Source organism: Mesoplodon bidens (genome assembly GCF_964165515.1).
Source record: "Mesoplodon bidens genome assembly, chromosome: 5".
NCBI lineage: Eukaryota > Metazoa > Chordata > Mammalia > Artiodactyla > Ziphiidae > Mesoplodon > Mesoplodon bidens.
In genome coordinates, this window is record NC_138161.1 from 59,953,734 (window position 1) to 60,025,822 (window position 72,089).

Genomic DNA, 72,089 nt, shown 5'->3' on the forward strand with positions numbered 1-72,089 from the left:
CAGGACATGGAAACAACCTAAGTCTCCATCATCGGATGAATGGATAAAGAAGATGTGGCACATATATACAATGGAATATTACTCAGCCATAAAAAGAAACAAAATTGAGTTATTTGTAGTGAGGTGGATGGACCTAGAGTCTGTCATACAGAGTGAAGTAAGTCAGGAAGAGAAAGACAAATACCATATGCTAACACATATATATGGAATCTAAGAAAAAAAAAAGTCATGAAGAACCTAGGGGTAAGTTGGGAATAAAGACACAGACCTACTAGAGAATGGACTTGAGGATATGGGGAGGGGGAAGGGTAAGCTGTGACAAAGCGAGAGAGAGGCATGGACATATATACACTACCAAACGTAAAATAGATAGCTAGTGGGAAGCAGCCGCATAGCACAGGGAGATCAGCTCGGTGCTTTGTGACCACCTAGAGGGGTGGGATAGGGAGGGTGGGAGGGAGGGAGATGTAAGAGGGAAGAGATATGGGAACATATGTATATGTATAAGTGATTCACTTTGTTATAAAGCAGAAACTAACACAGCATTGTAAAGCAATTATACTCCAATAAAGATGTTAAAAAAAAAGATTCAGAATGGAAAGACAAAGCCTTACTCTGAACTAATGTTAATGGAAAATATTTTTATGCAGATGCTACTGACCTATTCATATAAGTGGCTTAGCTTTTCAAAGTGAGGCTGAATATTAAAATGTTACAGCAATAGCACTGCATAAAAAATTAACTCTGTAAAACAGCTTTGTTACTTTTAGAAAATTCAATTCTGGATATGTTTTCAGTTTTATATTTAGTTGTGCTGGTTTATTCTAATCAGCAGTGATTTAAGCTTAAAAAAAAAAATTTTAAGGGCTTTCCTGGTGGTGCAGTGGTTAAGAATCTGCCTGCCAATGCAGGGTACACGGGTTCGAGCCCTGGTCCGGGAAGATCCCACCTGCTGCGGAGCAGCTAAACCTGTGCACCACACCTACTGAAGCCCACGCGCCTAGAGCCCGTGCTCCACAACTAGAGAAAGCCCGCATGCAGCAACGAAGACCCAGTGCAGCCAAAAAAATAAATAAAATAAATTTAAAATAATTTTAATATAGGTATTCACCAAGTAAAATCTGTAACAACAGAATTTCTTAAAAGTCATCTTTCTGCCTGCCAGTGTTTTTTTACTGCTTGTCTTAGCCTTGGTTCTGGTTCTCCTAAAAGCATGGCCCAAGCCAAAAGCTTGCATCCAATAGTTTACTGGGGATGTGATCCCAGGGAACAGGAGTGAGGGGGAAATTAAACAGATGGCAGGAAAGCCAATCAAGGACACATTGAGTTGGAAACAACATAGTACTAGGGCTTGGTCTTGAGGAGCCTTATGAAATGTGCCTCTGAATTGTATTTGAAGGGGGGTTAGAGGACGGCCCCACATCTCTCCCCAGTTGTATATGCCCAAATGCCAAGCAGTTCCTGTAGCTTGTCAGAAGCCAGGAGGCAAGGTGCAGTTGCCCAGTCCTGCTTGAAACTGGTTGCCATACTAGTGGCTCAAGTAAGAGGCCAAGAGGATTTCAAGTGACATATGGGAGGTCTACCACACTGCTCTTAAAATGACCAGAGTGTTTTAATGCCACCCGAAGTGATTAAATTGGTATTCACTATGATGATGCTAACAGTATTTTCTAATCTAATTTACTGGATACGTTATGGGTTTGTATATTTAAGATTTCACTTTTAAAAATTTAAAACATTTGAATTTAAGTTGTTTGGAAAAAATAACATATAGAATACTATGTTCCTTATATATAAATTATCATTTTATGGACACATGAAGCTCTTTACATTTTTCCCAGAATTTTAAGGGGCAGATGGGAGAAGGAGGAGATAAACATACTCCATAGGAACACTAATGAAGTAGAAAAAAAAATGCTAGGCTTATAGTCTAATCCAGTTTTACCTTAGACAATTCACTGAACCACTCTGTTTTTTCCAGCGAAGGATGATCTCCAAAGTCTCTTCCAGCTGTAAAAGTTTATGATTCTTAGACAATAATGCCACTTCAGGTGGAGGGACCTAAGCCCAGGGAAACCTACTAGCTCCACACAACTAGTGGAGGCATGTGCAAATAAAAGTAGACGCGGGCTTCCCTGGTGGCGCAGTGGTTGAGAGCCTGCCTGCCGATGCAGGGGACACGGGTTCGTGCCCCGGTCCGGGAAGATCCCACATGCCACAGAGTGGCTGGGCCCGTGAGCCATGGCCACTGAGCCTGTGCATCCGGAGCCTGTGCTCCGCAACAGGAGAGGCCACAACAGTGAGAGGCCCGCGTACCGCAAAAAAAAAAAAAGTAGACGCAAGACCGGACCTTAAACCTTAGAAGTTGGTGGCTATTTCTAGACTTGTCATGAATGAGACTTCCTTGGTATTGTCCATGTTTTAAAGCACTAAGTAGCTCTACCACCTGGTATGAAACCAGGAGAAATATAAACAATAAAAAGTGACTAGAGGGCTTCCCTGGTGGTGCAGTGGTTGGGAGTCTGCCTGCCGATGCAGGGGGCGTGGGTTCATGCCCCGGTCCGGGAGGATCCCACGTGCCGTGGGGCGGCTGGGCCCGTGAGCCATGGCCGCTGGGCCTGTGCGTCCGGAGCCTATGCTCCACAACGGGAGAGGCCACAGCAGTGAGAGGCCCGTGTACCGCAAAAAAAAAAAAAAAAAAAAAAAAAAGTGACTAGAGATTGATTAAGAACTCTGAATAGGATATTTAGCAAGGCTTCAGAAAAGGCAGCTAAACCAGCATTTATCTAACTTTGCATTTCGGGCTACTTGCATCAAAATCACCTGAGCCCCTTAATAAAAATGCAGGCTTCTGGTCCTATCCCCTAACCATATTTATCGATCTCTTTGGAAGGGACTCAAAACCTGCATTTTTAAACAACCCACCAAGTGATTCTCAAAACATCCTACAGTTTGAGAACCTCTGATACAGTATTGTAGAAGTGGGAAAATATACAGAAAGCAGATGAGGAAAGAACAAGGCCAGATAAAGAACAAAAAGGATGCTAAAAAATGATAGGATGGCTGAGGAAAGGAAGGATGCAGTGTATACTAGGGCACTGTTTCATTTTTCTATAAATTACTGTATATAAACAGAAAACTTAAGCCTATAACCTGCTGAACAAATAACTTATTAACCTAATTCTAGAAAACTAGAACATTTGAAAGATACCTCAAACTTCACATCATTATTTGAAAATATGTAAGATTTACCTTCTCAGAGCAATTGTATGAGCAACATACCAATAATCAGATGACAACATCAGCACCAAATTATGAATTTATTTTTAGCCTCATTGGGTTGGTTAATTTTGTGTCTCCTTAGCTTTATCTTTTCATCTAACTTTCTCACCTACTTCTACTTCGTGTATAACCATAAGTCACTTTACATCCTTTTTGGAAAAAATTTTATTTGGATTCACTCACTAGCACCCAAATAAATAAACAAAAGCCCCCACAAACATTGTAGAACTCCAAAAGCATTTTAATATGCCCTCCTATGTGGTAAGGTTGACAAATGAAGTGAAATAATGGTTGTGACTACTCCCTGGTAATAGTGGCAAAACTTCGATGATAATTCTAACAGACAGAAGAGGGCACAACTGTTAAAAGCTACAAACCTTGGTGTTCAGAAGAGCATTTAGCTACAATGGAGCCATTAAGGCTAAAGTGACCTTTTTGGTGATTCCTTGCTACTCCCCACCCCCGCTCCCCATTTACCTAAGGCACAGTGTAGGTTTTGCACACCTAATTATTCAGGTCCTAATTAAGTCAAAAATTGACTGTTTGTCAAATACTTGTCAGTTAAATGACACAAAGCTATGACAAGTGTTTACTGAACTAAAATGAACTGCTCTACGTTGCACTTAAGCAGCTCCTCTGAGTCCAAATGGTACTTCCAGATCTTTCCAGATCTCAGCTGTTCTACTTAAAACAGAACACTGGAGCAGTTGGTTAACCAGTTAAAAGTCTCACATATGAGCATCTAAACTCCCATTAAAGCAAAAATATCATCAATGTCGTCTGTCTCCTTAGTGATTCCTGATGTATTATGTTTATTTATTTGCATCGTTGTCCAAGAATCAGTTTCATTTTCATTGCTTTCTATAAGATTTTCATGAATTTGTTTCTCCTTAGTTTGTATGACAGGACTTGAAACTCTTCTACTCAACTGTTGCTTATTGTTAGGGTAGAGGTCAGTTGTACAAACTGTAGGGTGTGAGAGTCTCCCTTTAATGATATCGGTAGCACTCTGAGTCCCTTGAGGGGGCTGCTGGGTTTCCTTTAAAAGAGTCGACTGCAACTTTCTCTGTGGTTTCCTTTGTTTCAATGAAAATTTATTCTGTGATCTTCTTTGTCTCAGATGATTCTTCAAAGTTTTGCTACCTGAGCCATGAAGAAGGCAGTTGCAAATTGATGTTTTTATGCACTCTAGTTTCTTTGGCAAACTTTAAGACAGAGAGAGGAAAAATTGGAGATTGTTAAGATGCAGAAAAACATTCTCAGAAACTTTTGTCTCCTTTTTACCAACTTCCAATTGAAAAATATATAATTTATAAGTCCTATGCCTGTGTACAACTCCAGAATCATAAGGAAAAATAAGGAAATAGGAGCTTCAACCCAAGTCTGTGTTTTCAGAGCACAACTTCCCTCTGATTTAGATTGTGAGCAAATGTGTCCCCATTATGTTTCCAAAGTAAAGTAGCTCCTACAAGTAGCAAGGTAACTGAATGGTGAGATATCTCCGTATTTTAGTGCCAGAGCTCTTCCCTGATAATTGCTAATCTGTTCATAATATAATAGGAATGGAACTGGGGAAAAGATGAATCACAAATAGAAAAATTGTTAGGATGCATCAACCCATTTCTGGATTAACAGCTTCATATTACAGCAGGAAATGAACAAAGAAAAAGATATAAAAGTGAAAAGGGAGTTTATGTAAAATGAGAAAACAGGGCTCCTGGCATAGACATAATGACAGCCTTGAGCTACCCTAATTGTGATTCATATATCATCTTCAAATTTGGGAATTTGGAACTCAAATGGCCAGTTATTTTAGGTGTTTTGCTTCTGAACAGGGTACACTGCCACAAGGTACATCAGTACCCCGCTAACTGCCTGTTTTGATAGACTGCAAAAGATTAGCATGAGTCTGTATCTCCTACCCTACCCTCTTCCTTTTTAAACAAATATGGAACTTTGAGGAAGCCCATTTTAATGTAGTAATTCATGATCTCTGTTTCCAAACCATTTTGTCTTACCATAAGCAGTAATCTTTAATTGAGGAGAGGGTAGGTGTACTTCCCAATTGAAATGGAAATAGGAAGAATGAAAACAGAAGGATCAGAGGATCTGCACTGAGTTCTAGATCTCCAGCTCTAATACCCTGAGTAAAATCCTCTATTTCCTCATCTATATAATATGAATAATACTACCTACCTCACAGAGTTATTGTGGACATTAAATAAAATTCAGATGTACTACAAATGTATTACTGAAACAGCAAACCAGGGCAGAATGAAAGAACACTATATTTTTGTGGGGTGCAAAATAATGGTCTAATCAAATAACTACCAGTTTCTTACCCTCTGCATTAACTTTTAATTATCATCTCTGCCTCATCTACCTCTGACTTTACATGCAGTCTTGAACAAAACACCTCCATCTTAGGCTGAGTTTCTACTCTAGAATGTAATGTAAAAACCCTTAACTTCCCCAATAGCTTTTAATGAAAACTTGGTATAAAACCTTCAATATACATCATATTTTTTACTAAAATAGGAATATCTTTTCCGTAAATTTGTAAAGAAAATTTAACAAATTTTAGGCTGTGATTCACTCACGGGAACCATTATAAAGCCCTGAATAGATACAGTAACTCCCCTACATACAAACGAGTTCCATTCCGAAAGCACGTTCTTAAGTCCAATTTGTTCTTCGGTCCAACAAAGTCAGCCTAGGTACCCAACTAACACAATCGACTATATAGTACTGTACTGTAATAGGTTTAACAAAACTGCACTTTGAGTAGATCTCAATTTTAGACTACTGGACATTAAAAAGGCTAACTTGAATATATATACTTTTTCCCTAAATGATAATAGAAAAAGTAAAGAAATATAATTTTTGTGATGTACTTACCTATAGCCTTGAGCTTCCACATGTTTAAGCCGGTTACTTTTAAGAAGTTTATTACCCAGAAAGGTGGTCTGAGCCCTGAGTTTTTTGCTCCTACACCACAGAATTGCCATTTGGATCTCTTCAGAAAGTTGTACGAAAGTCTCAGTTTCTCGGAATCTTTGCACAAGACTTTTTACACAGGGAGTTCCTATTGCTTTCCGAGAAGAACGTTTGGTTGCCTTTAGTTTGGATTGAGAACATTTAAACTCAAAGCTGTTCTCCTGAAATATGGAACGATGAGAAAAATATATTGGATTTGTTACTGACTTATATAACAACAGAGAGAAGTTGACTCACAGACTATAAAAATTTGAAAATATGTCTTTTTAAAAGAAGGAAAAAAAGTTTTTTCAGCTCACTATGCTTTCCTTTTTTTTTTTTTTTTTTTTTTTTTTGCCATGCTGCTTGGCTTGTGGGATCTTAGTTCCCCAACCAGGGATTGAACTTGTGCCCCCTGCAGTGGAAGCGCAGAGTCCTAACCACTGGATGGCCAGGGAATTCCCTTCCTTCTTCTTAAAAATGTTTTTATTCACTGCTCCTAACACAAGATTTTTTCCTTCTGTGCTACAACAGATCCCATCTATAGCTGAATTCAGCTGTATACAGGTAACAATATAAATATTTGCATACATTTCTATTTATTTAACCTATACATACGAATAAAACTCCACATGATTAAGTATTGGTCAAAGCCTATCTAGTGGGAAAAAAATCACTGAAGAGCCCTCTTCCTCTAATACTGGACTACCACAACTTGCTTTTCATTTATTTCTATTGTTTTTCATTTATTTCTATATCCTGAGTCACCCTCCTCAATGATGGGTCATAAATGTTATTGAAAACATGTGAAAATGGGGATGATTGCTGAATGTATGTTAAAAATGCTTAACTGAGCAACATTTCCAACTCCAATCCAACCATCTTTTGATGTGGCACCTTTGGTCTGTCAACCTCATCTTTCTATATCAAGTCAAGTTTGAATTTTATCAACTTTCACTGTTTATTGAAATATGCCACCTACTAGGTCTGCTTCCATCCTCTGTTCAAAACTTACCTTCTTCCAAATTTCTCACTCTCAAGAACATAAAGTAGTAGAAAATATGAAAGCAAAGACCTATCAACACTTTGTGTTGGTGATCCATAAAAGTTTGACCTAAAAGCAAGCTAAGCATATTGGTGCTAAATGCTAAAAATATGGTAGTCATTGGTCATGAATAAGAGGGATGCTGGAAACAGCTCACCTAGGAACAGGTGGACGGACCGCAGAAAGTTTCAAGAGTCACAGAGAGCCGTAGTTATTAAGAGAGAGCTGACGAAACTATTTGGAGGACTGGTGTGATGATAAAGGACAAGGACTATGAAACCAAACTGCCTGCATTCAAATCCCAGTTCTGCCCCATATCTGCTGTGTGGCCTGTGCAAATTTCTTGTCCTTTCTGTGCCTTAATTTTCTCATCTGAAATATGGAAACAGTAATAATAGCACCTACCTCACAAGGCTTTTGCAAGGATTATATGAGTTAACACATATAAAGTGTTTTGAACAATGCCCGACAAAGAGTAAATGCAACGTAAGTGTGATGATGATGATATCTTCCTCCGGAACTTGTGAATCGGACAAAATATAAATGCAAACTGGAATCCTTGTAAGCCTTCAAGAAAGTACTGACTCGTTAGAAATGATTAAGAATTCTTGAATCAAATGGAAGAAATAACCCATGAAGGAAACCAGAAGAAAACAATTTTGAAAAGAGAAAGGGTAAAAGAAGTCAAGAAGTTACTGATGAAAGAGGATGACATTGATGTACTTATCCATGTCAGGTCCAGAACAAACAGAATTTGCAGACACTGGCCAAAGAGTGGAATCAGGTTAAAGCTTGAATGCTGACAGGAAGAAAGAAATAGAAGCCTCATGACAAAGGATGACGATGACGATAATGACGATGAAAGTAGCTAACAATATCTAACACCAATTAAATGCTTACCACACTTTAGACTCTGTGCTGAACACTTTACATGAACTAAAACTGGCACAACCCTATGAGGTACATACTGTTATTAGAAACAGAGGTATGGACAGGCCAAGAAACTTACATAAGTCACAGAGCTAGTACAAACCAAAGCCAGGACTCAAACCACTTCTGTCTGATTGTAAAGCCCATACTCTTAAGCTGCAGTACAATCCACTCCTATGATGGATCCTAGGATCACTTTAAAATTCTAGCAAAACTCTTAGTAAAATGTTTCTGAAGGCACTGTATTAACTGAATTAACTACATACACACAAATCCCTTGGGAATGCCTCTATTCATTCAGAAACACACACTGAGAACTAAGATGGCACTACTCTTAGAGCTGGGGATAAAAACAGAAGATTCAGTCTCTGCCATTGGTAAGTGGCATCTACTCTACAAATCAGCAGAAATCATAAGCTATATTAAAATAAGCCAGACAAACCTGAATAGCTTTGTGTTTCAGCTGTTTGCAGAAAGCCCTCACGTCAAATTCTGATGAGTTTTCTGTAAAGATGGAAAGATCACAGATACAAAAACTTAGGCATACTATTTTCAAATCAACAAATTCTTAAGTGCATGACTACATTTCTTGCCAAATTACTACAAGAGAAACAAAGGGCAAGCAAAGAACTATGAAGCAACAACAGAAACAACTTTATATGCTCAAGCTGAGAAAACACAAGTATTACCATACCTCTCTAAGAATAATCAGAGTTAAAATTAAGAAGAAAGATGCTGAATTTCTTCCTACACAATGCATGACTACATTGTAATTTCAAAAGTTTTTTTGTTTGTTTTTTTAGAGTATGTGCCATATCAAAGCAAATTACCTTTTAAGATTTTCTTATTCTTTACTGGCTGTCCAAGATCCACATTATTCTGAATATTGATCTTCATTTGTTTAGCTTTTTTGGAAATTCTAAGTAATGTTTCTTCACTGGACCTCTGTGATTGTTCTTTTGTTAAAAATAGTTTATTTAGCAGTTTAGTTACTCCTTTAGCTGCAAAAGCTGTAGGCATTTTTTTCTTAAAGATTTCAAAGTAGGGCTCTCCTAAAAATTCAGCAATATCAGAAGGAAAGGTAAAACCTTTGAAGTAAGGCAATGGTTGAATCCTGGAGACCTCTTGAAGTAATCCAAACAATGGCTCATATAAAGAAACCAGCCTTTTTAAAACATCTTTATAGAGAACCCTAGAGAAAGAAGTAGGAGCTCATGAATTATCTAGTAATTATTATTTGCAGATTACATAATAATAAGAGAGTCAAAGCTGAAAATAATGCCTGTGCTGCCACTATAGATTAAAAAAACACTAAAGCGGATACTTGCAAAGAGCTAGATTAGTCCAGCCTAAACAGAAAAATACAAGTACAAAATGCTATATAAAACCAAATAAAGTACTACATGGAGAGATATCTCAAAAGATGTGCCTCAAAATCTTAAGTGTGGTTTTATCTAGATGATGAGATTTTAGGCAAATTTCAGGTTCTTTGCATTTTTTCTATTTTTAAAAGTTTCTTAAAATAACCTTGTATTATTATTATAATCAGCAAAAATCAAAGCTATTTTCATTACAGGAATAATGAAGGTTTGACATTTTAAAATAATATGATTAGTAATTCTAACACTGTTAGTGCTAAAAACAAGCAGAATAAAAAACAAGATGATTGGAAATAGTACTTGAGATATCCAGGTTAAGATATCAAAGCAAGGTTTAGAGAGAATTTTCTCTCTTTTTTTTGGTTTTCATTCAAATTAGAACTAATCACCCCAATTGTTTAAAATGGCCAAAAATAGGTCTCCTTATAAATATGGGCAGATTTTGAATCCAATTATCCGTCAAATAAGTTTCATAATATATATTGTGAGATGCAAGGGAAGGGCTCTTTGGTTTGCAACTAGTATTATCAGTGTTCTTTACATCAACTAACTATGCTCAAAAAGCAGTGGTGGTTCAGGTGGAAGAAAGGAATCTAGAAAACATAAGGAAGGTCATTGCCGTTAAAAGTTAGAAACCTATGGCAGAAACAAATGATACAGACTGCTCAGGAACACCTTCATTTTAAATGGCCCAGCTGCTGAATGATTAGAGGAACCTTTTTTTTTTTTAAATTCCAGCTGCTAATCCTAGGAATTCATTTGCTTAGTTGTTTAGTGTTGAGGTGATCTCATGGATTCAGATTCAAAGCCTAATCCTTTGACATAACCATCAACACTTAGCTTCCCAATCTACCCCAAATAAACTGATCAAATGAAGAAACAGAATTCCTGCACCTTCAGCATCCCATGGGAAAGCAAATATCAAAACTACTAATAAGAAACTTAGTCTGAGTTAGAGAAATGAAGGATTTCAAAGGTACATACATACATACCATAACCTGCTCACCAGCCCAACCATCACAAGGTTTAAAATAATGAATTCTTGCAAACCTAGATGTTTCACAGTCAAGCTGGAGAATCAAGTTAAAGTTGGAAAACAGAATCAAAGGAATTTAGGTTTTTTTAAGTTACATTTATGAAAAGAACAGACTGGAAGTAGAAAGAATTTTCTGGAAGGAACTAAAACCTTAAAACATGTTCTATTTAAGTCATGGAGGCTTAAAAATAAAGTAATATACACTCTGCTAGAGGAAAAATAAAGTAATACACACTCTGCTAGAGGTCTCATATAAATTTAGTTTCTAAGATTAAGAATTTCTAACAGTCAATGCCCTTAGGATAATACATACTAGGTAGAGACAGAAGTCTCTGGCAATGGCTGTATCAGGCAAATCCCAGGAAAAGGAAGCCAAAGAGCAAAATTTTAAGAATTCCCATAAGTTATAACTCCTACGGACTCTCTAGCTTTCAAATATAAATACTATTAAATATATCCCAACAATTCCAACTCAGAAGAAGTACTTTAGTTGATTCAAGGATACAGAAATGTCTTGCAGCAACAGTCCAACAAGCGAAGTAGCAACTTGCAGGCTCCCAAAATCTTCATCAACACCAGTTCCACCACTGGTTGGCTAGGGATGACACATGCTTTGGTATTCACAGACTGATTTTCACTTGGCAAAAATAGAAAAGTACATTACTTTCATTCCTAAATATAAAGCACTTATATAGCAATTTTCAAGTGCAGACTTGCCTTAAGCTCAATTTGAGGTAGTTATGTTTAATAATGACTCACTGAAGTTGACTGACACTTATGTTTCAAAATAATCTACCATGACCCAGATTTCAGTGTCACATCATTCCCTCCCACTGGCCGACAGAGGGAGATTACCACAAAATACCAGGGGTCTTTTACTGAAACAAAATTTGTACAGCTAAGGTATAATTGTTTATATTCTAACAATAAGTGAAGAAAGTCTAAAGCGAGGTCACAGCCAGACACTGGGTTCCCAGCCCACCAAAAAGCCCATTACAAAGCAACTGGACCACTTACTTAGAAGAAAATGACTCAGAGAGATCTTGAATTGAACCTTCCAAATTCATGTTTTTCAAGCGTTTTAAACATTGTTCAACCTGAAAGGGGAAGAGCAGCTCATGTGTGACACAGACAAAGCCACTGATGTGACCAGGAAAACAAATACAAAATTTCAATGTATGGAAATACACTCAATACCAAAGAATACCTTTTTTTAAGGGTAAAGAAACCCATAGCCCAAAGCAATTGCTTCTGGTTAAAAAATTGAAATTTATCCAGCCAAATAAAGTTCTCAAATCAGGTTATGACTAAGAATTTATTGTACTACATGCCAGGATGTGCTTGATGCTATAAATGGGACCAAGGTAAGTATAAAATTATTCTCAAGATTATATTTTTCTGAAGCAATATGATTTCTAATAGTGAAACTATTAAAACAAGATAGTAAATTATTAAGTACTAAATTTCAACAGTCTGTAAGTGCCACAGACATAAGGGATCAAGTGATAGAGGGATTGGGCATTGTAAACATACAGGACCAGGTGAGCAAAGGTTCAGAGGAGGGAACGAATGTGGTGAGTAGGAGGACTCACAAAGAGTTCAGGCTGTCTGAAATACAAAATATATGAAGATGAAGACCAGAGAGAAGCCTGAGTTAAGGGAAACTGAAGAGGCCAGATCACGGGGGATCTTGTAAGTTAACCTAAGAGGCTTCCTCTTTATTCAGGAGACAATGGAGAACTATTAAAACTTAAAGCTGTGTTTTAGGGTGATTACCTGGCTTTGGTACACATGAATATGCCAGAGTGGAGGAAAGACTGGAAGATGGAAGATCAGTCCGAATTGCAAGACAACTAACAATTGACAAGGTCTGAAAAAAGAAATGGCAGCCAGAACTAAAAAGGGACTAGATGCAGAGAAAGTTTTGACTGATCAGTTGGCCGGATAGGAGAGCTACGTAAAAGAAAGAAGCAGAGAAAACAGAACACCAAATTTTTCTGACCGGATAATTATTCGCAACTTGGAAGCCGGGAGGAGAAATACGTATGTTCAATCTGAGATGGTAAGTTTGGTTTTGGCGTTAAAGATTCAGAAGGAGATAAAAGCTGCCCCAGAGAAGAAAACTTAAGAAAGACCATGATCCCAAATCTTTCTTTGATGAAAAAAATCTTCATCTTTTTTGCCTTAAGTAATGGGAGTGGAAAACTAACCAGAGAATTAATCTGTAAGGTTAGAGACTATGTCTGTCTTTTTCATCCTGTACGCCTAGCACAAAGCACAGTGCCTGGCACATAGAAAGTTTCAAAAATACTTGGAGAATTAATAAAATGAATGAATGAATGGACTCGTAAGGAACTCAGGTTAGGAGGCTCTACTCTGTGGTGTAGTCCCTGAGTTGGAGGGCCCAATTTTGTCTTAAACTCCAAAAGTTACACAAAACCACTTTACACAACTTGTTATATACTCATTCAGTATATTACCGATTAGATTATTTTCCCCACAATAAATAGACTGCAACTTTGTTCTTTTTATGATTTTGGGATTTTGATTATGGTCAGGAAAATTGTTTCTTAATCCAAAACTCTGTCTTGATCAAATTACTCAATCTTTAAACTAGGCAGAGGCAGGGTACTAAGTATTATAGATTTCATATAATGAAAATTTTTTATAAAAATTACCTACCTATAATAAGAAAAATAAATAAATAAAAAGTAAACATAAAAACAAAAAATTACCTACCTACTAGAAACAAGACTGGGAAAGAATCCAACATAGCTCCTTTTTAAATAAACTGTTTTTTGAAATGCTTTCAGGGGAAGAAAAAAAAAAAGCCCACATGCAATTGCAAGATGACCTATAACTCACAAGTAAGTTACAAAATATTAAATAGCAGTGTGATCTCCATCTTCATCAAGTAAACATGTTGAGTATTAAACACAGGGCTCCCTCCTTACCTGTTTGAGGGCCAAATGGGGCTTGTGGCGGCCCATTCTGTTGTGATTGCTGTAAAGGATTGCACATAATACATCTGTTTCTGCATCTAAGACTTGGCTCTTCAGTGACAATGTAACGAGACAGCATTCTTTAATTACAGCTGCAATGCAAAGGTCTAAAGCAGAGACGTTTCATAAGACTTAATATGCATTTCTACGTTAAGTATATTCTATAAAAAATACACTGAAAGAAGCATCTTTCCTTATGTTTTAAAGAAATCAAGAACAAATTAACATAATCGGCCTCACCTGTAAGAACATAATTAATGTTTCCAAGTATGTGAGAAGTGACATAGGAAGGAAGTGATCGTACAGTGACAGATGATATCAAGTCCAGGAAATCATTAAGAGAACATGTGTTAAAGTAGAATGTACATCTTTACACCACATTTTATCATGATTTTAATAATCTTTCATACGAATACTCTGCAGTCATTTGGTGTAAACTTAACACTTCAAGTACCCTAAAGGTGGGACGTGTTGTATACTGCTCTACCACTTTAAGAATATATTCAGAAGAGAAATCACTATAACAGCTGGAAATTATATTACATAATGAATGTCTGACTGAACACGGGGTGCTTATTTAGTAAAACAAGGTAACAGCCTCCTAGTCTGAAAAAGCTGTGAATAGAAGATGGAGTAAATGTGTTCTCTATGGCTCTAAGGGTAGCAGTGGCATCCTAAGTGGCAGTAACACAAAGGAAGACTTACACATAACGTGGAGAACTTTCTTACTATACTATTTGAGGCCAGAATGGGCTACCTTTGGGGTGGGGAGAGACTTGGTGAATTTCCACGCCTAACAGAATCCTGTTAAAGAATCCTTGAATAGAGGAAGGGGTAAGATTAATCTGTAAACTGAGCAGGATGGATGGATGGGGAGGGGAATGTGATGATAAGTTACAAGTATTTAATAACAGCTGTCATTTGAGTGTTTATTTACTGTATCAGGCATTGTTCCAAATGCTTTACCTATAATGTTAATTCTTTCATCAGAACAGCTCTATGAGGCAAGTACTATTTTTATCCCCATTTGAAAATGCGCTTAAGCCCAGAAAGGTTAAATAACGACATTTCCCACTCCTCACCCCAGCTCCAGCAGAGAGAAGAGCCAGGATTCAAACCCAGGCAATTTGGCTCCTGAGCCCAGCGTGTACTGCCCTACTGCCTAATGACGGCAATGCCACCATACACTGATAGAACACTTTAGACCACGCTCTCCTAAATGACATCATTAAACCCTCCCAACAACCCGGTGATAGGGAAAACTAACCCGACTTTACAGATAAGAAACGGGGGATCCAGAAAGACTGCGGTTTAAGTGCAGAGTGCTTGAGTGACGACCCGCAGCCTCTCAGAGGCAGAGGTCGAGAAAGACTGAGGGGGAACCACGGCACTTGGTGGCCTGAGTGAACGCAGGGTCCCCAGGCAGCAATTTTTCCTGACGCTAGTTGCGTCCGCCCTCTTTCCCCATTTCGGTGCGGGGCTGGATCTTGGGCCTTCGGCGCCCCAGCCAGGCCCTGCGGTAGACTCGGTGGGTCCAGCGAGGAACGGCGATGCCAGATGCCCTGCAAGATTCCTCAGCAAACTCCAGAGCCCAGGTCCCTTTCGGCCGCGGCGCTGCGCAGCGTCCCGCGAGTTCCGGAAGTCCCGCCCCCACTCCGCGCACGTGCGCCTGCCTGACACCTCCGGAAAAGCCTGCGCCCCGCGCCGGGCGCCTCACACGCCAGGCGCCTCACTCACCCAGCGCCGCGCCGGGGTCCTGTACGATCACTGTGCTGCGGCTCCCCGCCTTAGGGAGCCTCACGCGGTTCCATGGCTGCGGGCCCGGAAGCAGCGCAGCCATCTTGGGAGGCAGGAGAGGGACTGGGAAAGGCGGACCTGGGCGAGACGCAGTGGAGCGACCGAAGGAGGGGCGATGAGCCGACGTCAGGGGAAGGTAGAGGGCAAGGGGTGGGGCGGGGGCGGGGCCCGGGCGGGGAAAGGGGAGGGTCCTTCACGAAATAGTGGACCAAGTACGGTGAGCCTGAAAAACCCAGAGTCATCCAGCCCCTGGGCAATAATACCTGGCCGCGTATCAGAATTACTTGGAAGAATTTGGGGGAGCCGCATCCCGGTACTACTCAATCAGAATCTCGGAATGGGGTCTTGTGTTTATGCTTCCCCACGGGATTCTGAAGCACAACCAGTTTTCAAACTACTTCAAGGTATTTTACAGATGTGGAAAGTGAGGCCCGCAGTTGAGTTGGTGCATACGCCCCCATCTCCACCTCAACCATTAGCGGAAAAGGAAGAAATGAAATAAAGAGGCTTATGCAAAGTGCGCATTTGTAACGCAGAAATAATTTAAGTTAGTCAAGGAAGGCTCTACCTGGAGCAGCAGCAAAACCACAGTCACAGAAACTTGGAGGCCGTCTGACTCTCCATCAACCCCATCTTCTGTCAGTGTCCAAAACAAGACGGTATTCCAAGCTTTCCTGATCCTCACCTCATTTATATCTTTCTAATAGTTCATTTATCTTCAGCTACCCTGATGCCAGCTTACTTAAGGCCCCCCGCGCAATGTATTAGAGAGGCAGTTAGTGGGTTTTGAAGACAGACCAGCAAGGTTCTGATTCTAGATCTGCCCTTTACTAGCTCTATGATCTCAGGAAAGTTACCTGACTCCTCCAAATCTTAGTGTTCCTACAGGTAAACTGAAGATAATAATACAAACTTGTAAAGTGCTCACAGTTAAAAAGTGCTTTAGAATAGTGTCTGGCATACAAACAGTATTTACTCTTAGCAAAATTAGTATTGTTGATATTATTTTTACTGTTTAATACAAGTAGCCACGCCAAACTGAAACACTTTGCATGTTCTCTGTATGTGCCTTTGTACATATTAATTTCTCTATCTGGGCCATTTCCCTGAAACACAATCTCCCTCAGCTCTGGTGTCATCACCTCTAGGTAATTCTTCCTGAGCATCCCATTCCCACTCCATAGCTTGAAGTAGAGACGACTTTATGTACAACCGTAGTGCCCTGTGCTGGCCTCTGTATTAGCCTCCTATTGCTGCTGTAACACATTACTACAAACATAGTCACTTAAAACAACACAGTTATTATATTACATTTTTGGAGGTTAGAAGTCCAAAATGGATCTCACTGGACTAAAGTTGGCAGGGCTGGATCCTTCTGGAAGCTCTAGTGGAGAATTCATTTTCTTGCTTTTTTCAACTTCTAGAGGCCACCTGCATTCCTTGGCTCATGTCTCCATCCTCCATTTGCAAAGTCAGTAGCATAGCATCTTCCAATCTCCCTCCAGCCTCTCTTTCTCTCTCACCCTTCTGCCTGCCTTCATCTTAAAAGGACCCTAGTGATTACACTGAGCCCACCAAAATAACCCAGGATACTCTTCTCATTTCAGAGTCTTTAACTTAATCATATCTACACAATCTGTTTTGCACTGTAAGTAAACATTCATAGATTTGGGTGATTAGGACGTGGCTGTCTTTGGGGGGTCATTATTCAGGCTACCGCAGACTCTCACAGAATTTACCTCACTGTACTGTATTAATTTGTATATTTGTATGTCTCCTTCTCCAATGGCATGTGAGCTGACTGAAGGCAGTACTACCAGTGTAGCTTACTGATCTTTATATCACAATGCTTAACTCAGAGCCTGGTGTGTAGTAAGACCTCAATAAGGCTTTAACAGCTTTGTTGAGGTAAAATTGATATACAGAGAACTGCACATAGTTAATGTGTACAATTTTACTAGTTTGTCAATATTTACTGGCTAAATAAGAGACTAGATGATGCTTGAATAGAGTTTTTGAAGGACAAGTAGGAATTTCCCAGGCAGATAAGGGAAGAAGACATTCCTGACAGAGAGATGGTAAACAACATGAGTTGGAAGAATCATTAGTCCTGGCTGAGTCAGTATTGCTGGAGCATGATGTGTTCTGAGGAATGAAGCTGGGAGTAGTGGTGTCAGATCAGGGACAGAATTTGGATTTACCCTGAAGGCTGGTGATTCCCAAACCTGGCTGATCATAATTACCTGGATAGTTTTTAAAAAATATTTAGAAAATTTTCAGGCCCCACTTTGGACATTCTTATTCATTATGTCTGAGTAGGGCTCTAATCTGGGTTTTTTTTTTTTTTTACATCTTTATTGGAGTATAATTGCTTTACAATGGTGTGTTAGTCTCTGCTTTATAACAAAGTGAATCAGTTATACATATACATATGTTCCCATATCTCTTCCCTCTTGCGTCTCCCTCCCTCCCACCCTCCCTATCCCACTCCTCTAGGTGGTCACAAAGCACCGAGCTGATCTCCCTGTGCTTGCGGCTGCTTCCCACTAGCTATCTGTTTTACGTTTGGTAGTGTATATATGTCCATGCCACTCTCTCAGTTTGTCACAGCTTACCCTTCCCCCTCCCCATATCCTCAAGTCCATTCTCTAGTAGGTCTGTGTCTTTATTCCTGTCTTGCCCCTAGGTTCTTCATGACATTTTTTTTCTTAAGTTCCATATATATGTGTTAGCATATGGTATTTGTCTTTCTCTTTCTGACTTACTTCACTCTGTATGACAGACTCTAGGTCCATCCACCTCATTACAAATAGCTCAATTTCATTTCTTTTTATGGCTGAGTAATATTCCATTGTATATATGTGCCACATCTTCTTTATCCATTCATCCGATGATGGAGACTTAGGTTGTTTCCATGTCCTGGCTATTGTAAATAGAGCTGCAATGAACATTTTGGTACATGACTCTTTTTGAATTATGGTTTTCTCAGGGTATATGCCCAGTAGTGGGATTGCTGGGTCGTATGGTAGTTCTATTTGTAGTTTTTTAAGGAACCTCCATACTGTTCTCCATAGTGGCTGTACCAATTCACATTCCCACCAGCAGTGTAAGAGTGTTCCCTTTTCTCCACACCCGCTCCAGCATTTATTGTTTCTAGATTTTTTGATGATGGCCATTCTGACTGGTGTGAGATGATATCTCATTGTAGTTTTGATTTGCATTTCTCTAATGATTAATGATGTTGAGCATTCTTTCATGTGTTTGTTGGCAGTCTGTATATCTTCTTTGGAGAAATGTCTGTTTAGGTCTTCTGCCCATTTTTGGATTGGGTTGTTTGTTTTTTTGTTATTGAGCTGCATGAGCTGCTTGTAAATTTTGGAGATTAATCCTTTGTCAGTTGCTTCATTTGCAAATATTTTCTCCCATTCTGAGGGTTGTCTTTTCGTCTTGTTTATGGTTTTCTTTGCTGTGCAAAAGCTTTGAAGTTTCATTAGGTCCCATTTGTTTATTTTTGTCTTTATTTCCATTTCTCTAGGAGGTGGGTCCAAAAGGATCTTGCTGTGATTTATGTCATAGAGTGTTCTGCCTATGTTTTCCTCTAAGAGTTTGATAGTGTCTGGCCTTACATTTAGGTCTTTAATCCATTTTGAGCTTATTTTTGTGTATGGTGTTAGGGAGTGATCTAATCTCATACATTTACATGTCCCTGTCCAGTTTTCCCAGCACCACTTATTGAAGAGACTGTCCTTTCTCCACTGTACATTCCTGCCTCCTTTATCAAAGATAAGGTGACCATATGTGCGTGGGTTTATCTCTGGGCTTTCTATCCTGTTCCATTGACCTATATTTCTGTTTTTGTGCCAGTACCATACTGTCTTGATTACTGTAGCTTTGTAGTATAGTCTGAAGTCAGGGAGCCTGATTCCTCCAGCTCCATTTTTCATTCTCAAGATTGCTTTGGCTATTCGGGGTCTTTTGTGTTTCCATACAAATTGTGGAATTTTTTGTTCTGTGAAAAATGCCAGTGGTAGTTTGATAGGGATTGCATTGAGTCTGTAGATTGCTTTGGGTAGTAGAGTCATTTTCACAATGTTGATTCTTCCAATCCAAGAACATGGTATATATCTCCATCTATTTGTATCATCTTTAATTTCTTTCATCAGTGTCTTATAATCTTCTGCACACAGATCTTTTGTCCCTTAGGTAGGTTTATTCCTAGATATTTTATTCTTTTTTTGCAATGGTAAATGGGAGTGTTTTCTTAATTTCACTTTCAGATTTTTCATCGTTAGTGTAAGGGAATGCAAGAGATTTCTGTGCATTAATTTTGCATCCTGCTTCTTTACCAAATCCATTGATTAGTTTTAGTAGTTTTTAGTAGTAGAAATTAAAGATGATACAAATAGATGGAGAGATATACCATGTTCTTGGATTGGAAGAATCAACATTGTGAAAATGACTCTACTACCCAAAGCAATCTACAGACTCAGTGCAATCCCTATCAAACTACCACTGGCATCTAGTAGTTTTCTGGTAGCATCTTTAGGATTCTCTATGTATAGTATCATGTCATCTGCAAACAGTGACAGCTTTACTTCTTCTTTTCCAATTTGGATTCCTTTTATTTCCTTTTCTTCTCTGATTGCTGTGGCTAAAACTTCCAAAACTATGTTGAATAAGAGTGGTGAGAGTGGACAACCTTGTCTTGTTCCTGATCTTAGTGGAAATGCTTTCAGTTTTTCACCATTGAGGATGATGTTGGCTGTGGATTTGTCATATATGGCCTTTATTATGTTGAGGAAAGTTCCCCCTATGCCTACTTTCTGGAGGGTTTTTATCATAAATGGGTGTTGAATTTTGTCGAAAGCTTTCTCTGCATCTATTGAGATGACCATATGGTTTTTCTCCTTCAATTTGTTAATATGGTGTATCACATTGATTGATTTGCGTATATTGAAGAATCCTTGCATTCTTGGAATAAACCCCACTTGATCATGGTGTATGATCCTTTTAATGTGCTGTTGGATTCTGTTTGCTAGTATTTTGCTGAGGATTTTTGCATCTATGTTCATCAGTGATATTGGTCTGTAGTTTTCTTTCTTTGTGACATCCTTGTCTGGTTTTGGTATCAGGGTGATGGTGGCCTCGTAGAATGAGTTTGGGAGTGTTCCTCCCTCTGCTATATTTTGGAAGAGTTTGAGAAGGATAGGTGTTCGCTCTTCTCTAAATGTTTGATAGAATTTGCCTGTGAAGCCATCTGATCCTGGGCTTTTGTTTGTTGGAAGCTTTTTAATCACAGTTTCAGTTTCAGTGCTTGTGATTGGTCTGTTCATATTTTCTGTTTCTTCCTGATTCAGTCACGGCAGGTTGTGCATTTCTAAGAAATTGTCCATTTCTTCCAGGTTGTCCATTTGATTGGCATAGAGTTGCTTGTAGTAATCTAATCTGGGTTTTTTAAAAGCTCCTTGTGATGGTGGTCTGCTTTAGGGATCCCTTTCTGGAGGTGACAAAGGAGTCACTGAGATTTAGGCTGGGCAATTTTGGCACCTTGCATCAGAGGATGAGCACTCTGGAGAATAGATTTGAAGGAGATGAGACTGGAGGAAGGGACTTAAGGGGATCTGTTACAAAAGCTGAGGCAGGAGATAATGAAGACCTGAATTCCAACACTGGCACTGAAGATGGACAGTATGACTTATTTAGATGTCTAGTATTTAGGTATTTAAATGTCTAGTATGACTTCCAGACTTTTGCCTTGAGTGACATGTGGCATCCAAAAGAAGAACAAATTTAGATACACCTAAATAATAGGAATAATGAGATAACTTTTTTTTTTTTTTTTTTTTTTTTGCGGTATGTGGGCCTCTCACTGTTGTGGCCTCTCCCGTTGCAGAGCACAGGCTCCGGACGCACAGGCCCAGCGGCCATGGCTCACGGGCCCAGCCGCTCCGCGGCATGTGGGATCCTCCCGGACCGGGGCACGAACCCGTGTCCCCTGCATCGGCAGGCGGACTCTCAACCACTGCGCCACCAGGGAAGCCCCATGAGATAACTTTTGATGTACTGAGTTTGAGATTGCCTATGGGCTGCCCACAAGAGTATGTCCAATTCGCCAGTTGAATAAATGGGACTGTAGCTCAAAGGGTAATTGCAAAGGGAGGGAGTAGAGATGATGAATATAGGATAACGTTTTTAGCGGCTTAGATGAGAAGGGAAGACAGAGTTTATGTCATAACAGAGAGATGTAGGATCAAGCAGCGTATAGTTTTGTTCTAATTTTAAGGATAGTGTATCAGTTAGGGTTCCACCAGTCAAACAGAACCAGTAGGTGATATATATGTGTATATATATATATATATATATATATATATATATGTATATATATATATATATATATATATATGTATACTTTTGAAAAGAAATTGGCTCACATGCCTGTAGGGGTTGAATAGTCAAGCCTGAAGTCCAAAGGGCAGGCTGTCGTAAATGGCAGTCTGGAAACTCAGGCAGGAGCTGAAGCTGCAGTCTACAGATGGAATTTCTTCTCCTTCTTGTCCTCAGGGAAACCACAGTTCTGTTTTCAAGGTCTTTTAAACTGATTGGATCAGGCTCATCCAGATAACCCAGGATAATCTCCTTCACATACAGTCAACTGATTGTAGTTGATAATCACATCTACAGGATGCCTTCACAACAACACCTAGACTCACGTTTGATTGAATAACTGGGTGCCCCAGCCTAGTCAAGTTGACCCATAAAACTGACCCTCACAGACAGAAAGTGGTTTCATCATCTGAACAGGCTAAGAGAAATGGGGCCAAAAGAGTGAGAGAAGCTGGACCTACTAAAGAGATAAAGGTGAGAGAATTGATGAAGAAAGGTCCATTATTCATTCAACAAAGTTTGTGAGCATCATCCCAGAGGAGACAAGCAAATGTGGGATCAAGAGCTTAGGTAGAGGGTTGTCTTAAAGATCAAAAAGCCTTTATCCTCTGAGCCAGGAAGAAAAATCAAGATAGCTTTAGACATGGCTATGTTTGGGGTACGGTAACAGAAAGATGAGGGAGCTCCTATGTTGTCAGTGAAGGAAGATCATTACCAAGAGGGGAGGGCAGGGAGATGGGTTCTGGGCAAGCAGTGGATATTTAAAATCAGAGTTTCCTTGAACTGGGGGATATGGAAGAGGCATGTGTTCTGTATATTAGGGAGAAAGTAAGGATTTACGGCTACGTTTTTAAAATTTCAAATTTGCAAAGAAAGACTGCCACAGACACAAATGACCATGAAATAGACAGAACCTTGTGCATCTCATTAGCAATTCAAAAAATACAGATTAAAATAATTTCGCGGTATTGTCATATAGACAAAGAGTAAAAGCATGGTGTCTCATGTTACTAGGACTTTGGACAAAAATTCAGATACAAAGTGATCCTTTGTTGTTGTAATCATGAAAATGGAAATTGATATATTCACACAATGAATCAGTGGCTTTCTAATATTTTGGCAGTGGAATTCTTTTTCCCCCACAAAATCTTAACACAGAAATCAAATATATAAAACAGTAAAAGCAGAATTGTAGTGGTTTTCTCTCAAAGGAGAATGCAGGGCCCTCCCATAAAGGCATCCTGCCCAGGCTCCTAGAAGTACCTCATAAGACACTTCCTAGGAACAGTTTGGAATCCACTGTTGTAAATAAATAAATATGTGTTGATGTGTGCAATTGTTTACCATACATTAAGGTGTTTTCTAAAGCAGTTTAGAAAACTCTATGTACAATGTGATTACATGCAAAAATATACCTCCACACAGAGAAAAAGGTCTGGAAGGATCTAAATGAAGGTGTTAACAATGATTATATTTTCAGCAGTAGGATGGATCTTTTTTTCTTCTATGAGCTTATTTGTACTTTCTAAAGGAAAGAAATACATGTTGCTATTGTAATGAGAAAAAATTATTTTTAACGTTAAGTGTGTATCAGACTCTTAGGATGTGTGTGTGTGTGTGTGTGTGTGTGTGTGTGTGAGTGTGCGTGCATACACCAGCATATTCGGAGACATACATTTTTTGGCCCATCCAGCTACGGTCTTTCAGCTCTAATCTCATGCTTCTGTACTTTGCTCTGTGATGCGGGGCTGGGATTCTGCAAAACCACATGGTCTTTGCCGGCTGGTGGTTATACCCATATGGACCACTAGAGGGAGATTGGAAGGCCGGAGGAGGAGAGAAATTCCTGTTTGTTTTCTTATTCCTGGTAGTGTTGCCAGGCAACAGCTCTTCATCCCAGGTAATGACAGTTGCTTCTAGTCCCTGACTCATTTTTACACACTGGCAGAACTAACTGACCCCTCTAAGGTACTAACAGCACCTGGATGATGTTCTTTTGTCAAAGATCTGAGTCCCAGTTCTGCATATCACTTCCTCCAACAATCTAAATTCTAGTCTTCTCCTTGTCTCCCCAGCTCCAGGGCTTATAACTGCTTTCAGCAGTTATCTCTGTGTTACCTCAGTGTTGCATGTGTGCTTTTAAGTTCTTAAACATCTATTTAACCAGTTCATTATATTAAATTCTCTCTGGTGAAATACTTAGTATGAGTCTGTTTTACTAACATGATTCTTAAACAAGAAGTGGTCCTAAGAAACAGCCCCTCAAAATGGGATTCTGAGGTTGCTCTGAGCTTATCTTTAGCTTTGAACACCATAGTGATCTCTTTAGCAAGGGGAAATGGGATTTGAGTATCCATGATACTCTGTGGCATCACACTTAATCACCTGTGGTTGATTTGATGAAATGCCTTCTGTGGCCCTAAGAGGGACCAGATGACTGTTTTGATAGCAGTGATGCTTCTACAAGAAATAACAACCTCAGATCATTAACTCTTAGCTCAAGTCACAGAGAATCAGAGAGTTTCTATAGTGGCTCTAAAAGAATCACCTGTTTCTTATAGCTGCAGGGCTGACCTTGACCCAGAATTTAATTTTGTGGGTTACAGAATTTCAACCAGAATTGAATTCATAGATTTGAAAATCTTGTATGTGAAAGTTAGGGCACTGACTGGTAAGAAGAACTCTGAGACTTGGAATAGGAACCATCTAGTTTGACTTGGGAAAAGCTGAGAATCTTGGAGTTGCTTGCCTTCTTGTGTCTGAGGGAACTTGTGTTAAGACCCCATAATAACCTCAAGACCCACTCCAACTACTTCCCATCACCTCTAGAGCTAGCCCAGTTCAGATATCAGTTTGCTCCAAGGGGACAAGTACAAAGTCTGACATGGAAGGAGATGGTTTACTCCAAAATAATTGCAAAATGTTGCTAATTGACAGAAATGGAAATAATAGTGGATTTTAAGTTATTAGACTAAAAGAGGAAGGAATATAAAACACTGGATTAGACCAAATGTATTGATAATGGGTCATTATTACAGTTACTAAAGATGTTAGTTAAGGACTTCCCCTGTGGTCCAATGGTTAAGACTGCACACTTCCACTGCAGGGGGTGCGGGTTCGATCCCTGGTCGTGGACCTAGGATCCCGCATGCTGCGTGGTGCAACCAAAAAAATAAAAAAGATCTTACAGTTAGAAGTGTGTCTAATGATTTTCTTGGTTGCTTGAAACTTGAACTCAACTATAACCTATACTCACTGAAGGTAAAATACCAGATTTTTCCTGGCACAATGTAGAAGGAGGAGTCAAAGACTCAGAGAGATTGGAATGATGGGGTGCATATATAATCTGACTTGCACACCCATCCACCCCCAACTGTGTCCTTTGAGAGGTCACTCACCCCACTGACACACTGAGAAAGTCATTAATGACGGGCTACTCTTGTGTCCTCACAAAGTTCTGTGATGGCTGTCTTCTGTAGGCTACGGTGATGGTAGAAGATACCGCCATTGAAATCGGCTCCATGATTTCACTGAAAATGATGGGATCCCAGAATGACAAAGGCCAAGTGGCAACAATTAACTACAAGAGACAAGGTTAGTGCATTTACTATAATGGGCAATAGAGGCAAAATGTTAACCAAATATTTTGACTAGCAGGAATCTTTAGTAGTAGCTAATTGATCATGGTGCCTGTAGGAATTGAATAGATAGCAGCCTGTTAAACTATTACTTCATTTATATAGCAGGGACCAGAAACCTAATCTGAGCACCAAAATGGAGAGGAGACATGACTCCTTACTCAATTTCCAGACTTAAACAAGTTCAGCAGCACAAAATCGAAGCTGGTACAAAGATGCTTATCAGTGTCATTTACAGGAACAAAACTTTAGAAACATATAAGTATCCATGTATCAGTTATTTATTGCTGGTTAGTCAACATATTCACGACTTAATCATTTTATTACTTACAGTTCTGTGTGTCAGGAGTTTGGGCAGAGCTCAGAAGGGATGGCTTGTCTCTCCTCCACATAGTGTTGGCTGGGAGGGCTCTACTGGGTCTAGAGGACCTACAATGGCCTCACTCACAAGTCTGGCACTCCCATTGGGATGGCTCAAATGACTGAGGGTGAACTGGGATGGCTGTGGAATTAACCGGGCTCACACATATGTGTGGGGCCTTGGTTCTCCTCTATGTGGTTTCTCTCTCCACATGGCATCTATCCTCTAGGACCCATCTCCCCATGTAGACTCCCTCTCCAATAGGATAACCTGGACTTCTTCATGCAGCAGACGGATCCACCCTGAGCAAAAGCAGATGCTGTATGGCCTCTTAGAGTCTGAACTCAGAAGTCCCCAAATGCCACTTCCATCACACTTTATTGGTCAAAACAAGTCAGAAGGGCAGAATAGATTCAAAAAATGGGGAAACAAACATGAGCTCTTGTTGGAAAAAGCAGTAAAGATGTATTGCAAAGAGGTGTGGACACAGAGAGACCCAATTCAGTCACTGGGTCCATTGTCAATAACCTATTACAGGCTAACAAGAAACATATCTCTTAAAAAATTAAGGTACATCCATACAATGAAAAACAGAGTAGGCAAAATTGCTGTAACAAACAGACCCCCAAATATATAATGGTTCAAGCACAATAGATGTTTATTCTCACCCACATTGTGTTCAATACATGATTATTCAAAATTTTAGTCTCCTTCCATCCTTTGACTTTGAATTCCCCTAGGGCCTTGTCATCATCTACATCTAGCTGTAAGAAAAGATAACATAAAGGATACACACCTGCCTCTTAAAAGCATTGGCCCAGGAATAGCACACATCACATGCATTCCTATTCTTTTGGCTACACGTAACTGCAGAGGAGCCTGGAAATGTAGTCTAGCTGCATGCCCAAGGAGAAGGAAATGGATTTTGATGAACAGCTAGAAGACTCTGCCACAGTCATTTTTTAAAGATAGGCAGTGGCACAGGGAAATGCTCACATTATATTAAATGAATGGAAGGCATTACAAAACTTTATATGACTCCAAGTTGGGGAAGGGGCAAAGAGAAATGTGTATCTGGAGTGAAAATGGTACCAAGATATTAATGATTTTTGTTTCTGGTTGGTGAGAGTACAAAAGTTTTATCTTTTCATTTTCAGAATTGTGTTCAGTGAACACAAATGACCTCATAACATGATAAATAATATTTTTAAATGTTAAAATATCTAAATTATAAACTCAAAGCACTCTTTTAGCATCATTGCTGACAATCAGTCCGTCTCAACTCCTAGAAGCTCATAGAAATGTAAAGAAAAAATGCCCATTGATAGATAGCATTATTTTTGCCACTCTGTTTTCTGAAGTATTTAGGGACAAGCATACAATTTTAATACAGACAATTCCTAATTTAGAAAAGCCATTTCTAAGTGCATTGTTTGAAACTGAACATCTTTGCCCATAAAGTGAACGTAAAACATGATGATGAGGAACCAGAGCCAGCGCCCCAAAGCCACTTTCCTCCAATCACTCATGTGATTGGTTCCGGCCAATGATGTCCCGGCCATTGGTTCTATAGAGGACAACTATGGATTCCAGGATTGTTACAGAAAAGTGCTTTCCACCATCAAGATTAAAACAGCAGGAGCACATCTTCCCTCAGCTTGGGTCACCCTCACCCCCAACAAGCTCTGGCACTCAGAGTGGGAGCTTACATCCTGCCATGTTCCCAGAACCAGTTTCTCTACCAGGTGGGAAGTGGGAGCTGGGATCTCTCAGCAGTGAGCCCCTGGCATGACAGGAGCAAGAAGGTGGAGGGGAGAGCTGGGTTCTAGGCCTGGGCAGGGGTCCCCATGTGGCATGGCCACATTAAGACCCAGGATTCATGGGCTTCCCTGGTGGCGCAGTGGTTGAGAGTCCGCCTGCCGAGGCAGGGGACACGGGTTCGTGCCCCTATCCCGGAAGATCCCACATGCCGCGGAGCGGCTGGGCCGGCGAGCCATGGGCCGCGGAGCCTGTGTGTCCGGAGCCTGTGCTCCGCAACGGGAGAGGCCACAGCAGTGAGAGGCCCGCGTACAGCAAAAAAAAAAAAAAAAGACCCAGGATTCTGAGGGAGATACAGTGGTGGGGTATCAGATTAGGATGATGGGAGAAATGCTAGGGACTCCTAAGCTGGGGAAGAGATGTTTTTCCCATTCACTTTCCCCTTCATAGATGTAGTGATCTTGAATACTTCAGTTCCTCTCCATCCCAAGTCCTCTGTCATCCCAGTTCCTTCACTGTCCTCAGCTCCAGTAACCTTCACATTCACTTCACTTCAGTCACATGCTCTCAAGTCATATCCCAAATCTTGCCACCATCCAGAATTACTCCATATCTGGTATCATAAATGCAGACATTTTTCTTTCTGATGATAGCGTTCTATCTTTTCAACTTTCTTACTCAAGTTATTTCTTATAAATCTGATCTTAAACCTTACTGGATCACCAGTCCTTACCCTCTTACTGTCTTCACATCACTACCCTTCTTTGTATACAGCTTAGATTCTCCCAGTCCATGGCACGCCAATGTTATCAATCCCCTCTCCCCGTTACACTTCCATCACATTTGGCTAGCCAAAGTCCAACCCTTTATTAATTCCACTCTGAATTTTCTGTAATTATGGGGGAAAAAAAACTGAAGTCCTCAGACAAGAACTCTCTCAACTTACTAATGCCAAACCTACAAATTTACCTGTCCCTCCACTACCCTATCTTCCATTCCTCCAGTTACAGTGCGTAAGGCGATCCTCCCCTCACCTGAGGTGAATCCCTTCACTGGCTGTCACCATCCAGTAAAAGCTTTTTCAGAAAAAGGATCATGTATGCTTGTTAACTGCTGCCTTCCAGGACCTAGCAGAGTATCTGGCATATAACAAGCACACAGTATTTATCAAATGAATAGCTTTGGTGAGTTAAGGAAAAGATAGGGACAGAGAAAAGGAGTAAAAGAGTTATTCTTTCTATCCTATTTTACTGTTTTTGGTCAGAAGAGAGAAGAGTACTTTGAGGAGGAAAACAGCATTTTTCTCATACATAAAGGACAGAGGTTGATCAAGAATTGACAGTATTTGAACTGTTAATAATTCTTACATTTCAAAAGTCACCTGAGTGGGTGAAAGTCATTTCCATGGCACCTATTAGCTATGTATAATTTATTTTCCTGAGAAAAATTCTTCCTTTAGAATAAATTTCCAAATAAATGCCTTTAGAATAAATTTCTGTCATCTAGAATAATTTTATGTACAAATCCTGTTCATCCTTTAATTCCTAGTTCCGATGCCCCTTGTTCACCTCCCCCCAAATCTGGAACTTATCTCTTCCATCTCTGAACTCCCATCTCACTTTCTCTCTACCTCTCTTTTATGAGACTGACTGCCCACAGTCTGCCTTGTTCTTGAGACATTTGTACCGAGCTCAGTAAGCACTTTCACTCAGGGATGTATATCCTCCCTCCTGCTGGCACATGGGTGCTCAGTAAATACTTGCTGAATAAATACTGAATGAACTAAGTAATGAATAAAAAAGTCTTTCAATAAGAATCAAATACTAGCCTGGCATCAAGAATTTCTTAATTCAAGAAACACAGTAGTTCTAGAAGTCACGGGAACACATTTGAAAGGCTAGGCCTACATATGCATAATGTATTAATAACCCATACGATAGTCTCCAAAAATTTTCCTTGATTCTAAAAGGCATCCTGTCACAGGTTTTAATTTAAAAAGCATGCTTCTACGTGACTATACTTTTTGAAAATGTTGGCATTTTTAGGGCTGTTAAAAAAACAAACATTTTCTTTCAAAATGTAATTTGCACGCAAAAGCCTTAAGGAGACAGCCTCTGACTTGTACTCAGGAACTTTCAGAAGATACAAGACTAACATGTTTCATTTGAATTCCTGAAGTGAATTTTGGTTTGGATTTTGATCTGAATGTATAGGTATAAATCCCAGTTTAAGATCTGGAGTATATAAGAATTACAATTTTCTTGGGTCAAATGCTGATTTTCACTTTATGGAAATGTGTAAAGATAACCCCTTACAAGAATCTTACAATTATCTAAAGATACATGAAGTGATGATTGAAGAAAAGGAAGAGTTTAGAGAAAAAAAGATGAGAAATGAGTTCCCAAAAAACAGAAGTAAAAAGAGAGTGGAATTAAAGCACCCATTATTGAGAAATCAGACTCATAGAGCAACCTTTCAAACTCCATTCAATATATATTTTATTATAACATTTAGCTTCACAATAGAGTATAACTTAATAGCTTTAAGTGTAATTATTCCCCACGGACCTTTACACAGACACCTTAACAGCATTTGCTGAGGAAATCCACAGTCCGCAGTTATGGCTTGCTCAATACCCACCTCTCCACCAGAGGGCAGCAAGAGGCTGTACCCAGATTACTCTCTAATGGCTCCTGGTTTAGTTAGAAGCCAAGCAGAACCTAATCTACATTCCAGCTCGCCAGTGGAATCCCAGCTTCACAACCTCAGACAGAATGGAGACAAATCGACTTATCCCTGGCAGAAGAGATTCAAATTATCAAAGAAACGTCTTACAGCAAAGTAGATGCACATGATTTCAAGGCTTTGCCCCTAACTTGGAAGCAAGTCATGTGACCTGAAGGCATAGTTTTGGCCAGGAGTGGCATAACCTAAATTTATTTTCAAGGCACAGAGTCACTTGAACCTGAGAATGGCAAGCCTTAAAAAAAAAAAAAAAGTTGATAATCAGATAATTGGATATATATTTTTTCTACATTAAAGACTCAATGCCCAAGAACTGACCTTGGAGAAAGTGAAATCATTATTCCTGCTCTTTGACAGCCTTGAGGCAAAATTTCCAAGTCAAATTTATAAGGTGTATAGGGATTTGGTTGCTTGTTTTGCTTTCTTCTCTCTTGCCAGTTACCTCCTGAGATCCGGGCATGGATCAGTAAAATCCCTCTGCCGTGGCTGCCAGCAAGTCTGTGCCTGATTCGGCGCCTTTCTGAAAAGGTACCAGGGCCTCTAGTGGAACATAACACCCTAGTACTAAGCCAAGGGACAGAGCCAAGCCACATTTCAGTGTCTGCCGCTGAACCAAGCTCCGAGCAGGGGCCACCTTTTCTGCCCAAGAAGTTGTTAGTGGACTCTTTCAAGTGTTTGCTTTTGCGACTAAACTGGTCAAGAAAATGTTTTTTAAAATTAGGGTTCACTCAGAAAGGAGATAGTCTATCTACACCTGACATTTTCAAGAGACACATCATCTGTGCACCCAGATACACTCACAAAAACACACATACAGAGATGCACACTTGCCAAGAAACAAAAAGTTCTCAGGAGAATAATGGTCCTGAAAGCTTTCTCTCTTTTACACCAGTATTTATTGCTATCTCTTCTCATAAAATCTACTGTAAGAGATGCTGGCATAACAAGAATTTTGCCTCAGGAATATATAAGAAAACATGATCAGGGCAGTAAGCAGATGTATTCAAATAGTGACAAGGTACTCAAGTGTGATAAAGCCAGTACATGGAGTCACATCTAACTCAGGTCAACTCTAGAATAAAAATGAAGGATATTAAAATTGGCATGGAAACTCTCCCCCTATGAGCATGTAGGCATCACAAGAACAGGAATGTTTAGTTCCTTGTTCTAACAAGAAGCTATTCAGTTCCTCATTCTGACCTAAATGCCTAGAACAGTTCAGATGCTCAATTAATATGTCAAATGAAAAAAGTGCTTAAGAAAGTTACTGCATCAGAGACCAACATCTCTTAGTAAGTCCATTTCAGATAATCTTTCACCCCCTCCAGCATGAAAGCAGATCATGATTTCTTCAGTTGAACACTAGCTGATGTAGTTGTCATGAGTCAAGGGGCCATGTTGTATGCATCTTTAACAACAGTCATATCCAGAGAGGCAAGCTGTTTACACCATGGGCACAGATGCTGACTGAATAAATGAAGATTCCCATCTCACACTCTCTCTGGGGTAGTGTTGCCAGACTGAGCAAATAAAAATAGAGGATTCACAGTTAAATTTAAATTTCAGATAAGTGAATTTAGCATAGGACAAAGACTTATACTAAAAAAAATTCACTAACTAAAATTCAGAGTTAACTGGGTGTCCTGTATTTTATCTGGTAATCCTAATCTGTGGCATATACTACAGCATTTTGCTCTTCCTGAGCAAATCGTGGGAGTATTGTCTAACTTTTAAATTGTTGGACTTCCCTGGTGGCGCAGTGGTTAAGCATCGCCTGCCAATGCAGAGGACACGGGTTCGAGCCCTGGTCCGGGAAGATCCCATACGCCCGTGTGGTTCCCACATGCGGAGCAACTAAGCCCGTGTGCCACGACTACTGAGCCCATGCTCTGGAGCCTATGAGCCACAACTGCTGAGCCCATGTGCCACAACTACTAAAGCCCATGTGCCTAGAGCCCATGCTCTGCAACAAGAGAAGCCACTGCACTGAGAAGCCCACACACCGCAACAAAGAGTAGCCCACACTCGCCACAACTAGAGAAAGCCCTCAGGCAGCAACAAAGACCCAACATGGCCAAAAATAAATAAATTAATTAATTAATTAAATTCTAATTAATTAATTAATTAATTGTGACCTTTCTCTCGGGTGACATAGATTGTATCTTTTTTTTAACACCTTTATTAGAGTATAATTGCTTTACAATGGTGTGTTAGTTTCTGCTTTATAACAAAGTGAATCAGCTATACGTACACATATATCCCCATATCTCCTCCCTCTTGCATCTCCCTCCCACTCTCCCTATCCCACCCCTCTAGGTGGTCACAAAGCACCGAGCTGATCTGCCTGTGCTATGCGGCTGCTTCCCACTAGCGATCTATTTTACATTTGGTGGTGTATATATGTCAATGCTACTCTCTCACTTCATCCCAGCTTGCCCTTCCCCCTCCCCGTGTCCTCAAGTCCATTCTCTACATCTGCATCTTTATTCCTGTCCTGCCCCTAGGTTCTTCAGAACCTTTTTTTTTTTTTAATTTTATTGTGACCATCAGTTGAAGGTCAGTTGAAGGCTCTTCTCATTTAAATCTTTATTTGCTCTTGCTAAAATAAATATTTTTATGGGGGAAAGCACTCCTTTAAGAAGACCTTCTGGGGACTTCTCTGGTGGCACAGTGGACAGGACTCTGTGCTCCCAATGCAGGGGTTCAGGGTTCAATCCCTGGTCAGGGAACTAGATCCCACATGCATGCCTCAGCTAAGAGTTCTCATGCCACAACTAAGGAGCCCTGGAGCCGCAACTAAGGAGGCTACATGCTGCAGCTAAGGACCTGGCAAGCCACAACTAAGGAGCCCACCTGCTGCAACCAAGACCCAGCACAACCAAAATTAATTAATTAATTAATTTTAAAAAAGATGACTTTCTGTCTTCAATCATAAAATCAGATTTAAGAATAAAGAAAAAAATAAGATGCAAATATAATTCTGACAAAATAACAATTGTTCTCCAAAATAAGCCCCCAAACTGAAATTAAAATGCCTAGGGTACATTTATAGTTAGCGCAAATACTAAAGGAATAAACAATAATTTTCAATTGATCAGCTAGCATTTTGTGAACGCTTGTGGCTTTAAGAATGAATAAATAGAAATGTTAACAGGAGGGGGGGAAACATCACAGAAGCACTGACTTTTAAAATAAGAAGGAGCAGGGGCTTCCCTGGTAGCACAGTGGTTGAGAGTCCGCCTGCCGATGCAGGGGACACGGGTTCGTGCCCCGGCCCGGGAAGATCCCACATGCCGCAGAGCGGCTAGGCCTATGAGCCATGGCCGCTGGGCCTGCGCTTCCGGAGCCTGTGCTCCGCAACGGGAGAGGCCACAACAGTGAGAGGCCCGCGTACCGCAAAAAAAGCACAAAAAAACGAGCAGTCACATGTAGAGAAGCAGTCACAAGAGCCTCTACAACTAAAGGAAATGAGAGTTGCGGTTAGGGCAGAGTTAGTAATACACAGCAAAAGAGAGCTAAAATATTTCTTTTTTTTTTGAATTTAATTAATTTATTTTTTATACAGCAGGTTCTTATTAGTTATCCATTTTATACATATTAGTGTATATATGTATACACTATATACATATACACTATATACATATATAGATTCCATATATATGTGTTAGCATACGGTATTTATTTTTCTCTTTCTGACTTACTTCACTCTGTATGACAGTCTCTAGGTCCATCCACCTCACTACAATTAACTCAATTTTATTTCTTTTTATGGCTGAGTAATATTCCATTGTATATATGTGCCACATCTTTATCCATTCCTCTGTCGATGGACACTTAGATTGCTTCCACATCCTGGCTATTGTAAATAGCGTTCCAATGAACACTGTGCTACATGACTCTTTTTTTTTTTTTTTGACATCTTTATTGGAATATAATTGCTTTATAATGGTGTGTTAGTTTCTGCTTTATAACAAAGTGAATCACCTATACATATACATTTATCACCATATCTCCTCCCTCTTGCATCTCCCTCCCGCCCTCCCTATCCCGCCCCTCTAGGTGGTCACAAAGCACTGAGTTGATCTCCCTGTGCTATGCGGCTGCTTCCCACTAGCTATTTATTTTACATTTGGTTGTATATATAAGTCCATGCCACTCTCTCACTTCGTCCCAGCTTACGCTTCCCCTTCCCTTTGTCCTCAAGCCCATTCTCTGCATCTGCGTGTTTATTCCTGTCCTGCCCCTAGGTTCTTCAGAACCATTTAAAAAAAATTTTTTTTAGATTCCATATATATGTATTAGCATATGGTCTTTGTTTTTGTCTTTCTGACTTACTTCACTCTGTATGACAGACTCTAGGTTCATCCACCTCACTACAAATAACTACAAAAAGAAATTTCATTTCTTTTTATGGCTGAATAATATTCCATTGTATATATGTGCCACATCTTCTTTATCCATTCCTCTGTTGATGGACACTTAGGTTGCTTCCATGTCCTGGCTATTGTAAATAGAGCTGCAATGAACATTGTGGTACATGACTCCTTTTGAACTATGGTTTTCTCAGGGTATATGCCCAGTAGTGGGATTGCTGGGTCGTATGGTAGTTCTATTTTTAGTGTTTTAAGGAACCTCCATACTGTTCTCCATAATGGCTGTATCAATGTACATTCCCACCAAGAGTGCAAGAGTGTTCCCTTTTCTCCACACCCTCTCCAGCATGTATTGTTTGTAGATTTTTTGACGATGGCCATTCTGACCAGTGTGAGGTGATACCTCATTGTAGTTTTGATTTTCATTTCTCAAATGATTAGTGATGTTGAGCATCCTTTCATGTGTTTGTTGGCAATCTGTATATCTTCTTTGGAGAAATGTCTATTTAGGTCTTCTGCCTATTTTTCAATTGGGTTGTTTGTTTTTTTGCTATTGAGCTGCATGAGCTGCTTGTAAATTTTGGAGATTACTCCTTTGTCAGTTGCTTCATTTGCAAATATTTTCTCCCATTCTCAGGGTTGTCTTTTCGTCTTATTTATGGTTTCCTTTGCTGTGCAAAAGCTTTGAAGTTTCATTAGGTCCTATTTGTTTATTTTTGTTTTTATTTCCATTTCTCTAGGAGGTGGGTCAAAAAGGATCTTGCTTTTGATTTATGTCATAGAATGTTCTGCCTATGTTTTCCTCTAAGAGTTTTATACTGTCTGGCCTTACAGTTAGGTCTCTAATCCATTTTGAGTTTATTTTTGTGTATGGTGTTAGGGAGTGTTCTAATTTCATTCTTTTACATGTAGCTGTCCAGTTTTCCCAGCATCACTTATTGAAGAGGCTGTCTTTTTTACAATGTATATTCTTGCCTCCTTTATGAACAATAAGGTGACCATATGTGCGTGGGTTTATCTCTGGGCTTTCTATCCTGTTGCATTGATCTATCTTTCTGTTTTTGTGCGAGTACCATACTGTCTTGATTACTGCAGCTTTGTAGTATAGTCTGAAGTCAGGGAGCCTGATTCCTCCAGCTCCATTTTTCGTTCTCAAGATTGCTTTGGCTATTCGGGGTCTTTTGTGTTTCCATACAAATTGTGAAATTTTTTGTTCTAGTTCTGTGAAAAATGCCAGTGGTAGTTTGATAGGGATTGCACTGAGTCTGTAGATTGCTTTGGGTAGTATAGTCATTTTCACAACGTTAATTCTTCCAATCCAAGAACATGGGTATATCTCCCCATCTATTTGTATCATCTTTAATTTCTTTCATGAGTGTCTTATAGTTTTCTGCATACACGTCTTTTGTCTCCTTAGGTAGGTTTGTTCCTAGGTATTTTATTCTTTTTGTTGCAGTGGTAAATGGGAGTGTTTCCTTAATTTCTCTTTCAGATTTTTCATCATTAGTGTACAGGAATGCAAGAGATTTCTGTGCATTAATTTTGTATCCTGCTACTTTACCAAATTCAGTGATTAGCTCTAGTAGTTTTCTGGTGGCATCTTTAGGATTCTCTATGTATAGTATGTTATCTGCAAATAGCGACAGCTTTACTTCTTCTTTTCTGATTTGGATTTCTTTTATTTCTTTTTCTTCTCTGATTGTTGTGGCTAGGACTTCCAAAACTATATTGAATAATAGTGATGAGAGTGGACAACCTTGTCTTGTTCCTGATCTTAGAGGAAATGGTTTCAGTTTTTCACCACTGAGAATGATGTTGGCTGTGGATTTGTCATATATGGCCTTTATTATGTTGAGGAAAGTTCCCCCTATGCCTACTTTCTGGAGGGTTTTTATCATAAATGGGTGTTGATTTTTGTCGAAAGCTTTTTCTGCATCTATTGAGATGATCATATGGTTTTTCTCCTTCAGTTTGTTAATATGGTGTATCACATTGATTGATTTGTGTATATTGAAGAATCCTTACATTCCTGGGATAAACCCCACCTGATCAGGGTATATGATCCTTTTAATGTGCTATTGGATTCTGCTTGATAGTATTTTGTTGAGAATTTTTGCATCTATGTTCATCGGTGATATTGGTCTGTAGTTTTCTTTCTTTGTGACATCTTTGTCTGGTTTTGGTATCAGGGTGATGGTGGCCTCGTAGAATGAGTTTGGGAGTGTTGTCCCTCTGCTATATTTTGGAAGAGTTTGAGAAGGATAGGTGTTAGCTCTTCTCTAAGTGTTTGTTAGAATTCAGCTGTGAAGCCATGTGGTCCTGGATTTTTGTTTGTTGGAAGATTTTTAATCACAGTTTCAATTTCAGTGCTTGTGATTGGTCTGTTCATATTTTCTATTTCTTCCTGGTTCAGTCTCGGAAGTTTGTGCTTTTCTAAGAATTTGTCCATTTCTTCCAGGTTCTCCATTTTATTTGCATAGAGTTGCTTGTAGTAATCTCTCATGATCCTTTGTATTTCTGCAGTGTCAGTTGTTACTTTTCCTGTTTCATTTCTGATTCTATTGATTTGAGTCTTCTCCCTTTTTTCCTTGATGATTCTGGCCAATGGTTTATCATTTTTGTTTATCTTCTCTAAGAACCAGCTTTTATTTTGTTCATCTTTGCTATCATTTCCTTCATTTCTTTTTCATTTATTTCTGATCTGATTGTTATGATTTCTTTCCTTCTGAAAACTTTGGGGGTTTTTTGTTCTTCTTTCTCTAATTGCTTTAAGTGTAAGGTTAGGGTGTTTATTTGAGTTGTTTCTTGTTTCTTGAGGTAGTATTGTATTGCTATAAACTTCCCTCTTAGAACAGCTTTTGCTGCATCCCACAGGTTTTGGGTCGTCGTGTTTTCATTGTCATTTGTTTCTTGGTATTTTTTGATTTCCTCTTTGATTTCTTCAGTGATCTCTTGGTTATTAAGTAGTGTATTGTTTAGCCTTCATGTGTTTGAATTTTTTACAGTTTTTTTCCTGTAATTGATATCTAGTCTCATAGCATTGTGGTTGGAAAAGATACTTGACATGATTTCAATTTTCTTAAGTGTACCATAGCTTGATTTGTGACCCAAGATATGATCGATCCTGGAGAATGTTCCATGAGCACTTGAGAAAAAAGTGTATTCTGTTGTTTTTGGATGGAATGTCCTATAAATATCAAGACCATCTTGTTTAATGTATCATTTAAAGCTTGTGTTTCCTTATTTATTTTCATTTTGATGATCTGTTCATTGGTGAAAGTGGGGTGTTAAAGTCCCATTGTATGATTGTGTTACTGTCGATTTCCCCTTTTATGGCTGTTAGCATTTTCCTTATGTACTGAGGTGCTCCTATGTTGGGTGCATAAATATTTACAATTGTTATATCTTATTCTTGGACTGATCCTTTGATCATTATGTAGTGTTCTTCTTTGTCTCTTGTAATAGTCTTTATTTTAAAGTCTGTTTTGTCTGATATGAGAATTGCTACTCCAGCTTTCTTTTTATTTCCATTTGCGTGGAATATCTTTTTCCATCCCCTCACTATCAGTCTGTGTGTGTCCCTAGGTCTGAAGCTTGTCTCTTGTAGACAGCATATATGCAGGTCTGTTTTTTTTTTTTTTTTTTTGCGGTATGCAGGCCTCTCACTGTTGCGGCCTCTCCCGTCACGGAGCACAGGCTCCGGACGCGCAGGCTCAGCAGCCATGGCTCACGGGCCTCGCCACTCACAGCATGTGGGATCTTCCTGGACCGGGGTACGAACCCGTGTCCCCTGCATCGGCAGGCAGACTCTCAACCACTGCGCCACCAGGGAAGCCCCTGCAAGTCTTGTTTTTGTATCCATTCAACCAGTCTTTGTCTTTTGGTGGGAGCATTTAATACATTTACATTTAAGGTAATTATCAATATGTATGTTCCTATTACCATTTTCTTAATTGTTTTGGGTTAGTTATTGTAGATCTTTTCCTTCTCTTATGTTTCCTATGTAGAGAAGTTCCTTTAGCATTTTTTATAAAGCTGGTTTGGTGGTGCTGAATTCTCTTAGCTTTTGCTTGTCTGTAAAGGTTTTAATTTCTCCATCGAATCTGAATGAGATCCTTGCTGGGTAGAGTAATCTTGGTTGTCGGTTTTTCCCTTTCATCAGTTTAAATATGTCCTGCCACTCCCTTCTGGCTTTCAGAGTTTCTGCTGAAAGATCAGCTGTTAACCTTATGGGGATTCCCTTGCATGTTATTTGTTGCTTTTCCCTTGCTGCTTTTGATATTTTTTCTTTGTATTTAATTTTTGATAGTATGAATAATATGTGTCTTGGCGTGTTTCTCCTTGGATTTATCCTGTATGGGACTCTCTGTGCTTCCTAGACTTGATTGACTATTTCCTTTCCCCTATTAGGGAAGGTTTCAACTATAATCTGTTCAAATGTTTTCTCAGTCCCTTTCTTTTTCTCTTCTTCTTCTGGGACCCCTATAATTCAAATGTTGGTGCATTTAATGTTGTCCCAGAAGTCTCTAAAACTGTCCTCAATTCTTTTCATTCTTTTTTCTTTATTCTGCTCTGCTGTAGTTATTTCCACTATTTTGTCTCCCAGGTCACTTATCCGTTCTTCTGCCTCAGTTATTCTGCTATTGATTCCTTCTAGAGAATTTTTAATTTCATTTATTGTGTTGTTCCTCATTGTTTATTTGCTCTTTAGTTCTTCTAGGTCCTTGTTAACTGTTTCTTGCATTTTGTCTATTCTATTTCCAAGATTTTGGATCTTGGAAATAGAATCTTGGATCATCTTTACTATCATTACTCTGAATTCTTTTTCAGGTAGACTGCCTGTTTCCTCTTCATTTGTTTGGTCTGGTGGGTTTTTACCTTGCTCCTTCATCTGCTGTGGTCTTCTCATTTTGCTTTACTTACTGTGTTTGGGGTCTCCTTTTTGCAGGCTGCAGGTTCGTAGTTCCCGTTGTTTTTGGTGTCTGCCCCCAGTGGCTAGGTTGGTTCAGTGGGTTGTGTAGGCTTCCTGGTGGAGGGGACTAGTGCCTGTATTCTGGTGGATGAGGCTGGATCTTGTGTTTCTGGTACACAGGAACGCATCCAGTGGTGTGTTTGGGGGTGTCTGTGGCCTTATTATGATTTTAGGCAGCCTCTCTGCTAATGGGTGGGGTTGTGTTCCTGTCTTGCTAGTTGTTTGGCATAGGGTGTCCAGCACTGTAGCTTGCTGGTTGTTCAGTGGAGCTGGGCCTTAGCATTGAGATGGAAATCTCTGTGAGAGCTTTTGCCGTTTGATATTACGTAGAGCTGGGTGGTCTCTGGTGGCCAATGTCCTGAACTCCGCTCTCCCACCTCAGAGGCACAGGCCTGACACCCGGCTGGAGCACTAAGACCATGTCAGCCACACGGCCAGGTACGTGGGGAGTTTCTTGCCTTTTGGGGAGTCTGAGGTCTTCTGCCAGTGTTCAGTAGGTGTTCTGTAGGAGTTGTTCCACATGTAGATGTATTTCTGGTGTATTTGTGGGGAGGAAGGTGATCTCCACGTCTTACTCCTGTGCCATCTTGATGATCTCCCCAGATTGTATCTTTTTTACTTTGATGTAGAAATGCCACTGTAGTATAATGATGACAGTGGGTTCCATTTAATTCCTTTAGGTGTGCCATCGAAAATTCCAGTATTTGGAAATGTCCTCTGAACTCAGAGTTTTGAACACCACTAGTATAGAGTCTTTGGTATCAGCCTTGTTTTATCTAAATGAAGGATCTGCCCTATAACATACTTTATCCCCTATACTTTGGAAGATAATTTCTGGGCAGATACCTTAGTTGAGAAGGTTGAAACTAGGCTTAGGAGGTCTTGTGTTTCCTGAGTCATTTCCAGCGAATTATCAACCGTCTGATCATGAAGTGGTGATAAAACCCAATTCTGGGAGTTGGGCAGGAATTCATAATGCAAGAGTGTGGGGGGAAAGTATTGAATTAAGTAATGCTAATATGTACTCAGTTTTACCAACATGAATATGGCTTAGAAAAAGTGATCCCCTGACTTCTGTCCACAAACATCATGTATTAGTCCCGGACCAGAGCCAGTCTTTCCTGAGAACCCATACCTAGCTGTAAGCTAAACAAGTGATCAGTGCCTGGTTATTGTCTCTGAGGGACCTGGTCCACCTTTACACAGAGCTCAGCCCTTGTACTTCATGGCTCAGCTCAGCCAGAAAGCTCAGTGGATAACCCTGGGTGACTTGAGTGTCGGTGGGGGTGGAGGTGGAGGAGTTGCAGGGGGCAGAGGAATTTAGCTGGTAATCAAGGAAGGAATACATAGGAATGAACTCTTTTCCATAAGAAAATTTTTGTTCAGCTAACCTCAAAGCTTAGTTTTAGAATTTCATAAAGAAAATGTTCCTTTGTCACTTGTAAACATTATTGCTTTTTATTGAACTATACTATAAATGCGTACCATTGAATAAAAGGAGACCAATTAAATGAATAAAAATAAAACTCTTACCTTCCTAGAAACCTCCATTATATTATATGGCATTTAAGACCTTTCACAAATTAACACCAATCTATCTTTCCAACCTCATTTCTTGCCACTTCTTTCTAGGACTGTCATACTCTACCCCAGGGTTGGGTCTTCGTTGCTGAGCTCGGGGTTTCTCTATTTGCGGCGAGCAGGGGCTACTCTTTGTTTCAGTGCGTGGGCTTCTCATGGCGGTGGCTTCTCTTGTTGTGGAGCACAGGCTCTAGGCGCATGGGCTTCAGTAGTTGTGGAGCATGAGCTCAATAGTTGTGGCACATGGGCTCAGTAGTTGTGGCTCACGGTCTCTAGAGCACAGGCTCAGTAGTTGTGGCGCACGGGCTTAGTTGCTCTGCAGCATGTGGGATCTTCCCAGACCAGGGCTCGAACCCGTGTCCCCTGCATCGGCAGGCAGATTCTTAACCACTGTGCCACCAGGGAAGCCCTCTACTTATTCTTGAAAGCCTAAATCAAATGCTATCTATCTGTATAGTTTTCCTTACAATCTATGCCAGCATGATTTCCTTCCCTGCCTCTGGCTGCCAGAGGCACTGCACACATCTTTACTACTAGTACTAATGGTGTTTACCACACAGAGCTGCGATTATCCCCTCCTCTCAAGAGAGTGAGTTTCTCAAGAGCAAGGTCTCTATATCCACACTACCCAACACTGTGTGTGTGTGTGTGTGTGTCTCACCAAATATGCACAGCACTCAAATAGATGTTTATGTAAGCACAAGCCAAAGTCCTGAGTTATAACATTTACTCTATATTTCCTAAAGGAATACATGGATTTTCATATTTATCAAGTAGATAAAATTAGACTAGACCCCACTAGACTTCTGTGCTTCAGCAAATCTGGTTTACTCACCATTTTCCAAACACGCATGGTAATTTCCCATCTTTACACCACAGTTGAAATTTTCTTCCCCTGAAAGCATCTATTCTCATTTCTCCCAGTTAAAATCTTCCTAAACACCACCTCTACTTTTCACAACTCTAGACACACACTTACTCACATGCCCACACACTATGATCTCTCCCTTCTGAAAGCATCTTTGCTTTTTTTCTCTTCTTTTCTAGTTCTCCTCATTCTCCATCTTATTCCCAATGGTCTTCTCTTAAAGTTGGATTCTGCTCCTTGAAGGCAGAGACTCTATCTTCCTCTTTCTGCAGCTCCTCACCAAGGGACTTGCACATACTAGGCACTAATCAAGAATTTGTTGAATAGAAAAAATCAGAGGTCGTTTAAAAAATACTCAGTTCCCACCAACAGTGCAGGAGGGTTCCCTTTTCTCCACACTGTCTCCAGCATTTGTTGTTTGTAGATTTTTTGATGATGGCCATTCTGACCAGTGTGAGGTGATAATTCATTGTAGTTTTGATTTGCATTTCTCTAATAATTAGTGATGCTGAGCATCTTTTCATGTGCCTCTTGGCCATCTGTATGTCTTCTTTGGAGAAATGTCTATTTACGTCTTCTGCCCATTTTTTGATTGGGTTATTTGTTTTTTTGATATTGAGCTGCATGAGCTGCTCGTATATTTTTGAGATTAATCCCTTGTCAGTTGCTTTGTTTGCAGATATTTTCTCCCATTCTCAGGGCTGTCTTTTTTCTTGTTTATGGTTTCCTTTGCTGTGCAAAGGCTTTTAAGTTTAATTAGGTCCCATTTTTATTTTTGTTTTTATCTTCATTACTCTAGGAGGTGGGTCAAAAAAGATCTTGCTGCGGTTTATGTCAAAGACTGTTCTGCCTATACAGTGGAATATTACTCAGCCATAAGCAGGAACGAAATTGTGCCATTTGCAGAGACGTGGATGGACCTAGAGACTGTCATACAGAGTGAAGTAAGTCAGAAAGAAAAAACAAATGTCGTATATTAACGCATATATATGGAATCTAGGAAAATGGTACAGATGAACCTATTTGAAAAGCAGAAATAGAGACACAGACATAGAGTGGGATGAATTGGGAGATTGGAATTGACATATATACACTATTATGTACAAAATAGGTAACTAATGAGAACCTACTGTATAGCACAAGGAACTCTACTCAGTGCTCTGTGGTGACCTAAATGGGAAGGAAATCCAAAATGGAGGGGATATATGTATAGGTATAGCTGATTCACTTTGCTGTACAGCAGAAACTAACACAACATTGTGAAGCAACTATACTCCAATAAGAAAAAAATAGTTCATATCCAGAGACAAATGTAAGTGTATACAGAAAGGAAGGGGATTGCAACCCATCATGGGGAAGCTTTAGAAAGATTAATTCACCTGGGTCAGGAAAGCATGGAGGTGCATTATCAGGCAACCACAGTAGTCCAAGGGTAAGGTAAAGCCATCGCTTTGATGATAACAAAGATGTCGGGAACAATTCCAAAAGGATGGGGCACAGGATTTGGTACCTAACTTGAAATGAGGCAAGAGAGAGAGAGGAGTAGGAGTAAATAATATTCAGATCCTGATTCTGGGTGCTGGGATGATGACAGCATCACTTACCGAAATATACGGTTTTGGGGGAAAGGGTGAGTGCAGCAGGTGAGTGTCAGTGAGCCACCGCAATAGAAGTATAACAGAGACAGTTGGAAAGGTGAGCGTGAGGCTTAGACAAGCAGGGGAGCCCAGTGACGGAGTTCGGGAGTCAGTCATATAGCTGAGGCCAAGGGGCAATACAGGGTGACGGAGGGGTGGGGTCTGTGACACGAGGAGAGGAGAGGGGCTGGTGAGGGAGGCGGGCGGGAGAAGGGGAAGGGGGGCACTGCAGTGGAGTAGCATTTCAAGGGCTTCAGCACTGCAGGAACGGTAAGAATGAGGGCTGGCGATAGGCCAGTGGGTATGTTGATGTGGTGGTCTGCTGCCTTTCTTTTTTTTTTTTTTTTTTTTTTGCTGTGTTGGGTCTTTGTTTCTGCGCGAGGGCTTTCTCTAGTTGTGGCAAGCGGGGGCCACTCTTCATCACGGTGCACAGGCCTCTCACTATCGCGGCCTCTCTTGTTGCGGAGCACAGGTTCCAGATGCACAGGCTCAGTAGCTGTGGCTCACGGGCCTAGTTGCTCCGCGGCATGTGGGATCCTCCCAGACCAGGGCTCGAACCCGTGTCCCCTGCATTAGCAGACTCTCAACCGCTTCGCCACCAGAGAAGCCCAGTCTGCTGCCTTTGAGGATGAGACTCGTGGGGTAGAGGGGCTGAAAGCCAGACTGCTAGGAGGTATGGAGTGAAGGAGCAGTGAGAATGTAATGGCTAAGACAGAAGAAACCGATTTCCTCAACAAGTGTGTCAGTGAGAGGAAGGCCGTCGGTACCACAATAGCTTGAGGGCATAGCAGGGTTCAGAGAGGTTGTGTTTGTTTTTAGGTTGTGTGAGACTGGAACTTGTTTGTTGACAGAGGGAAAGGAGCTCGAAAGTAGGAGATTTGGAAGCTATGAGAGGGAAAATGTAATAAGCAAAGTCTTGGAGGAGGTGGGATAGGTTTGGAGTCTCGGTGGAAGGGCTGGCTTTGGAAGGAGAAAAGACCTCTTCCTCCAAGAGAGAAGGAAAGAAAGGGGGAGGAGTGAGGAATCACATGACTAAGGCAAAGAGGAGGGTAGAGGGGCCTCACCTCCACACTTTCTTATCCACCAGAGCAGGAGGGGAAACCCTGTGCCCAGGTGTACCCAGTTTGTGAGGCTGGAGCTACATGAGGACAGTCCTGAAACAAATGTGTCAGGGAGATGACAAGAGACAAGCGAAGGGGTGGCAAAGCAGCAGTGAGGCCCCAGGATTCCTTTCAGATGGGCACATATTTTCCTGGGAAACTCCTTACCCTTCAAGACCCAGCTCAAATGTTCCTTCTCTGGCTCACCCAGGTGAAAACTGAACTCACGGGGGTCCTACTCCCCCACCCTGCCCCGCCCAGGCCCTGCAACCTTTATTAAAGTATTTACCTTGTATTTCAAGTTTCACTCATTCGTCTCTCCCATCAGTTCTTAAGCTTCTCAAAGGTCATAATTTATCAGTAAGTGCTCAAAAAATAACGAGTGAGTGAATGAACCAAGGGATGGATGTGTGAATGAATGATATTTCCTCTCCTGGTGGAAGCTGACTTCTGCTTCCAGTGTATTAATGCAGAGAGAGACCTCAGGAGGGAGATTAGGGGAAAACGGCACGTGTGGATACATGTGAAGTAAAAGCAAATGAGAACAAGAATAGCCGTGAAACAAATGTGAAACTCAAATGGTCTTCTCAAAAGTCATATGCAGTCCTGAATAGTAGGGGAAACGAGTGGAAGGATGGGGAGCTAAGTGAAAAAAGTAACAGGCCCAAGAGATAATTTACAGTTGGGAATGGAATGACTTCCTACATCGTAGAGTGTGTGGTCCAGGAGCAGGGCACCACAGATGCAGTTACTGTAAAAAAAAACCACTCGTGACTTTTTTTGGCAAAAAGAAAGTCTTTTTGAATCTGACAGTCTCTCTAGCAGCACATGACCTTGCCTTAAAAAACAACAGCTTCATGAAACCCTCGTTCAGATGGAATTCAGTTTAATGTGCCTAATGGCACCTTCAAACACTGGTGATGCTGTTTACTGAATCCCAGTATGTGCTCACAATCTTCCTGCTGGGTGGGTGTGATGCATCTGTTTTACACACAAGGAAATTGAGGCAAGGAGCAATTAGGTGAGGAACCCTAGGTCACACAGTAGTATATAGGGCCAAGATTAAAGACCAAGTCTAGTTGATTTACAATGTTGTGTTAGTTTCTGGTATAGACCAAGTCTTTCTAACTGCAAAGCCCGTATTTTCCTCACGATATTAAGCAGATGCTCCATCATATGTGATCAAAAAAGGGTAGTGAGGGGCCACCTGTAGAATCAAGGACGGCTTACTGAGTGAGCTATCTGGTCAGGCATGCAGGACCCCGTGCTTAAAAGGGCCCTGTGCTTGGCTTCGTGTTATGCTGTTGCTGTCTTGAAATGCTTAATAAGTTTCAGCAAGAGGTCCTGCATTTTCATTTTGCACTGGGCCCCACAAATTTTGTAGACAGTCCTGTGTAGAATCATAGAATGTTTGAGCTGGAAGGGCTTTGAGAGGTCATCAGTTCCCCACCACCATCCATTTTAGAGGTGAGGAAACTGAGGCACAGCAAGGCGAACTGGCCGGCCTTCAGTCACACAGCTCATTGGTGGTAGAGCAGCAGCAGAGCCCAGGTGTCCAGTGTTCTTCCTCTTTTACCACACCAAACCCTCGAGAGCCTTTAAAGGTAGAGAAGGGAGGTTTTTCCCCTTCCCTACAGGAGCTTATCTCTAGCCAAACTATCATTTGTGGCTGAGCTGGGTCAACTCATTTCACTTCTGGGCAAATGGCCCTGGGTTTTTCATAAAATCAAATGCACATTAACCTGGATGTGATTCCAACAAAACCACAATGTCTACACTGTGGTAAAGAAGGCTTTAGCTGAGTCTCTCACCCAGCACCCATCTCCCCTGCTGCAATCTCCCTAACGTGCATTTCTCATGCAGAGGAAGGCTGGCTAAACCAATGTCAGGCTGGGTCAGGGGGAGGCCAGGCTCAAGGGCAAGGCCCAAGCTCCTACCAAAGCTGACCCTGAGAAGAAGAAGCATTCTGGCACTGCCAATCTCTGTCCAGGGCCCAAGGCAAAGATGTGCTGCTTCTCCTTACTTGGTAGCACATTAAGCCCCAGTAGCAGGACCTGTCAGGGCCACCCTCAGGTCAAGACAGAAGTGACCAAGCACTTGTAAGGGTTTGTGCTCATCTCTCCTGTGCCCATGTATTTGGAAGTTACAACAAGGAAGCCATAGTGTTCTGATTTTCAGCCCAGAAAACATGTATTTGCCTCAGACACACCAGAGCATGTGGCTCTGCTCAGGGGACAGCTGGTGCTGAGAAGCATCTGACTGTTTTGAAGGTCATGTGCGTTCCCCCAGTGTGAAAGAGAAGAGGTGCAGCCCATGCAGGTCACCAAGGAAACTTGGTTATGTTACAAAAGAGTTTCTCAAGGTTTCCTGGTTTGGTGCAAATGTTTTGCCTGTACCACAGTATGAACAGCTTCCCTTTCAGTCAGAATGAACACAGTCTTTCTCAACACTGTTGTGGCATGGTCTCAACTGAGTGACCTGGTACCAACCAGAAGACCATTGTCCTTATGTCACATACATCACCTAACGAAGAAGCACCATAAGGGCAGGGGATCTTACCTCTTGTTCACTGATGTGCCCAAGAACCTGAACAGAGGCTGGCACATGGTAAGTGCTCCTTGAATACTTGCTGTGTGAATCAATGCTATTCGTGGCTTTCAGTGATCATTGAGATATTGAGATAAATGAAAGACTAGAGTAGTGTCATAGCTTTTCATTCTAACATGACAACCAAAGAGGGGTATTTCAGGGACTCTGAGGAGGTAGAATGGGTCCATGAGGTTTTGTGAGCATTTGATCCAAATGACAACAAGGAAAGATGGGGAAAATATTAGAAGTTACCAATTCATTTCGTGATTATTCCCCTAAGGGCTCTATTATTTAGGCTAATTTTAGTAACTCTAGCACACATACGTATCTATGTATATGTGTATATATGTGTATATTTATAATTATATTTATAGAGAAATACATATAATTTTTATTTGGTTATATATGTATATATGTCTGTGTGCAAATATGTGTGTGTAAGTGTGTATATATACATACATATATATATATGAGAGAGAGAGAGTCTTTTTTTCTGGCATCATGACCCATGACTCCTAAATACTCCCTGTCTACTTTCACAAAACAGGAACACTCTTCTGTGGTACTACCTTTCCATTCTGGAAAATCAGCGTCAACACAACACCAGCCTCCAATCCACTGACCCCATTCAAATTTCTCCAATTGTCCCATCGTCTCTTTTTCCTCATTCCTCTCCAGGAACACCCATTATCTCATTGTTCTCCTTCAGTGTGGAACATTTCCTCCTTCCTTCCCTGGTTGTGTGTCCTTGACAGTCTTAAAGAAGCGTTGACTTTTCACTCACTAGGATGACCCTCAACTTGAATCAGTCAGATGTTTCCTCCGACTCAAGCCTTGCCTTCTCGGCGTACACTAGGAGAAATGATGCTGCACCACATTAGGAGGCTATATTATACCAATCTGTCCCACTGCTGGTGATGTTAGTCTTGATCCTCTGGCCAAATTTTGGTCTGCCAAGTTCTCCACTGTGAAGTCACCATTTTTTCTTTGTACTTAATTAGTATTCAGTGGGGAGATATTCGAATGTTACACCAATATACTATTCATCAAACCTTCACATTTTACAGTTGGAATTCTACTGTAAGGAAGAACTTCTCTTTCATTTGTTTACTTATACATTAATTTATTAGTATCAGGTGAAGTTATGGATTCTTATTTTATTCACTGAGTTTCAATCCAATATTTTCATCATTTATTTTGATGCTGTAGTTGTCCTAGATTTGGCCAGTGCAAACTCCTTCAAGCTGACTTCTTTATCCTATTGACATGTCCCTATCATTCTTTGGGCGTTTCTTTACTTTCTGTCACAACAAGATGATTCAGGCTCATCTTGTTCTTTCCTTGCCCTAGACTTACAATTACCCATTCCTCTAAGGCATCCTGGCTCCTTTTAGTGCAGGAGGTATTTAAAAGCCAAAATCTGGGGATTTGGTGTGCTCATTGCTACATATATCTATAACTTTTCTATATCTATGTATATATATGTATTTAAAAATTCATAAGTTCATACAGGTACTTCCAACTTTAATCCAACACCTCAGTATCTTTTTAGTTTTCCCAGTTTCCGTGTTTGAAAATCTTGTGAAAGTGAAAAGATGGTGAAAAATGTGGATCTGACTCTCCTCAATATACTTGTCTATTGATACTTGCTCAGCCAACTAATTTATTTGCTGAAGGTAACCAATCCCCAGCCTTCCAGCTGCCTTCTCTACCTGTCACCTCTGCATCTTCCTCACTTTTTAAAAAATTGAAGTATAGTTGATTTACAGTATTGTGTTAGTTTCAGGTGTTCAGCATAGTGATTTTTTTTTTGCAGATTATATTCCATTATACGTTATTACAAGATATTGGATATAATTCCATGTGCTATACAGTAAATCTTTGGTGCTTATCTATTTTATGTATAATAGTTTGCATCTGTTAATCCTATACTCGTGATTTGTCCCTCCCCCGCTTTGGTAACTACGTTTGTTTTCTCTGTCTGTGAATCTATTTGTTTTATATCTAGATTCATTTGTATTAATTTTTAGATTTCACATATAAGTGATATCATATGGTATTTGTCTTTCTCTGTCTGACTTATTTCACTGAGCATAATATTTTGTAGGTCCATCCATGTTGCTGCAGATGGCAATATTTCATTCTTTTTTATGGCTGAGTAATAGTCCACTATATATACTAATATACCACATCTTCTTAAGTCAGTCAACCATTCATGGGCACTTGGGTTGCTTCCATGTCTTGGCTATTATAAACGGTACTGCTGTGAACATCGGGGTGCATGTATCTTTTCGAATGAGACTTCTTGTTTTTTTCTGGATATATACCCAGGAGTGGACTTCCTGGATCATATGGTAATACTATTTTTGGTTCCTTAAGGAAATTCCATACTGTTTTTCATAGCAGTTTCACCAATTTACATTCCAAACAACAGTGTCCAAGAGTTCCCTTTTCTCCACACCCTCTCCAACATTTATTATTTGTAGACTTTTTGATGATAGCCATTCTGACTGGTGTGAGATGATACCTCATTGTGGTTTTGATTTGCATTTCTCTAATAATTAGTGATTTTGAGCATCTTTTCATGTGCCTGTATATCTGTATCTGTATATATCTGTATATCTTGTTTAGAAAAATGTCTGTTTAGGTCCTCTGCCCAGTTTTTGTATCAGGTTGTTTGTTTTTTGATATTGAGTTGTATGCACTGTTTGTGTATTTTGGATGTTAACCCCTTGTCCCTCACATCATTTGCAAATATTTTCTCGCATTCTGTACGTTGTCTTTTTGTTTTGTTGATGGTTTCTTTTGCTGTGCAGAAGCTTTTAATCTTGATTAGATCCCATTTGTTTATTTTTGCTTTTCTTTCTTTTGCCTTGAGAGACTGATCTAAGAAAATATTGCTATGATTTTTGTCAAAGAATGTTTTGCTTATGTTCTCATCTAGGAGTTTTATGGTGTCATGTCTTGCATTTAAGTCTTTAAACCACTTTGAGTTTATTTTTGTATATGGTGGGAGGGAATGTTCTAATCTCACTGATTTACATGTAGCTGTCCAGCTTTCCCCGCACCACTTTTGAAGAGACTGTCTTTTCTCCATTGTATACTCTTGCCTCCTTTGTCATAGATTAACTGACCATAGCTGCGTGGGTTTATTTCTTGGTTCTCTCTTCTGCTCTATTGATCTATGTGTCTGTTTTTGTGCCAATACCATGCTGTTTTGATTACTGTAGCTTCGTAGTATAGTCTGAAGTCTGGAAGAGTTATACCCAGCTTTGTTCTTTTTTCTTAGGATTGCTTTGGCAATTCTGGGTGTTTTGTGGTTCCATATAATTTTTAAGATTATTTGTTCTGGTTCTGTGAAAAATGTCATGGATATTTTTCTAGGGATTGCACTAAATCTGTAGATTGCTTTAGGTAGTATGGCCATTTTAACAATATCAAGTCTTTCAATCCAAGAGCATGAGATATCTTTCCATTTCTTTGGTATCAGGATGATGGTAGCCTCATAGAATGAATTTGGGAGTATTCCCTCCTCTTCAGTTTTTTGGAGTAGTTTGAGAAGGATAGGTGTAAATTTTTTGTATGCTTGATAGAATTCCCCAGTGAAGCCATCCAGTCCTGGACTTTTGTTTGCTGGGTTTTTTAAATTATTATTATTACAGATTCCATTCCACTTCTAATGATAAGTCTGTTCAAATTGTCTGTTCTTCTTGACTCAGTCTTTGCAGGCTGTATGTTTCTAGAAATTTGTCCATTTCTTCTAGATTGTCCAATTTGTAGTATCCTCTTATGATTTTTTGTTTTCCTGTGGTATCAGTTGTTATTTCTCCTCTTTCATTTCTTATTTTGTTTATTTGGGTCCTCTCTCTTCCTCTTGGTGAGCCTGGCTAGAGGTTTGTCAATGGTGTTTATCTCTAAAAAACAACAGCTCTTGATTTTATTGATCTTTTGAATTATTTGTTTGATCTCTATTTATTTCCTCTCTGATCTTTATTTTTTCCTTTCTTCTGCTGTCTTTGGGCCTTGTTTGTTCTTTTTCTAATTCATTTAGGTGGTAGATTAGGTTGTTCATTTGAGATTTTTCTTATTTCTTGAAGAAGGCCTGTATCTCTATGAACTTCCCTCATAGAACTGCTTTTGCTGAGTCCCATAGATTTTGTAAAGTTGTGTTTTCATTTTTGTTTGTCTCAGGGTATTTTCTGATTTCTTCTTTGATCTTAATGTTGACCCATTGGTTTTTTAGTAGAATGTTGTTTAGTCTCCATGTGTTTGTTCCATTTTTCCTTCTATAATTGACTTCTAGTTTTATACTGTTGTGGTCAGGAAAAATGTTTGATATAATTTCTGTACTTTCAAATGTGTTGAGGCTTGTTTTGTGACCTAGTATGTGGTCTATCCCAGAGAATATTCCATGCACACTTAAAAAGAATGTGTATTCTGCTCTTTTTGGATGTGGTGTCCTGCAGATAAAAATTAAATCCAACTGTTCTATTGTATCATTTAACATTTCTGTTGCTCAACTGATTTTCTTTCTGGATGATCGGTCCATTGATGTCAGTGGAGTGTTAAAGTCTCCTACTGTTACTGTATTATTGTCAAGTTCTCCCTTTAGGTCTGTTAGTATCTGCTTTATATATTTCAGTGCTCCTATATTGAGTGCGTATATGTTAATGGGTGTAATATCCTCTTCTTGTATTGATTCCTCTGTCATTGTATAATGCCCTTCTTTGTCTTTTTTTATGGCCTTTGTTTTAAAGTCTATTTTGTCTGATATGAGTCTTGCTACCCCTGCTTTCTTGTCGTTTCCATTTGCATGAAATATCTTTTTCCATCCCCTAACTTTCAATTTATATGTGTCTTTTGCACTGAAGTGACTCTCTTGTAGGCAGCATATTGCAGGTTCTTGTTTTTTATCCAGTCAGCCACTCTTTGTCTGTTGATCAGAGCATTTCGTTTTTGACATTTAGAGTAATTATTAATAGATATATACTTATTGGCATTTTAATCCTTGTTTTCTAGTTGTTTTTGTAGTTCTTATTTGTTCTTTCTTTTTATTTTTCCTTTTGTGGTCTGATGATTCTCTTTTTAGTATGCTTGAGTTCCTTTCTTTCTGGTTTTTGTGAATCTATTATGTTTTTGATTTGTGGTTGCCATGGAGTTCATAGCTGTTGATCCATAACTATATCTGTTTGATTTAAACTGATAGTAATTCAAGTTCAAACACATTGTCAAAGATCTACATTTTTATGCTTCCCTCCCCCATATTTTGTGATTTTGATATCCTATTTTAAAGCTTCACGCTTATCCTTTTACTGTTAATTGTAGTTATAATTGGTTTTACAATTTTTTAATCATTTTTTCATCTACATACTGACTTATTTAAGTGACCTTCAATTCTTACTGTATATTGGCCTTTCCTGTTGTGATTTTACCTTTCCTGTAGATTCGTGCTTCTTTTCTATTTAGAGAAGACCCTTTAATATTTCTTGTAGGGTAGATTTTGTATTGCTGAATTCTTCTAGTTTTTGCTTATCTGAGAAATTCTTTATCTCTCCTTATATTCTAAATGATAATCTTGCTGAGTAGAGTACCTAGGTTGCAGGTTTTTCCTTTTCAGGACTTTGAATATATATCATGCCACTCCCTTCTGGTCTTCAAAGTTTCTGTAGTAAAATTGGCTGATAGCCTTATGGGGGTTCCCTTGTAAATGACTCTTTGTTTTTCTCTTGCTGTCTTGAGGATCCTCTTTAACTTTTGCCATTTTAATTATAATATGTCTTGGTGTGGGTCTGTTTGAGTTTATCTTGTTTGGGTCCTTCTGTGCTTCCCATATGTGGATATCTGTTTTCTTCTTTAGGTTTGGGAAGTTTGGGGCCATAATTTCTTCAAATACATTTTAGATCCCTTTCTCTCTCTCTTCATCTTCTGGGACCCCTATTATGCATAGGTTGGCACACTTTATGTTATCCCATAGGTCTCATACGTTGCTTTCATTTTTCTTTTTCATTTGTCTTTCTGTCTGCTGTTCTGATTGGGAATCTCCTTTGTTCTATCTTCCAGATCACTTATTTGTTTTTCTGTGTCATTTAGTTGGCTATTTATTGCTTCTAGATTGCTTTCTACCTTAGAAATTGAATTACCTGTTTTTGATTGGTTCATCTATATAGTTTCTAGTTCCTTGTTAACAGTAATCTGCATTTATATTGATAATCTTTCTTAATTCAGTTGGCATTTTTATTACCACCTATTTGACCTCAAGATCTGGTAGACAGGTGAGCTCTCTTTCATTATTTGTTCTTTCAGGGGATTTCTCTTACTCTTTTAATCAGAACCAGTTCTTCTGCCTTTTAATTTTATTTAATTTTCTCTGTCTCTGAATTTAGGAGAAACAACTATCTATTGTGGTTTTGAAAGCGTGTTTTTATGTGGGAGAGTACCCGTGTAGACTGTGTGTGTCCAGTGTCTTTGTTGTGAGGTCTGGTTTTGATATGGACACCAGCCATATCTTCTCTCCTCAGAGTATGGTGGCTGCTATCACCTTGATAGGGGACTTGGTTGGCGTTAGGAGACCTAAAGCCTGTGCAGGGTGTGAGGCGGGACTTCCTCTCTGCTCCTTGGCAGTCACTGCCCTGTCAGGGGTGGGGCATGGTCCCCAGTTGTAGGAGTAGAAGTCCTGAGGGTCAAGCTCGATCAGGTTCTATTCCCCTCGAGTGTATGCCCTGCCCCTCGGTGGGAGTGCTGAAGGAAGTGAGGCCCATGTGCTCACAGAGGAGTGATGTGTCACCTGTGTAGGCACCCGTAGCTCTGCTCAGACATAGCCCAAGGTCACATCCCTTCCCTTGTTGTGCTCGTCCTAGATCTAGTACAAGTCTGTGATGTGGAGTGGGTACAGCCAGAGCATCTGCTGGACTGTGGCTGGGGGTTGGAGCATTGTGGCTGCAGGAATTGAGGTGGCTGTGCTGCCGCCAGAGATCTGGGCTGCCTCTGTAGCAGTCTTCTCCTGAGACCTGTCTGCCCCCGATCCAGCGCTAAGCTGCGATGTGGAGTGCGTGGGGCTGGAGCCCTCTCGCTCAGCTGGGAGAAGAACTGCAAGTTCTCTCATAGTGCCACTCCAGCATTTGCTGACAATGGCTGCCACCACCTCACCTGGATCACACCCCAGACCCGCACCCCCCGGACTATCTCTGTGTAGCTAGACTGAATCTTTTTTTTTTTTTTTAGTAGATATTTATTGGAGTATAATTGCTTCACAATACTGTTAGTTTCTGTTGTACAACAAAGTGAATCTGGGAGGGAGAAGCTGGGGCAAAGTGAGAGTAGACCGAGTCTTTTCCCATGGCCTGGTTGGCCCTGATCTCCCACCAGGCTATGGCATGGAGTGAGCAGGGCCAGGGTGTTCACCCCATTCGGATTGGGGAGTGCAGCAAGGCTACAGCCACCAGTGGAAGGCTCTCTCTGCCCTGACTGTCAGCAAGCCAACTGTGTGCATTCCCCATGAGTAGACTCTAGGCTTCTCCAGCCCATCTGTCTGTCCCAGCAGTCCTTCCAGGAGCCAGAGGGTCTCTGGTGGATGAGGTGGTGACAGCCGTTGCGCGTGAGTATAGCCAGTGGATGTACATCTCTGCCAGCACACCTCAGCTTTGGCCTGTGATGTCTGCTCTTGGCTGATCCAACCTTGGACCATCACTCAGCCACCTCATTGCCTTCTTTATTTAATCATTGCCATATAGCCTGGTAGGAATCATAAACCCAACACTAAACTCCACAAGCCAGAACTGCCAGGGTAGAGCAGTATTAACCCACCTGAGCCAAAGTTATTGCCCTTTCTCCAGCTCCACACTAATGAAGAAACGTGTCAAATATTTATTCTGGAAGAGAAATTGAAATCAAGCAATTAGAAAAGGAGGATGAATGACTGCATTCTGATATTGCCTTTCCTGGCTTTTGACATTGCTAGAGAAAGCAAGAAAACCTTATTTGTGCTGTTAATTTTCATACTTTCATGCTTACATTATGGCTGAAAGGAAAGTCAGGTTTGGCTCCAGATGAAACATCTCTGCCTAGAAAAGGAACATTTTGTCCCAGAGCCACAACTGACATGGCCCTGCAAAGCAAGCTTACACAACAAAATTAGGGAAAAAGTTAAACAAGTGAAGAACTAAAAAGAGAAAGAACCCAAGAGAGGAGGTTCTTTAATTTATTAAACCTTTGTGAAGTCAATATCTGATTTGCTAATAATAGAGTGGTCTCTAAAATCTTCCTCTGACCTGATGGTCAATTCCCAGAGATCACCATGGATGGTATTTTGAGAAGGAAACCTTGAGTAAATCATAGACTGACATGGACCACAAGAAAACTCCAGTGTGAGATGGAATTCATGCTGCATAAAGTTTAGCTCTAGGAGCACCTTCTCCTTTCAAAGATGCTAATATGGAAGGTTAAAGTTGATTATATTTTCATGGGTATGTATGTGTGCATTAAAAAATCAAAGCAACAGAATCAAGGTGCCAGCAGACTTAGTGTCTGGTGAGGGGCCCCTTCCCGGTTCATAGGTGGCTGGCCATCTTCTCACTGTGTCCTCACATGACAGGAAGGGGTGAGAGAACTTTCTGTGGTCTCTTTTATAAGGTCACTAATCCCAATCATGAGGGATCCACCCTTATAACCCAGTTACCTCCCAAGGATTCCACCTCCAAATACTATCATATTGGGGATTAGGTTTTAACGTGGCTCCTGTTAAGCCAGCCTCCAGAAGAGGGCAAAGCCATATGGTGTCTTGGGGAGGCTCCTGTTGAGAGCAGGACTTGAGTAAAGGGGAGGAAAGAAACATCTGTGTTTTTTCCTAGCCAGTCTTAATCATTATCCCCACCTCATTCCTAACCAGAGTCATCCCATCAGGCTACTCAGTTTCTAGGGAGAGGCAGAGAGGAACACAAACAAAGAAAAGGAGAGAGTAAAAAGGTGCTGAAGCATACAATTCATTGACTTTTAGAGATGGAAAGGGCCTTGAAGATTACTCAATCCAACCCCTCACTTGGAGTCGTGGAAATAGAGCCAAAGAGGTAAAATGACACTAAGGTCATACAGTTAGCAAATGACACAGCCAGGGCTGGAACCACGTCTCATCCACTACCCCTCCTATGTGCTAGGTACTGTGATGGTTTCTAATCCTTGCTTTTCATACTGCTACCTCCAGTGTAACTTACTCACAAGTAGGGGGAAGCAGAGTGGAATTAAAGGAAGAACTGAGACTCATTAATTCCTCCATCCCAGCCAGCACATTGAACATGTAATGTTTCAGAAAGAATTGGGTTTATTAATTCCAACCACATAGGGCCTGCCAACTTAGAAAAGGGATGTGTGCTTGAAGAGCTGGTAATGAAGGTGCTGTGTATGTACCATCTGGTGTAACTGGGAAAAAGGCATCTTTTGTCCTAAATTGAGTTCCAAGTCACAATTTCTTAAATCACAACTTTTACTCACTAGTAAACTACCAAAAATGAGCTGGTGGCTTCAATTCTTTCCAGATGGAAAAAGGTTGATGTCAGCCTGAGCATTGCCTCTACTAGTGTCATTTATTCTGCCTGGGCAGCTGTGGTAGAGGCATCAGAGTTGGAATGAGTCCCTGAGACCAAACAGACCTCTCTAGAGCTATTTCCTAACTGTTAGGATTGCACACCTCAGACCTGGGGAGAGAAACTTGTGCAGTGGCTACATCAGCTGAACTTTCTCAAGACATAGAAGATTTGGTTCTGCACTTGCCGTCCAACCCTTGTCATCAGCATTATATTTTAAGAAGGGAGGTTCTTATTAAGTTAGCCTAAATAAAACCTTTGTGAGGGAACAATTCCATGCTGGTCCCCAGAGCGGTGGATAGAATGTATAGCTTGATTGATCCTCTGCCTCTCTGATTGCACTGATTATTCCAACAGAAGTAATAAAAGAATCAGTCCACCATTGGCAAGGACTTTTTGTAGCAAGAAGATTACAGAGGTTTTCTTTAAAGGGTCATTTTGGGGACTAGACTAGGAGAAGATGAATTATATCAGATCAATCTCAAAATTCTTACTTTCTGCCTAATAATCATACTACTGAGATGACTTAAAAGACTAACTCATCATCCACAGATATATCCACTGAACAGATGGTGATCCCTGCATAGCTGGGAATAAAGTGGAATTGTAGAGACATGGAGCAAAGCAAAACTGACCACTCATTCATGCTGCTCTGAGGACAGCAATCCATCTAAATGAGATGCACTATTACATTATATGTGAGCTTCATAACAATTCTGCTGGGTTATAGGGTGACCAACCATCCCACTTTGCCCAGGACTGAAAGGGTTCTTGGGATGCAGAATTTTAGTTTTAAAATCAGGATAGTCTCAGATGAACCAGAAAGGTCTGGTAACACCATTAAACCCCAGTTCCACCTATCCCCTAAATCATAAATTATGAAGCTGAGACTCCAAGAAATTAAGAAGCTTGCTCAAGATCACAAACTATTTGATGGCAGAACCTGAATTGATATCCCAGTCTGACTTCAAAGACAGGACTTTCCTTTCAGTAGCCTTTAAGGGTATTTATATTTATTGACAGAGAAAGATGTGAAAATATTAAAGAGCTGGATGTTTCCTTGTAGCTCTCCATGTTGGAGGTCTATTTAACAAGACAGCAGGCTTAAAAACCAGGTTTGGATGAGAAAGAAGATTTCCTGAATTTCTTTGGAAGCATAAAAAACTCAGATGATAGAGTATCTCCCATATTTTATAGAAGATACAATTTCTGATTATGAAGACTAGGTCGTGAATAGGATAACCATGCATTCCAGTTTTCTGGGACAGTCCTGGTTTATTCTTGTTATACTGATGAATAATTAAGAGTGCCCCTTTCACTCTCAAAAAAAGTCCTTGTTTGGATGATAAATTATATGGTTCTCCTAGCCAAGAGACTTAATCCCTCCATAATGGAAGGAGGATATGATATATTTGGAAGAAAAGAAAACCCACTCTTCATGGCTGAGAAATTGTGAGAAGAAACAAATAGATAAATGAGAAGAGAACAAAGGTAGATAAAGGAAGGCTCCAGGCAGCTGGATGCTGGACTCAGCTTATACTGGCTAGCAAGGTCACTTTTTAAATTTGGAAATTTTCTGAGCAGGTTGTTAAATCATTGATAGCTTGAGATCAGCCATGGTGGGAGTATTTACACCACAGAAATCAGCAAACACTACAAACCAGAGCCCTTTTTTTCCCTCACAGATCCAGATGACCAGCACACTCCTGGCTCCAGAGAACTCATTTTCTCTCTCATCCTCATTCACTCTTGCTCACGCACATATGTACACAGACCATGAGCTGAAACAGCAGGGGTACTTCAGAAACACCCAATAAGTCAAGTGAATTCTGAGGAGAGGAATATTTATTCTAGCTCCTCACTTGGGGCTCTGGAAGGAGATGACTTCCTATGCTACTCTTGATCAACATGGGATGTGTTACTTTAATGCAAACCAAGGGATACAGTGTAGTTGAGCACAGAAAGCATATAAAGTTAGCTTTTCTCAGCCACCTTCAGTTACCCATGGTACGTAGAACTCAGATGTGGCTGAGAATCTTATCTGGAGAACTTGCCAAAGAGGATTTGCCAACCTGGGGTGGGATGATGCTCAGCATAGAGGACCACCTGGACCAAGGCCAAATATATGGCTTAGCTCGACTCCAGAGGGATCCACAGATGAGGCAAGAATTCCAGGGGTGGTTACTATCCCCAAAGGAGCCCAAAGAGACCTAAGTAAGCATTATGCTACCTACTGACATTAGCCATGAATTCCAGAAAGGCCAATAGTGACCAGCTGGACAAAGGACATCACTGTGGGGCCCAGAAGAGCAGAGGGCCCATAATAGTAAGCACTTAATGAATATCACCTCTCCCCAGTTTATGTCTAATTTTCTTTCCTGACTGTTGGCCCTGGTGACCCCAGGCCTAACATCAGATATAGAAGTGTAGCCTTAAATAGACTGCTTAACCAGCCCCCATGACTGTGCAAGGCCTAATCCCCATCATAAGTCCCTTACTCTCTGTCATTCATGGCTCTGCTGCTCTGATCAAACCCTGACTGATACAGAAATTAATACTGGAAGTGGTTTCAGAGAAGCATATCTTTAAGGGTGAGTTCTCTGAATTGGCTTTGGGGTTTTTAGAATTGTTTCTTTGATCTGATTAGATTTAAAGCCATGGATTACCCTATTTCTAGTGGTAAAGGAGACACAGGTAGCCCATGACATACTGAGGCAGCATTTACTTATGTTACCACCCATCACCTGCAGACACATGTAGTCAATTGCCAGTAGAAGTCAAGGCTTCTTTGTGACAAAGCAGCTGTGTCATAGAACATTGTAGTAAAAATAAGAAGTATAATGGAGCTAGTTGGATACTTCTTGGTATGCTGGAGAACTTGAGGGGAAGAAAAGGGTGAGTTCAGGGCTTTAAATTGCCAACTCACATTTTAATGAGGACATATGGGCAAATCCTGACCGTAAACTCCTAAATTCTGCTGAGTTTAATTTGCAAGAAGGAGCATTCCTTCCTCTCATTTCTAAGAAGATTAGTCTCCCCTCACCTGAAGGACCTGAAATGGCCAATCCTGAGGTAGTTGCCTTGAAGACTACTGACCTTCCAGACCTACCCTCATGCATTCTCACTGCTTCTAGGCTTAGAACCAGACTCAAGTCCTGGCAGGCCCAAGGGTAATATACAGAGTTGATGATCCATGAGAGGGTGCAATATACACAAAAAGAATTGCACAGTTTTGCCCATTTTTACTGACAGAACCTTGAGGAAATGTATGGGAATGGATCCTAGGGGTGATGGGTCAGAGTGGAAGGATTATAATGTTGGACATGGCCTAATTCATTGAGATGGGTGCACTAAATAGAGATTCTGGATTCAAAGTATTGGCTCAAGCAGCTGGGAATAGCTCTAACCTGGGTTATTTGACTGAATTCTGGATGCAAAGTTGACCTATCCCAAATAAAATGCCAGAACTTCCTTGATACGCTGTAGAGCAGAGGTTTTTAAAATGTAATCCACCAAAAAACTTAATAAAATAAAAATTTTTAAAAAACAACCAAAAAACTTAATAAAATAAAAATGTTACATGTAATCCACTGAACCCTGGGGGTCCCCATTACCCTTTTACGAGGTCCATAAAATCAAACCTATTTTTATAATAATACTATGATGTTATCTGCCGTTCTTCACTATGTTGATAGTTCCACTGATGGTGAAAAATCAGTAATGGGTAGAGCTGCTAGTGTGTTAGCAAGAATCAAGCAGGATCACCAAACTATTCTACTCATCATCATAGACTTCACTGCCACCCACTCACAATAAAAAGGAAAATGTCAGTTGCACTTAAGAATATCCTTGGTGAAGTAGTAAAAATATTAATTGTATTAAATTTCAACCCTTGAATATACATCTTTTTAATATTCTATTTAATGAAATGGAAAGTACATATAAAGCACTTCTGCTGCACACTGAAGTTGATCCAGCTAAGTGGCAGACAGTCGCCAAAGACAGGTGGATATAGTTACCATAATGGGCAACAGAGCCAAAACAATAAATAGAAGAGTTTGAAGCTCAGAGGTCAAAGGCATTGGCTAGTTAATCGTGGTGTCCCTAGAACTAAATAGATGGACAGTCTACTAAAGGCTTATTTGATTTGTAAAAGCAGAAAAGCTCTAGGTTTGTTCAACAGAACTCTGACTTGAATCACCACAATAGAGACTTGTGGCCCCTCATTCAATTTTTAGACTTGAGCCAGTTCACAAATCCAGAGCCCCTTAAATGATAGAGGCAGCTGAGCCCTCTTGAGCAAATCCTCTTTACACAGCCAAGAATGTATACTGTAAATCATCTTCCTAAAGGTCCCTTCCTAACAAGAGGCCTATACCCCAGCTCTCCAGGGGCTTGAAACTGTCCTAATTAGTCATTATTTTTCCATCTAAATCATTCCAGGCTAGCAAATCATTGCCTGGTGCTGCAAGACCCCACTCAGGCCAAGAAAGGGAGCACAGATCTCTACAATCACTGAGCCCTGTAGCATCCACAAGATCCATGCTGGACCAACCCTACCTCCAAGAGCATACTTCAGTTTGTCTCTGCCTCCTCTCCTCCACATCCCTCTACTTGATTTTCTCAGTGTACTCCTTCGCTTCTGCCTTTTCTCTGCCCTCAAGGTCTTTGTCTGTTAGCTTAGTTGGTGGCAGGTCTGTCCCAGATGAGAGGGGAGTCTTGTATATTTGGAATTGAGAAGATACAGGAAAGGTGTCTAGACCATCAATGTCATGTCTTTATCAGCCTGAACTTCACTTTCCATCCCAAAGTAAAGCTACAACGTAAGAACCTTCCAAGTTATTCAGGACTTGAGGGCCCTGCTGTAGTCCTCCTAAAGGGCTGGTACCACATCTCACTCATGAAGGAGCTGGTTGATAGGAGCTCAGGAAATGTGTGCTGAGTGAATGGATGAATGATCATTCTCAACTTTGTTGGATATGAGTGTTAAAGAGATCAGTGCCCAGAGCACCTGAACACTACACCTTAGTAGCTGGAGAACCTCAACTCCATACCTCATATGGGAAGATATAGTACATGTATTTCTAGAGCAAGCTAGAAAGAGATATGCCTAGGTATATAGCTAGGATATATAATGGCAATAAACTGAAATTTCACCCCCCCACACACTGGGCCCTCAGTACAAGTCCTCTGTAATACGAGCTTTCTATGCAGCTGAAGATGTATCCCTTTAAGTATCAGATATTTTCATTGAACTATGTTGAAATTATAGATATATTTATTTTCGTATATATTTCTCATATTTTCATTTGCTATATATAAATATATATATGTGTATATATATATACATCCCTTCTTAACCAGAGCCTGTTGAACGTAATTCTGTATGTTCTGAACATCAAATTATGACTATCAAATATGGTTTAATGTCGTAGTCTAGTTCCTGTAGCAATTGGATATGTCTACAGATTAGTCAAGGGTGAGGTTCTGTCTCAAAGAATAATTCTATAGCTAGGCACTGGAATGAGCTAAATGTCCCCCTAATTCTTTAGGTTCAGGTCAACAGTTCAAGACCATGTCTATTCTATGGCTACTTCATGTCAGGCACTGTGCCAGGGGCTGGGTACAGAGGAGTAATAAGACCTGAAAGAGCTCTCAGTCCACATGAACGTTCTTTTATGAGACAGAGGGTGGGAAGGAGTCCTGGGAGCCTTTCCTTCCACAGTCAGTTTGTCCTCTACCTCTTCCAAATGGAATTGTGACCAAGTGTCTTTTCCAAGATTCTTTTTCATTGCTCTGTTTTTCTTGGAGAAAAAGTTTTTGTGTCAGCAGCAGCAGCAGCAGCAGCAAGTCTTTCGATGTGTTGAGTGCTTATGCTAATCAGTAATCTGGCACCAGTTTACTGATTCTTTTGCCTGATTATTATTTATAGAGTGTGGTAAGTACAGATGGCATTTTGCAAAGCACAGAACTCTGAGAATGAAACCCCAGCCTCAAGGCGTTGACTGTCTGATTTAGACATAAACAAAACATTGAATAAACAGACATCTAGTTGAGTTGATATGGCTGGAAAGGAGGACAAACCTGGGAGATCCAGAAAAAAAAAGTGAGGTTTATGGAGGGACGTGAAGGAGGAAAAGGTAGCATGAAAATGTGAGCCATTTCAAGAAGCATCTAAGCAAGATTACAAACCAAGGAGTTAAAAAGGAAACAAAAGGAGCATTGGGGACAGAGTCCCAGGAGAAAGGACTCACTGAGATTCCCTGGGTGCCTCTTTTGGCTGGAGAGATGAGAGGCAGAGACGTCCAGGTGAAGAAAACTTTAATGATCCTGGACAAAGGTGACAAGGTCATGGACTAGTGTTTAATATTCAGAGAGAAAGAGAAAAAGATGGCAATCAAAAGTGTGAGAAGACAGGCTTCCCTGGTGGCGCAGTGGTTGAGAGTCTGCCTGCTGATGCAGGGGACGTGGGTTCGTGCCCCGGTCCAGGAAGATCCCACATGCCGCAGAGCGGCTGGGCCTGTGAGCCATGGCCGCTGAGCCTGCGCGTCTGGAGCCTGTGCTCCGCAACGGGAGAGGCCATAACAGTGAGAGGCCCGCGTACCGCAAAAAAAAAAAAAAAAAGTGTGAGAAGACTTGGAGGGAGTCTCAATGAGAAAAGAGAGGAAAAGAAATGGAGAGTTCAGAAGATGAGCTTTCAACGTGGGTCGAGGGAGCTGGCCACTTCCGTTAACTGGGCCATCTATACACCTCATCTTAACTTTTTAGGTCCAGAAATTTCCTCTTATTAATTCACCCAGAGATGATCCTACTCTCAGTATCTTACTCGAATTAATGAAATTCACAAAAGGCTCTTATGTTAACATGAATTTAGATGTATTGATTCTGAGTGGATGATATAGGTTGATACTAACTGGGTAGAAAAAAATAAACCACCCAAGGAGTAAGCATAAGAGGGTTGGAATGGCTATATTAATATCAAATAAAATAGACTTCAAGACAGAGTATTTCCAGGGATAAAGAGAGACATTTCATAATGATAAAGGAGTCTATCCTATTGGAAGACATAAAATAAGAAGTGGAAACATACAAAGCAAAAATGGATGGAATCAAAGGCACAAATAGACAAGTCCACAGTCACGGTTGGAGATTTTAACACAATTGATAGAACTAATTTCTATTTCCTTTCTCAGCATTGCTAGAACTAGACAAAAAATTAGTAAAGACGTAGATGATTTGGACAACACTACTGACCCCCTTGAGTGAATTAATATTTTCGAACATTTCACCCAGCATCTAGAGAACACACACGTTCTTTTCAAAAACAGGTGATAGCTCTTACCTCAAAGCTTGTACAGGTTACCTGAATAAATTTTGCCCACAATGTGGCAGAGCATTTCAGTGTCATTCAAATCTCAGGTCCCTGCATCCAAAGAGATTACAGTTTACTTTACATTTGTTACAGTCTTTCTGTTTTTCCAGTAGTGGTTCTAGGTTCCGTAGTAAGACCTGAGAAATACTATACTCTATCAAACCTACAAATTTTCTTTGAGGATGAATTATTTTCAGAGACTGTATTGCTAACGTTAATTAATTCAGTGTGAACAGAAAATTCATTCCCTGGCACCAGGGTGAAACATTCTGTGCTTGAGCCCTAGAAGACCTGGGTTCTTGTCACTCTGCACCACCTCCCCAGACACACACACACACACACACACACACACACACTCACACACACACACACACACAGCTTCCTAGCTGTTGACTTTGGACACATGACCTCTTTAAGCCTGACTGAGTTTCCTTACCTGTAAAACTCTTAGGACTGCAGTGAAGTTCAGCTGATAGGCTGTATGTAGCTTTTTTATAAACTACGAAGTACTATCTAGATATCATGGAGCCATATTTTCTTTTTGCTAATAACAGTTGATGTACCTATTCTCCCAAGAAAGGGAAATTGGGGCAGGTATTCTACTTCTGCCTTCGAATACATGTGAGTACTGCCTAGTGTGAGCAGAAGTTGTATGATGAGAGAATAAAAGTCAAGGTTGCAGGGTTTATTTGGAAGTAAAACCTGTGAGAACACTAGATTTCATATCACAGGAAAGATTATAAAAGGTGTAATGGGCAGCTTTTTAAGTTTGCCCAAGGAGACAAGGGGGAAGCTTGGGTATGAAAATAAGAATAAGCCGTTGGAAATTTTGTTGAAGGACATGTTGGATGACATTGGTCATACAGAAAGGTGGGTGGATTTCAGGCTAGGAATGAAGAATTCTAGACCTCAGTCTACCATGGAGTTTCTGAGTAACCTTGCACTAGAGATTTAACTTCTCCAAACCGGTTTCTCCATCCGAGAGCTGAGGATGATAATTTAGGCCACCTACAACTGTCCTGAGGCTTGATTAATGTTTGCAAAATGCTTTGAGCTATTTGGCAGAACAAGGGTTCTAAGAATACAACATATTATTTAGAAAAGTGAAAGAACATGATCAGAGAACACTTGGGACATCTCCTTCTCCGTAGCCTTTTATGAGATTCCTCTTTTTGTCTTATAAGGAAAGAAAACCAAGTTGGGAGATGACTAAACCCACAGGCTAATCTCTTCCTTTAATGTTCTCTGGATACACGCTCTTCTGCTGAAGGAGCACATTGGAATGTTGTCGTTTGGATTTCCTCATAAGTATAAATGCATTCTTTCCTAGAAATACGACAGTGAAGTTTTGCAAGTTGCTGGCTGTGGGCCCAGCAGTCAGATGTTCTTGATCCCCCACTTTACCTTGGGCTTTGTGCAAATCAAGTGCTGTTCAACTTCCTTTCCTCATATGTACAAGTGGAATAATAATACCCCTCTCTGGGAGGTCAAGTGAAAATTAATTAGTTGTGTTTTCTTTAAGTTCCTCTCCATTGATATTTCAGCACTCTCTGTGTCATTAATTGGACCAACGCTTTCAGACATTACTTCTATCCTGTGACCACAAAGTTCTCAATGGAAATGGATATGAAGGAATCTGGGAAGTTTACTAATCACTACAGTTTGGGGATTCTGGTGAAATTTCCTAAGCTTTACATTTTAAAAAGGCACAAGAGACTCTTGCTAGATCTATTAGACACTTTCAGCTGAGTGTTAGATTAAAAACACCAAAATTGTTTTTATTTCTTTTCTCTCTCTTTTCATCTTTCTTTCATTGTTGATATCTCTTTCTGAATCTCTCTGGGTTTCACTCTTTCTCACTCTCTCTGTTTCTCTCTCTCATTTCCCTAAACTTTAGGGAACTTGTGAAAATGAACGTTCAGCTGAGTGTTTTAACAAAGTTAGCCATCTCACAGCCTTGCTGGGAAATAAAGCGCTTTTAAATACGAGTGTCCTCAAACTCATTAGCATCCTCCTCCCTTTACCTCTTTCACATTGGGTCACTAACAAGTTACAATGTTTTTCTCTTTCCTCTCCATTCGCCCTTGTTTTGGGGTTTTGTTCTCTTCTTCCTCATTTCTGTCTTGCTTGCTCATCTTAGAAGGCTGGGTTGCCCCTGCTGCCACCACTGTCATCACTCCCCAGCAGACAGAAAGGCTGAAGTGTCAAAAGATGCCTTGGTTGCCTCTGACAAAAGTGCACATCAGCTCTGAAAAGGAATAAATATGATAGGGGGCACAATAATAACAGTGTGCACTTGTTAACTACAAAAATCCAGCAGGAGCTGGGGGCAGGGAGGGAGGGAACCGTGGAGAATAGAAGCTGCCTCGGCAGGAGCCCCCCGGGGAAGGAATGGAGGGGGTCCTCCGGCAGCAACCATCAATTCTATGGTGTGGTTTTGTTTTGTTTTGTGAGGTCTGAACTGAGGCTCAGCTGATGGGGCAGGGGGGTGGCGAGAGGGTGAATAAGGGATTTTACCCAAACCAGTGACTCTGAATGGAGGTCTTGGGTTCCGTTGAGGGGGCCTTGGCAGTGGGAGCTTGAAAAGAGGGTCTCTTTGGGTTGTTGGTGGGGAGGGTTAGGTGGAGGCTGGGGGGACATTTTGAGGTGGGAGGGGTAGGGGGAAGGAGGAAAATAGCACAATAATGGGAAAAAGGAGGCCAGCTTCTGAGCTCTCATTTCTGACAATGAGTCCCATGTGGTTCTCTTTATCTCGGCCATTCAGGAGTCAATAGGGAGAGCTTTTTCATTTTCAACTCTGAGTGTACAGCCACCTCCACGCCCCATCTCACACACACACACACACACACACACACACACACACACACCTAAAAGTGCGGGACACAGAGCAAGACATTAGAAATGTCTGAAAAGCTATTTCCTCAGCTTCAATTTGCTGCATTTTCTGTCCGCCCGCTGGAACTGCACATATGGGATGGACACTGAGTTCACAGCCATCCCCACCACTGTTCTGCCCTGTTCTTCCGGTGTCACCACACTCAGCCTCTAATCCCTCTTTTCTCTGTTGTGCACCCCTTCTCTCCTCCTCCCGTGGATTCCTCAGTCTTTGACTCTTTAAAAAGACATAAGTCATATGATGACAGGTAAAGCAGAGCTCCGTGATGGAGTGATGGTTACTTTTAACAAAATAAGCGAAAACAAGATGGGAGCAAACCCAAGCCTGAACTCTAGACTGTTTTAGTGTACAGAAAACAACAGACAACAAACAACAACATTGTTTTTGATGGTGGACTTCTGTGAAATGTTAAGTCCCCAACTAGACAGATCCCTGTCAATTTGTTCCTATGTCTATCACTGAGGCAGCCGCAGCCTCTGAAGTTAGCCTGATAAAAAATAATTCATCTAGTTTTCAAAGAATATCGTTATGGATTCTCGTGGGATATGGGAGTCTGAATAGGTACAACATTCTTAGTCAGGGATGGAGGCTTGAAAAAATATAGGTTCCAGGTCTCAAGATTCTAATTCAGTAGCTCTGAAAGGGGCTCAGGGTTTGTGAGTTTGTGTGTGTGTGTGTGTGTGTGTGTTGGATCAGAGAGGCATTAGTCAAATAATGGTCACTAGAAACTAAGCCAGTGCCAGGCAAATGGTTGGTTACGTGACTTAGATCCATCCGACCAGGGAAAGGCCCTCTGCTACTAAGCAGTGTAGCTGAATGAAAGAAATGGGAAGGAGGAAATTATCACTTTCATTACCAAACAATGAAGATAAGGGGAAGGAGTAATTGAAGATGACAGTAACATCAAACAATTGCTCAGTGCCACACAGTTCCTCCAAGAATTACAAGGGGCATTGAGACTCAGTTGTCTCAAGCTACTTGCCCAAGGTCACACAGCTGGTAAGTGGCAGAGCCAGAATGCCTCCCCAGGCTTGAATGATCTGGACAGCACGCTCTGGAGTGGGAGGAGACCCCAGGAGTGGGATGGGAGTGATGGAGTGCTGGAAAGTAGACTTCCACACAGCTCATAGGAATGCTCCTAAGGGCTGGTCATGCACTCAGTGGCTGTGAGCTGTGAAGTGGCTCCTGGCTACTGCCTTCTCATCAAGGGCTCCATGATGACTGTCCTTAACAATACTGTATTGTATATTTGAAAGTTGCCGGGAGAATAGATCTTAGAAGTTCTCATCATGAGGGGAAAAATTATAACTACAGGGAGTGATGGATGTTAGCTAATCTTGTTGTGGAGATCATTTTGCAGCATATGTATACATATGTCAAATCATAATGTTGTATACTTTAAACTTATATAATGTTATGTGTGAATTATGTCTTAGTATAACTGGGCAGGGAGGGGAGAGTACATAATTTTCTTAAAGAACTCCAGATTTCTCACCTTTCACAAATCTCATTTCTTCCTCTTAACACAACTTGCTCTGCTGGGCAAAGTACCCCACACCAGGCTTAGAAGGAAGATGAGTATTGCTTTTAAACCTATCTCTGAGCAGGCAAATGAGTATAGCTTTCAGGTCTCTCACACATGATGAGGAAATCACAGTTACCCTTTCCTTGGCTCCATTTCCAATGTCTTGAAGGTGCAGCTGTGTGGCTTGACTGTGAATATTGGGAAGGATATGAAAAAGGTAGGAGAGTGGCCCATTCTGCCATCTGGCCGCTTCTTAACCAGCTCTCCTCCAACCAACTCTTCACGATGTTTGGAGTCCTAACTCTACCACACAATGTGGATGCACTCGCTCACAGGGTTCAGGTGTGCTTATCCCCTCCCTCTAACTACAGAGCTCCTTGAGGGCAGGAGCACTGCCTCATACTTCTTCAGCACCCCCAACATGCCCAAGGCCAGTAGGGAGCATATGCTGCTCGGTAACTGGCCTTTGCTGGATTCCCAACAAGTGCCTTTTAAATTGGAATGCTCAGAGTGGATTTGGTCTGCCAGTTGTGTTTGCTCACCACTCTGAATCATCTTCCTCTTGTGGGCACGCTCTACTTTCTGGATCATCCCAACTGAGGTGTTTTAGCTCCATGTGGCCTTGGCCGGTGACGTCAGTGCTGCCTTCAGCTCTTTACATATTCTGATGCCCACTTCGCTTTCCCCAGCCTGTTGTGTTGGTTCTACCCGCCCGAGTCAAGCCCACTGTCTTTAGGTGTGTGTCTGTGCTTACCTGGCGTATTCATACTCATCTCAACTGTTGTTTTGGGGGCTATTTTTTTCTAAATTAATTAATTTATTTCATTTTTGGCTGCGTTGGGTCTCCGTTGCTGTGCACGCAGGCTTTCTCTAGTTGGGGTGAGCGGGGGCTACTCTTCATTGTGGTGCACTGGCTTCTTATTGCAGTGGCTTCTCTTGTTGTGGAGCACAGGCTCTAGGCACGCAGGCTTCAGTAGTTGCAGCCCAGGGGCTCAGCAGTTGTGGCTCTCGGGCTCTAGAGCACAGACTCAGTAGTTGTGGCGCATGGGCTTAGTTGCTCTACAGCATGTGGGGTCTTCCCGGACCAGGGCTCGAACCCGTGTCCTCTGCATTGGCAGGCGGATTCTTAATCACTGTGCCACCAGGGAAGCCCCTCAACTGTTGTTTAGCAATGCTTCTTGTTCACCTGTTGCCAATTTCTTAATACAATGGCCAGTCCAAACCTTCTCCATTCTTCCACTTTACCTCCAGACCCAGAGCTTGAAAACAATCCCACATGCTACTTTATTGAGGTAGTGGGGCCCCCAGGAGCCTGAGTATTCCATCTCCATAGCCTCTTCTTCCAGATATGTGGAGGCAGGTTTGTTTGGGGTTGTTTTTTGTTTTTGGCGGGTATTTTTAGGGCTCACCCCTTTAACAATGGGCCTTTCTCCTTCAGGCCTTTGCCTCCCTCAAATTCCTGTCCCTCTACAGTTTTTAGATATCATCAAATTTCTCTCCTTTTTTTCCCTTCTCCTTAATCAATAAAGAGAGATATATATATATATATATAATATATATGTCACCACTATAATAAATTAAAAGACAACAAAAACAGTTGTCCTTACGTTCCCCTTCAGTTTCCATCCTATTTTTCCTTTTATCTAAAGGATAAATTCTAACTTTGTTATGACTCGGTCACTCCTTAGTCTTTTGTCACCTGGTTTCCTCCCTTTCACTCTGTGTTGTTCATACTGGGAAAAGCAACAGTAACCTTGAAGAGTCTTTCCTTGACCTCATTGTGCTGGGTTCTCTGCTGCATTTGATGCTGTGGCCACGCCCTCTTCCTTTCACTTCTTTAATACTCTGTGTGCCTCTGTTTCTTGTACTACTGCTATTTCTTCATCCAGGCCACGCATGTGGACATTTCCTAAGATTCAGTCTCTGCATGTTTTTCCTTGGTGATGTCTTTCACTTACAAGCCTCCACTTACTACCACGTCTCAGTAGGGTCATACCGTCACACTTCCAATCGTCTATTGGATTTTTCTACTTGTCCATCTTACTATTACTTAAAACTTGAAATACCTCAAATTGAATTTACTTTTCCTCCTAAACTGTTCATCTTCTGTTCTACTAACTTCAAGCCTCAAGGTCACTGCCTTTCTGCTAACTATACTATCCCATCAGTCATTAAAGTCTATGACTCCTTTAGATGAACCCTCAATCCTATCTATTCAGTTCCCTTCACCACCATCCTAATTCTGGCCCTTATCCCTGACACTTGGACTATGGAAATTAATCTATTAACATACTTTTAAAAGTATTTTTAACCTGTTAAAATGTATTTTTTGTACTCACACATCCTGTGGTTCCGTATAATTTACAGAATCAAGTCCAACCTTAGCCTAACATTCAAGACCTTTCTTAATTCAGTCGCAGCTCTGTGTTCCCAGTGTTTCTCCCTCTACCATATTTCTCTTAAACAAATACATCACTCCAGCAAGCTGTTCTGCTCGTAAGCTCCCAGACACTTTACGTTCTCTTATATCCACACAATTGCTTTGTCCTTCCCGAGGCACCCATCCTTCTTATTCCCATCTCTCCTGGCCTAACCTTCCTTCAAATTCCAATTCAAATCCTGCCTTTGAGAAAACCTTCCTTGCCCATCTCAATCTAAATCTCTTCTTCCCTTAAACTCCCTTTAACTCTCATAAACTCCTGGAAAGTTATGAAATTATATAAAATTACATCTTAGGTTTAAAATCTTGCTTAATTTCTTATTATCTTCCTAACTAGATTGTCTGCTCAATTTGGATCTGGACCCCCAACTGACACCAAACTCAGACGTAGGAAATACTAGCTGTTCTCTTCTGAGTTTCTGTGGCTTTATAAATATAAGTTGCCTCTGTAAATTAAGTTCCAAGCCTGTGTGTTTATGAGAACAGACATCTTCAATAGGATTAACTACGTGCTGGTGTGGATATTTTCTTGTGCTTCTTTTCAAACAAAATCTTATTGATTGGCTGCCAGTGGAACTATATGTACCTTACCCTATCCTTTCTTTTTGACTTTCTTAGCAGGTGGGAAAGAAGCAAGGTAGACAGCAAGTCATATTCTCTTTCAAGTAACCTCATTTTTCATACAATGGCTAATTTCTTTCTTTATGCTAAAGTAAGTCCATGGTTTAAAGCAAAAAAAAAAAAAAAAAAGGAAGGAAGGGAGGAAAAAAGAAAGAAATTTTGTAATAGAATCTGATTTAAGTATGTTTTTAAAAAATGGAAATTTAT

At 40.6% G+C, this 72,089-nt stretch overlaps 1 protein-coding gene and 1 long non-coding RNA gene across 4 annotated transcripts; one reads left to right on the forward strand and one right to left on the reverse strand.

The window, feature by feature from the left end:
* Positions 1-3,502: 3,502 nt before the first annotated feature.
* On the reverse strand, positions 3,503-15,577 carry RMP64 (ribonuclease MRP subunit p64). Of its 3 annotated transcripts, none has more exons than XM_081235780.1 (9): positions 15,388-15,577; positions 13,603-13,757; positions 11,666-11,745; positions 11,154-11,285; positions 10,605-10,682; positions 9,064-9,425; positions 8,676-8,737; positions 6,181-6,440; positions 3,503-4,487 (listed from the first exon to the last, which is right to left on the reverse strand). In XM_081235780.1, exons 1-9 carry the CDS (start codon positions 15,488-15,490, stop codon positions 4,025-4,027), a joined length of 1,695 nt encoding a protein of 564 aa, XP_081091906.1. In that variant the 5' UTR covers positions 15,491-15,577; the 3' UTR covers positions 3,503-4,024. The 3 variants fall into 3 exon arrangements, with proteins under 3 accessions (XP_081091906.1, XP_081091907.1, XP_081091908.1); XM_081235781.1 differs by having other exon boundaries at positions 13,603-13,651; positions 15,388-15,477; XM_081235782.1 differs by lacking the exon at positions 15,388-15,577 and adding an exon at positions 14,918-15,215.
* Positions 15,519-43,247, forward strand: LOC308618220. Its single transcript, XR_014015977.1, has 3 exons — positions 15,519-15,583; positions 25,311-25,425; positions 42,927-43,247. It is a non-coding gene; the product is annotated as an uncharacterized lncRNA (long non-coding RNA).
* Positions 43,248-72,089: the final 28,842 nt, after the last annotated feature.

Bases quoted from the DNA above. Each gene is read 5' to 3' on its own strand.
- RMP64 (XM_081235780.1), bottom strand. From the start codon at position 15,490: ATGGCTGCGCTGCTTCCGGGCCCGCAGCCATGGAACCGCGTGAGGCTC. The intron at 13,758-15,387 runs GTGAGTGAGGCG...TCTCTGCTTTAG, and splicing joins GGACCCCGGCGCGGCGCTGG to ACCTTTGCATTGCAGCTGTA. The intron at 6,441-8,675 runs GTTTGTCTGGCT...TCCATATTTCAG, and splicing joins TGAAACACAAAGCTATTCAG to GAGAACAGCTTTGAGTTTAA.